This window comes from Rutilus rutilus (genome assembly GCF_951802725.1).
Source record: "Rutilus rutilus genome assembly, chromosome: 10".
In the NCBI taxonomy this organism is placed as follows: Eukaryota; Metazoa; Chordata; class Actinopteri; order Cypriniformes; family Leuciscidae; genus Rutilus; species Rutilus rutilus.
Genome location: NC_140215.1, coordinates 24,962,377 through 25,023,324, shown reverse-complemented (window position 1 = coordinate 25,023,324; position 60,948 = coordinate 24,962,377). Strand labels below are relative to the sequence as shown.

Genomic DNA, 60,948 nt, shown 5'->3' with positions numbered 1-60,948 from the left:
AAATGTGTTGTACTTAACCATTTATCGTTGTCTTTTATTTTTTTGATTTATCCTCTTCATGTGTATGTACATTGTACATGATTATCCTTACTTCCTTTGGTTATCTGATTCTACATACTGAGGTTTTGTTGAAGCTTCTTGTTCTCCTGAAGGTGTTTTTATATTTTCATCTATTTCTTGATTATTAATAATATGACAAATGAAAGTGGTTTCCTGTGCCGCACATGGGGGAACATACAGTAAGTAGGCTACTGATTTGTCAGTTGTAAGCCTAATATACGACTTTGTGTATGTGTATGGATTTGCCTTTAAGGAAAAATTCATTTGATACCCCTTCTTTCCTCAGTGATATGTGATGTCATTTTCTTTTTCTCCACAAGTTTCCTTGTGGGAGGAGGAAAACTATAACCAACAGAAGGATTCAGTGATCTTCTGCAGTCGCCGAAAATATTGTGAATGCTTAACAACAGACAGCCACACATCCTGCCCGCTCTTTATAGATGTCTGTTGGCCCCCTCCTTCCTTTTGCATGCAAGACTCTTCACAAATCTCCTGGGCTCCCTATGACGTAATTGCGGGTCCCCTCCACATCCGTGAAGAAAGATCGTGATTCCCGCTCCAGATCCGCACCACAAATTCTGTACATTCGTTACTGCCTCTGTATGTTTATTACTGGCTAAAACGAAAGACTACAGTTAATGTGTCTTACCTGACGCGTCCATCACTTGTGCTACAAGCGTTTAGCACAAGCCTTCGGCACCGACAGACAAGATGTGGATTTAAATTCTTGACGGAGGGCGATAAAACAACGCGTGCTGACTTCAATCCCGTGGATAGTTAATATGATGCATCCACGAGTATGGAGAGCCCTGTTTTTGATGTCCGTATTCTGCCAGCTTGGAATGGCAGGCAAATACGGTAGGTTATGTCAGCAGATGAGGAAAATCTTCGAGAAATATCTCGAAAAGAATTTCAGTTTCATTGTGCATAGACATTGTGCATTGGTGTGGTTTTTAAGGCCTATGACAATTACGATGTGGCCACATTTACTTATATACAGTACAACAAATGCTTCTATTCGTAGGAAGTTTAGTGAGTTATGTGACGTGTATGAGATGGTTTATGTGCCATTCTTTTAAAATCACTTTTGAGATTATTTGCATATTGTGTTTGCTCGCGAGAATATTTGCATATTGTGTTTGGTCGTGTTTGCCTACACATTGTTATCACTTCTCCACCTAAATATGCATTAGAAGTGTTAAAGGCTTAAACTAAACTGTATTCAGCTTCGTTGCGCAACTGGTGGGAATGGACAGTATAGAGACAAGGAAGAGCGTTTCAGCACCATGGAGAGGGCCGATATTGATATTTGTATATATAGCATCTATCCACTTTATGTTTCATCTTAGGTTATTTAGGCTTTAAATCATCCGATATATATCATCCCCCTCTATCTAAGCATTATTCGGTTAAGAAAACTACTTTTTATTCTCCATCCCTGCTCTGACCAATAGAAATAACTCTTCTCTGTATCCTTGGCGACACGTCGACGACATTGGACGAGTGACCCATTTGCAAATATTTCTGTAATATATACTGTCATCTACTAAATCTTATACTATATCTTATATTTTCTAGTTGATTAACACACTCTCGAGTGCACTGTCGTAGTTTGCTTAATAAACGCCTTTTTTCTTATGGTTGTTGTTGGTGGTATTTAATTCATCCGTGCGTTACTATTGACATTTATGAATGGTAGAGCTCAACAGATTCTCACTAGCTACCCTTTGCACAGGCTGGTTAAGGCTTTAGTTTTGTGTAAATGAAATGCATGATCAATTATTTATTTATATATATATTTTCTATTAATCTCCTTTTTCTATAGCCTATTCATTGTGAATATCATTATAAAATTGATAGCATTTGTTGCAGTCTATTAGTTTTGTCTCGTTCATCCTAACATTTCGTCTAATTTTCTATTGGCTGGTGTTGATTTTGAAACAGGATGATTTTCCATCATTCTTGCATTTGCCCACACCTTGTTTCATGAGTGTCTGATTGATATTTATTGTTGCCAAGTCCAATCATTATATTTTTGAGTTTTGTTTAAGACTTGATAGAGGCTTAAACCAGAGGAATATAATTGTATATAAAAAAAAATGGCAAGTGTTGCCTTTGTAAAGATTATAGGAAAAACCTTGACTTAAGGGTTTTTGATACTAATTTATACAGACAACTGATTGGAGTATTTTGTGCATTTATATTGCTTATTATCTTAACACAATTAATAATGATTATTCCAGTTTAAGAATAGACTTGCACTGTCTGAGACTAAAATCTGTCTTTTTTTTTTTTATACAGGAATTCAGTGCACCTTTTTTAATCATTAATCCAGTGTGAGTAAAACACGGTCATGGTGATTTTCACTGATGTGATAAGTAATCATTGGAAAGTGGAGAGGTTGACATCAAATTATTATTATTTTTTTCATTTCTAAGAGGTTTACCATCTGTCTGAGTCCATTTGCTCTACTGGAAAATAGCCATAGATAATAAATGAACTTTACACATTTTACACAATCTAATTGTCATTGAGTGTATTGTTTCAAAAATAGCTCTTTAATGAAATTGTGTTGAGTAACCTTCACTCTTCATACATAGAGCTCATCAGTATTATGAGAGTGAAGAATTATGTTTTGAATCTAACTTTAAAAACAAAACACATTTTGGTATATATTTCCATTCAGAATGATTTAAAAACACCCCATGCTTTTTAAATGGTCCACATTTGTTTTTAGGCCACTTTACTTTATTCTCCGACAGCTTTATCAGTCTGACTCTTTATCTTTGTTTGTCCTGCTCGGTTCCCCTGACAGCAGTGCTGTTGGCCAGCCTGGCGATTCACACACACACACACACACACACACACACACACACACACACACACACACACACACACACACACACACACACACACACACACACACACACACACACACACACACACACGCTCAAGCATAGTCAGGTCATGCTCACTGGCAGTTATGTTGCCTTTTTATTTGATCAGCTGTGTTCAGCACATGCCCAGAGCTTCTTTCCTCATTCTATCTGCCCACACAGAGTTCTGCATCTTAGGGGAAAAACAAGCTACTCCAATCATAGGCCATCATGGATGAATGATTCTTGTCATTGATTCATCTTGATTCAATATTGTTTATACGCTTTCGGACTGTGTTTTTAAGCTCTAACATTTGTGCCAGAGTCAGCTTTGACAGGTTCGTTCATAGTCCCATGCTGAGATGAATGTGTTGGTGAAGGAAAGGTTACTTGAATACAAACTTTTCTATATCGGCACTGACAAAAATGCTTTGAAGGTTTGGGTAGATGTTAAATTTAAGGCCTGATTTACTAAAAAGGAACATTTTCGTGAAACTGCAAATTCCCTAAAAGCGCTAAAGGGAGTGGATTATTATGCTGGTGATTCTGACAATGCACAAATGAAAGAACACAGAAGCAGCACATTTCCATAATGACTAACGCAAATTAGCGTATAGGTTCGCAAACAAGCAGAGCCGATGATAATTTGGCGCGGGACAGTTTAAGCGCAATAGCACGTGAAAGAGAACTTAGTTTAAGCAGCTTTTTGTGTGCGTGCTTCGGATGTGTGCGCTCAGAAAACCATATCAGAAATTTAGAATGATGTGTCCTTAAAACGAATGCAGATAATAAACTTTCATGATGATGAAGAACTGCAATGTCACGTGAGCATGACCGAGATAGAGATGATAATCAAAACCAAACATATGTTTTAGTTTTTGGCAGGTATCAGAGGCACGAGCTGGAAAGAGGCGTTGGGAGCAAGCGCTCATTTGTCTTTAAAAATACATGCACAAAAACAGCATGCTTTTCCTTCCACTCAAAAATGGGAATTTACAACATGATATAATAAATGATCTGTGGGGTATTTTGAGCTGAAACTTAACAGACAGATACTAAGGACACCTGAGACTTATCTTATCTTGTAAAATGGGGTATAATAGGTCCCCTTTAATGGCGCAAATACCAGTAAAATTGGTAAGGGCAGGTTCACAAAGATTGTGTTTTTGCGGTTAAAAACACATGATGTAGGTCAAGTGGAACTAAAAAAAAACGTTTTAGAATGTTCAATGCTGCAAAAGAATGCGAGCGCCACAGTTAAAGACACCCGTCTAGCGCGTTTACATTGAAAAACAATGGAAAAGCAACGCAGTGGAATGGAAACGCGCGTTCTGTGTCTAAATCACGTTGCATTATTTATTCAAATACCCATAAATCACATAAATTTTGCATCTGAAAGGGAAACTCCTATAAATTCATTCGTGAATTGAGTTTCCTTTTCATCGCTAATTTTTCACTGCGGAGGAAGTTTTTAGTAAATCTGGCCCTAAATGTTTTATTCTATTTTCAGTTGCTTTTTTTTATATTTCTTATCTTTCCATCTGTCTTTTTTTCTCTCTTGCATGCAGGCTGTTTGTTTGAGAAGAGGCTGTGCTCTAGGGAGCAGTTCTGCTCTGATGGTGAGTATCACACTTCGGGGACAATATTTTATGTCGTTCACAGATACAGTAATTCTCTGAAGTTCAAAAACAAGGACTTGGTGCTATCTTCTGTGTCCTGTCTCTATTTCTTGCTCTTGATGATCTAATCGTGAGTTCCGGATCATCGCTTGACAGCACAGATCTGCTACATCCTGCTACGACGCAACAAGAGATGCATACACACAGCTAAATAATTTACGCAGCAGGAAATTTCACTCATTTTATATTAGTCAACAGTACCCAAGTTGGTGTGTTTTGGAGGAGGATGTTTACGTTATTTGCGTCAGATATGCCTATAGATGGTAATACAATAGGATTCACGTCTGGGACCACTATAGAAAACCTTATATTTTACAGTACGTGTACTTACTGAGTACTTACAATGTACTTACCTAAGAAAGTACTGGTAATATAAGGTAACTACTGTACATGGGTTAAAGATTAGGTATAGGGGTAGGTTCAGGGTTAGTAGTTATTACCCAGTTTTTGTAATTGCTATAATAAGTAAATAGTATGTTCATGTGGAACAGGACTGTAAAATAAAGTGCTACCAATTTTTCATTACAACTATTATTATTAGTATAACAATTTCAATGAAACGTTTAATTAATTACTTAATTAAATGAATTTCAGAAGTAGTACCACATTATTTAAAAAATTCATAAAGCTGTCACTGGAGCCGTATCCTTTTAAAAGGTACACATTTGTACCTTATCCACCTCTAAAGGCTGCATATTAGTACCATAAATGTACATATTAGTACATTCTGAAAGGTGTTAATCTTTTGCATTAATGACAGCAGCACTTGAGCTGCACAAACTCCATGTTAAACCTGTAAACAAGCGGAAAACTTGATGTTCTTCAGCATGATTTGAGATTTATCCAAAATGCATCTTGTGCTCACAAGAACATTTGACCATCTGTATAAAGGAGTTCACAAAGTCATTGTCAGAAGGGTGCAGGTTTTATTAGAAATAGTGTGGAATCACAAATATGCAGCAAAACGTAGCAAAATCCTAAACCTTTCTGTTAATTTGCAGGATTCATTTTTTTTTTTTTTTTTATAATGTGGTCTCAGACTTTTGAACACTGTATGTAACATTTAGACAACGTGAGATGAAGTTATCAGTGCTGCTTATTGTATGTATTTTTCACTCTTAAAAATAATAGTTCCTTATTGGCAATGGTGGTTCCATGAAGAACCTTTAACATCCACAAAAGCTTTCTATTGCACAAAAGGCCCTTTACAGCGGAAAAAAGGCTCTTTAGATTATTAAAATCTTCTTCACACTCAGAAAAAAAAATGGTTCTTTTAAAAACTATTCACTGAGGTTTGTTGGGGAACCCAGAATGGCTCTTTTATTGCATCACCTTTTGGAAGCTTTATTTGTAAGAGTGTGTATCGGTATACCCATATCGCTTTTTGTGTTTTAATGCAATACCTGAAAATCCCAACTGGTATCATTCACATATCCCATCTGTGATACTCCTCTCAGGGATTTACCTGTGTCTGTATTACCACAGCCATAAACCATAGTATTCTGTCACCTGCTCTTCTCTCTCTCCGTCAATTCCCCCCCACCCCTGCTCCACGTCCCCTTGGTAACGGTGACATCATCAAGCCGATGGAAGCTGGGTGTACGCCCCCACAATCACTGATGACTCACTACCCGGCGCTTACGCACACAATCACGTCTCATACGCACATACGCGTACATTATATACCCACACGGATACCTGCCAATTCAAAAGAGGTTACACAAACACAAGGAGCTCTTTCAAAGACTTGTGTTCGCAGTGACGGTTATCTGGGTCTTGGTCAAGGCGTCCGTGTTCCCAATCTTATAAAATGATGGAACATAGGTGTATAAATAAACTGTTTTTTTTTTTTTTTTTTTCAGTGAAAAGCTGTTTGCTTTTTGCTGTTTGAAGGTTTTACACCTTCAAACACACATATTGACAGGGCTGGGTAAGATTACTTACAAATTGTAGTCAGTTACTGATTAAAAATTACATGACAAAAAAATGTAGTTAGTAATGTAATCTAGGTTACTCATTTTAGGTAATAGAATCTGACTACTTTAAGATTTCTTTTGACCTAAATCGTTTATCACTTTGACTTGAATAGAATAATCAGTTACGCTTTATTTTAAGGTGTCATTGTTGCAGTGTAATTATATATTTAAGTACTGAGTAATATTAATTAACTACATGCACTTACTATAGGATTAGGGTTTGGTTGAGGGTTAGTTGCATGTAGTTATGCTGTTATTACTATAGTAAGTGCATGTAACATATGTAACAAGGACACTGTAAAATAAAGTGTTACCGAATAATCTTGTACCATATTAATATAAAAATACAAAGAGAAAAAACAAAAACATTCCATTCTTTGTTTTCAACCACATGAAGAGCATTAAATATTACATTACGTCAGGGATTCCCAGACTCAGGTTTATGATGGAAGTTTTATAAAAAGCTAATAAGTAATTAAATCATAAATTAAAAATTTTTAATAAAAACAATCAAAATAAAACATTTACTAAAAAAGAATAAAAAAAAATATTTGTTTACCTGCATGTCGTGACCATTAACCAACCATGAACTGCATTTTATTATTATTATTTATTATTATTGACTTAATTTTATTAATGACCTTTAAATAAATATATTATGGCAAAGAGGTTCAGCTGACAAAAAAAGTTTACATTGGATGTAAATATGAAATTACGAGATTTTAATGTGTTTGAAAGACAAAAGCCTTCCAAAGACATGGTTATGACTCACTGAGTGATCAATGAATTATGAATAATTTATGGATGTATATCAATAGAAAAGTAACTATAGTCTGATTATAAGTATTTTAGAATGTTATATAATCTGATTACAAGAACTCCATTTTTGGAATCTGAATATGGAATTCAGACTACATGTAATCAGACCCAGCACTGCAAATTGAAAGGCAGGTGTTCGTATTTAACTGAATATGTACAGAGACACTAGTGAAAGAGAGAATAAAAGAGTTATTAACCTTTTATATAAGACACTCTGGATCCACCTGAAGTGTCTTTAATTATTATGTCCTAATTAAATGAATCATTTGATACAATGCACTTATTGTGTACATGTTTTTTCACTCATATTTAAGAAAATACCCACATTGTAACCTACATCTGTAATTCATTTCTGTAATTACATCTATAATTACATTGTTGTCCCTTCTCTTACCAAACCTGTCTCTAACCTTACCCGTATCCCACCTCAATAGCAGCAAAAGTGTATTGCAATACAACATGAATACATACATTGCACTTAACATTTTATTATGTGCAAGTATAATTGTTAAAGACACCTAATATAAAGTGGGACCAAAACTCTTTACTGTTTAATTTCTGTGGCAAAATGGGTTTAAACATAATAGACCTCAGGTATACGTTTGCAAAATAAAAAAGAGAGATTCCCAAAGCCTTCACTTCATAGCTTGTTCTGTCATTTCATCATAGGAATTTGGTCAAGAATAGATTCTAACAAACATGTGTATATTTTATATGTATATAGCCTCAAAATCCCGCACACTATCAATACTTGCATAAAATAGCAAAAAATATTTATTAGCAACGTTTCGGTCTCATGACCTTCATCAGGCATATACAACGTACTGTTCAAACTCGATCACATTTAAAATGATATCATGACCAATCACTGTGAAGATCCATCAATTACCAATCACACTCAATGACTGAATACACTCCACATCATCATATACAAAAATTACTTCAAAAATTGTACATTGTATAACATAAAGAATTGTACATTATATAATGGGGGAAAAAAATATTAAATAAAGTTTCATCATTCATGAAGCATGTTGCCTCAAAATCTATGTAATTATGTGGGTTGGTCTATGCTAAACCGATGTTCTGTACTGTCAGCAATAGTGTAAAATAAAAATGCAGCAACCTTTAAAAAGTGTATGTTATGAATAAATATGTATTAATTGTGAGAGGCAATTTGGTAACACTTTAAGGTCCCATTATACATTAGTTAATGCTTTAACTAACATTAACTAACGATGAGCAATACAGGTGTTACAGTATTTATGAATCTTTGTTCATGTTAGTTTTAAAAAAAGCATTAATTATAGTTGATGTTAGTTCAGATACATGAAATAATATTAACAGATACAACTTTTGATTTTAATAATGCATTAGCAAATGTTGAAATTAACATTAACTAAGATTTATAAATGCTTTAGAAGTGTTATGTTTATGTTAACTAATGATAAACCTATTGTAAAGTGTTACCAATCATTTTGTGTTTTCTTTCTTTTACTAAAGCGGCGGTGTGACATCAGTTATCCTGGGTCACTTCTATTGCGATGTAATAATGTACTGTGTATTTCCAAGCCCCAGGGCAACTGATCTATCGCCCCCATAGAGCTCTCACATCTCCGTCTGTGCTAGAAATAGCTGTGAGTCATATTCATGGGCAGACTCGCTCAGAGATATAGAAAATGGCCGGGTTCATGTTTAGAGCTCATCTGCGTTAAGGGATCAAGGTCTTTTTTTAAACCACACAACTGGAGGTTTAGTCAGGGATGAGTCAGTGGTGTATGTGTGGGATGTGAGTGTATGAAAGTGTGTGTGGAGTGGGTTGAATATGTTATGGGTGTTTGTTAGTCAGGAAACTGGCTCATTTTTCACGCATGGGTTATTTTGTCTGTGACATTTTAATATGCCTCTTAGTCACACTGTAATTTTTGTTGAGTGTTTAAGATGACGCTTAATTTTTTCGACATTGTTTATACTAACGTTAGTAACTTTTAAATCTAACTTAGTTGAGATTTTTTTTATGTAATCAGAATATTGTGGAAATATTATTTTCAAATATATATACATTTTTCCAGATTTTCTCTTCAGTGTTCTAAATCTGAATAATTTGTTTTTGTTTGTATTACAGACAAGATCTTTGGACAGTGTCGGAGCTCCAGACATGATCAGGTTCAGTACCAGATCTCTGTTCCTGTTCTTCAGAGACTGCAGGAAGTGCTCAAAGAGTTAATGATTCAGGGTAAGCACACACACACACACACACACACACATCGAGGCAGAGAGAGAATCTATGTGCACACACATCTTTAATAACAAAAGACAAAAACACAGATTATCCAGACCGGGAAACAGGCAAACAATCCACATGAACAGCAAAAAACAAGAACGTCCTGGCACCCCCGACCGAACAGCATGGAAGCAAACAAAGACTAACAAATCATGAAGTTCAGAATATCAAGTTTTCCTGGAGCTCTGCGAAGCACGAATGACATTTACTCTCACAGTTGACATCCTGCGTTGAATCCAGTGAATAGTTGCTTTGTTGACTCTGGGTCATTTAATTCATTAAATTTGAACAATTTTAAATGTTGGATAGTAATAATAATAATTTGTTACATTCATATAGCGCTTTTCTGGGTACTCAAAGCGCTTTACATAGAAGGGGGGGGGATCTCCTCAACCACCACCAATGTGCAGCATCCATCTGGATGATGCGACGACAGCCATATTGCGCCAGAACGCCCACCACACACCAGCTTATTGGTGGAGAGGAGACAGATTGGTAATGAAGCCAATCAGTATATGGGGATGATTAGGAGGCCATGATGGACAGGGGCCAATGGGCAAATTTGGCCAGGATGCCGAGGTTAAACCCCTGCTCTTTTTTTCCGAAGGACATCCTGGGATTTTTAATGACCACAAAGAGTCAGGTCCTCGGTTTAATGTCTCATCCGAAGGTTGGTGCTCTTTGACAGTATAGTGTCCCCATCACTACACTGGGGCGTTAGGACCCACACAGACCACAGGGTGAGCGCCCCCTGCTGGCCTCACCAACACCTCTTCCAGCAGTAACCTGGTTTGCTCAGCCCTGCTTAGCTTCAGTGGGTAACCAGTCTTGGGCTACAGGGTGATATGGATGCAACCATACCAGTATCGGTATCGAGCCCGATAAAGTGGTTCCCTAGATTATTATAGGAAGGCTGTACAGTAATCACATGAGCACAGTCGCGAATAGCCTATTAAATTGAGTCCCTTTCGTGTCTTCTTGCGCTTGAACGGACAAATTCACCACAAAATGCCTGTATAGACAAGTATCCTTGTGAAACATAGTCGGTTATGTCTTAAGTGAATGCAAACGGTTGAAAAGAAAATACGTACGTAACAGCATGTTGGATAAGTGCAGCTCTTAAAGTGACAGCAGCCTAATAAACCTATTGCTGTCTTTGTCCTCAATGTTAATCTAACAACAAAAGAAAGATAAAATGGCTCACTGCCCTTGACTGGTTGAGCTCTAAATATTCACGGTGCTATTAAATTAAAGATGAAATATGATAGAGCAATAATACGAACAGTGAAAGTATAACAGTCGCTCCTACAATACATTTTAACAGGCATTAGATATTAAAATAACAAATTAGCCAACTAATTTGATTAACATTCTTTTGGTTTATTTGCCCAATATTTTTAACAATTAAAAATGCAATGAAAATACAGGTAGCGGTACTTAGTTGGCAAGTACTTAAAAAAAAGTATCGGTATCGGACTTGTTCTGGAAAAAGTGGTATCGGTGCATCCCTACTGGATAGAAATGAAGGAAAATGAATTTCTATCCAAATATTTTATAATGAAAAATCTTTTCAACATTTTACCTGAAATATCAGGATAAATTACAGTTTTTTTTTTTTTTTTTTTTGGTATTGACATCCAACCACTTCCGACTTTTCAAATATTTAACACTTTATTGTTTTTCTGAATCCTTATATTACCAGTTTAAGAATAGACAGACTGTCATCTACTTCCATATCTAATGGAGTGTGTTATGCGCTGTGCAAGGTGTATCAAAAGTAATAATTTATTATAATATCAAACGAAATTATGAAGAAATTATACATTATACAAAGATTATACATTAGACTAAAGAAAAACAAATAAATCTGACAGGATTGAGTATCTGAGTTTTATCAGACTTGTTTTCAAGAAAAAATACACTTACGATGCACACTAACGCTGTACCTGTAATGGCGCGTGTGTCTGTAATTATGTGTGTGTTTGTGTGCATGTGGACAGGATTCTCCTGGCAGGATGAAATCACCCAGCGCATCATTGCTAAGGAGCTGAGCCGTATTCCTCACACACGCTCCCAAAAGATCCAGAATGCACAGTGAGTACCAGAAACACATACGACTTTCAGTTTAAAGGAATAGAATCGTTTACTCTCCATTATGTCGTTCCAAAACCTGTATGACATTTCTTCAGTGCGACATTTTTTCTTCCTGGTCATTTTTTCTTTTTTTTCTGTGCAATTACAGTTAATGGATTCTGGAGCTCAAAATAACCATAAACGTATCATGAAAGTGCACTGTATTCTAAGTTGTTTTTTTTATTCATACAAGAGCTTTGTGAATATTGAATTGTTATTCATCTCCCTGGTTCAGTCAAGATGAACTTGAGGACCAGATCAGTCTGAATCTTTCATTCGTTTTTCAGACCGTTTTAAACCTTATCAATCAATGTGTTTCAACAGAATATTTTATTCATCAATCACTACTTTCCTCATGAATGTTCAAAGTAGAGCTTGCTTGGTTAAGATTTTCTTTTTAAAGATTTATTTTTGGTGTTTTTACATTTATTGGGAGAAACTCAAACTTGAGGCCTTCGGTTCCAACAGATATCAAGAGCTATACCCTCATTCACTATTAGCATTATTAGCCCGGAAGGGCTGCCGCTTGTGCTTGCTGTTTAATAATCATTTGAAACTTAGCAAACTGGCAGCTCCAGCAGTTGAAAATATCTTGAACTCTGTCATGGAAACTAACATGTATAAAACTTAAAGGAACACGCCGACTTTTGGGGACTTTAGCTTATTCACCGTATCCCCCAGAGTTAGATAAGTCCATACATACCCTTCTCATCTCCGTGCGTGCCGTAACTCTGTCTGACGCACACACCGCTAGCCTAGCTTAGCACAAAGACTGGAGGTAAACGGCTCCAGCTAGCATACTGCTCCCAATAAGTGACAAAATAACGCCAACATTTTCCTATTTATATGTTGTGATTTGTATAGTCACAGCGTGTACAAATAACAAGGTCACATGAGATACAGCCATCTTCTAACCGTATACATACTGGGAACTATATTCTCAGAAGGCGAAGCCCTGCTACTTCTGCGGAGTGATTTACTCTAACTCTGAGCGAACTCTCTGCTCCTCACCACGGGGCTTCTCAGGTGCTGCGAGCAAATTACTCCGCAGAAGTAGCAGGGCTTCGCCTTCTGACAATATAGTTCCCAGTATGTATACGGTTAGAAGATGGCTGTGGTTTGGAAAATGGATGTATGGATGACTCAGCTGCGGGCACCATCTTCTGGTCAGACGCAGGAGTTCATTCGGCAAGAGACTCTCACAGTGCATTATGGGTATTCTCTACCTGCTGAGTGTACATCAGTTGTACACTCATTATTGCAGTGCATTACGGGATTGAATGAGTGCACTCGATAACGTCAACTATGGTTTCGGACACCACTGCAAATGGCTGTTCCCTCAAATAGTGCCCTATTTAAGGGTATAGGGGGCGATTTCAGACACAGCCAAGTTTTTCAATAAATATGACTTATTACTGAAATATTGTTGTGTTTCTCACACAAAAGACTTCCAATATACTGCACAGACGTGTATGGTCTACTTATGATCCCTAAAAGATCCCTAATACTTTTGTATTTGTATTGGTGCTTTTGTATCCTTTTTGAGGCTTGAAAGGTCCAGTCTATTGTGTTTGTATTAAAAAATCATTCTTCAGAATTTCTCCTTTTGTGTTATACAGAAGAGAAAGCAATTTTTATATTACAACTATTCCTTTGAGTGTCTCCAGTAAAACCTGATTTCAGAGGTCTTGTCGGACCTCAGATGTTTGATCTCTGGTATTAGATTTTAATGCAACTGACTGAATTTTTCAGGCCGCCACAGCCTGCAGCTAAGAAGGTCTATTCCAGCTCGAACTCTGAGCCTGGTCCAGCTCAGAGCTACATGGATTACATGGTCTTAGACCCCCACCAGTCCTCCTCGCTCCGGATGCAAGCCCTACCAATGGACCCATACTCATACTTACAAGTAAATCTGGCATAGAAAGTAGCATAGAAAACCAGATTTATGAGGGGAAAAAAATGCTTTCTAGACAAATTTTCTCATTGTTCTCTAACAGGAGGACATGACTCATTCACTCCATCCTCACAGCAGCATGGGATACCAGCGACCACCCTCTCGAACGGGATCCCAGCAAAAAGACAGAGACCGTCAGCTCCTGGAAGAGGCAGTGTCTTTCTACCTCTCCTCCGCACAGCCCTCGTTCCGTCACAGGGGGGCAGCAGCCCTCCCTGCCGCTCCATACTATGAGGATCTAGATTTCCCTTTGGAATATGGAGAGGACTACACCCTACAGGAACAGCCCAGCTCAACCCAGCGCACCAACAAGAAACCCCCTCAGGACTACAGTTCTCTTGCCGGACTTGATGGTGAGTAGAGTACCTTGAAATATAAATGTTAAGATGTGGTCATAGTAATCAATGCACTATTAAAATCTGCATGTGCAATGTTTGCTTTAGTTTTGAATTGGAGTAAATTCATATTATGGAGCTGTTTATTGTATCTTGCATGTGTATTTTGAACTTGTTTGCTCACAGATTTTCTTTCCTAGATTTAACAATACAAATATGTTTTTGTGAAACTCAAGGATGGGATTCCTGTATCTAAAATAGAAGCTATTGGTGCTAGTATAACACCAAGGTCATGGTGTAAATCCCAGGAAATGCACTACTGTAATGTTTGATGTTAGTGGTTCTTTTAGGGATTGCAGAGTTAGTATTTAATTGTATGGTGCAACAAAACGTCGATATGTGACAATGAACTCTTGAATGTTGAATCTTGAACTTTGTGTTACAGATGATAAACTGGCGCAGTTGGCAAGTCTTTTAAAGGGTCTTGGGGTGGACCCACGAGATCTGAGCCCTCAGCAGATAAAAAGACTTACTCTAGTGTTACAGCTGCTACAAAACATGGAGAACACAGGTATATAGTGGCATCACAACACAAACAAATGTACTCATGGCATGCATGCAGACATATGCATCGTCAAAACGGCTTGAATCATATAGGAGGAAGTCACTGCATCTGGTCTTATTGTCATGCACGTCAAGTTTTTATTTTAATACCATTTCGAGTATTCAGGGGACAAAAGCACCGTGTGATGTTTTTTTCTTATCTTTCTGTTCCTCAGATCAATCCCCAGGGACAGTCACGGTAAAAGAGGTAGGCGCATCTAATGATTCATCTAAACGCTAAAAGAAACTATTAACAATTTCACCTGGATTCGGTTTTAAACAACACTTTTAACACACAGTTGAATGAGTCACCTAATTATTTAAATAACACTGCCACTTATCATAAAGCTTGAAAAAGTTTGTAATGTATTAACTAACACGAACTAACAATGAGCAATACATTTGTTACTGTATTAGTAAATCTTTGTTAACGTTAGTTAATAAAAATACAGCTGTTCATTGTTTGTTCATGTTGCTTCACAGTGCATTAACTAATGTTAACAAATAGTACATTTGTAAATAAATTTAGTAAATGTTGAAATTAATATTGACCAAGAGCAATAAATGCTGTAGAAGTATTGTTCATTCTTAGTTCTTATGACTAATGTTAACTAATGAACCTTATTGTAAAGTGTTACAGAAAGAGTCATTAATTAGCTGTACATTGCAATTTCAGGTTTAAAAAATCTATGCAGGATAATCTGTAGTAAGTTTTTTTTTTTTTTTACACATTTTGTGTTTTCCTCGACAGACAATTGTAGAGGGCAGTGAAAAAGTGTCACAAAAAGGAGCCAAACCCCCCTCACCTGTTTCAGCTCTGCCCTCCACCCCACCATCCCAGCGGACCCCTACCCGGCCCGCATCCACGCCAGCCCCTGTCACTGTGCCTAAGGGAGACAGTGTGGGACCCACCCTGTCAGCAAAAGACCTGGATTTAAAAGAGAAAACCGCCAACATCCTGAAAACCGCTAAGGATGGGACAAACACCAGAGAGGAATATGGATACATCGTCACTAATCAGAGGTAGGAGTCACAGTCAAGCTCCTAAAACTATTTATGGTTTTGTACTGTTCATTCAGTGATGTAGAAGTCATTTGTAGACACAATAATCCATGCTCAACTTCAATAAAAGTGAAGCATCTTCTTCCAAGTTTTAAGAAAATTTATATTTTTTATTTATGTATATATATATAATGTAAATGTGTAGTCAATATATTTTTATTTCTTATTTCTAAAATATTTAATCAGGAAATTGCTCTGTGAGTGCAATCTGTATGAAATTGATTATATTATTTATTAAATAATTTATTATTTTATGTAAAATGATTTACGTAATTATGACCGGAAAAGCCATGAGCAGTCTTTATTGAAATGTATGGCAAGATATATGGATATATATATTTTTTAATTCTATGTAAGATAAATTTAAGGTGACCACATCAAATCTACATACCATTTAAATTTTAAAATTAGAAATAGAAATATAGAAATTGATCCGTTTTTCCAGTGTGTGTTTTTCTGACGTATTTCTGTTAGTATGGCTGAATGTTCCTTGAAATGTGTTTCATTTATTTGTCAATTTGAATGCTCATAATAAAACAAGTGTATTATATGTCTTCCTGTGTTTTCCCTCCAGTCATTTAAGTCTGTATGACGGGGTGAAACTCTTAGAGACCCTGGCAGAGAGAATCCATCTCTCCACGAGCAGTTTCATCAACATCAGGTAAAGTGTGTGTGTGTGTGTGGGGGGGGGGGGGGGGGGGGGGTTGCATTGCTGGATGGAGAGACTAACATATTGGTGAATAAAGGGTGAGAATAAAAGACAACATTTGGCCGTTTGTCTCTGTTCATGTGTGCAGCGTGGTTGGTTCTGCCCTGACGTTCAGGATCCGACAGAACTCTCTAAATCTCAGCGCAGAGGATGTGGCCAATAAAGCCGGTGAGTGACAAGCCTTCTCGTTTGGACCGTTAAATTTACATCCAGCTGGCCGGGGAAAGGGAGAGAGAGAGAGAGAGAGAGAGAGAGAGAGAGGATTTGGTGAAAGGGAAAAAGAATGAGCAGGCACTTATTGATTAATTCACACATTCACAAACGTGTTTTGTCTTTATATTGCAGTAGCTGAGAAGAAGTTCCTCGAGGGTGAGACAGGTTTGAAAATCATCCAGACTGGAGTGGGAGAGGTAAGAATATCCTCCTATCACAAACGAAAAAAAAAAAAAAAACACATTCACTGTGATCAGCAGGTCTATTGATTATGCGATTATGGGAACCGGTTGGTACAATGAAGCATTCTCTCTTGTCAGTCAGCAACAGAATCGGCCACACAGGTTATTATTCTCTACATAACCGTCCTCATCAAGGCAACATTCTCATTGAAATTCATAGATTCTACAGTTTTGTCCGTCTATTATGTACAGATGTCGTACCGAGATATAATTCTCGGTTCTCATGAATCACTTTGGCGGTTAATACTGAACCGAACAAGGAGGGCATTTGAAACGAAATGTTTTTGAAATCGTCACCGTTCATCTCGAACCGTCCGCACTGTACCGTTCCCCCGTCTCAAATCCTCCTGCGTTTTTTTCCCCGCTGTGCCTCATTTCTCTCCCTCACTCATTCTTTCTCTTCTTGTCCCATGCCATTCTCCCCTCTGCCATTCTCTTTTTGTTACCTCTGCCTTTGACCCCTCCCCGTCCCTTTCTCCCTCGCTCCCCCACTTTCTTGGGTGGCTTTTGTGCTCGGTGCATATTGAGGCGTTCTGCTCTCCCTCGTTCGCTCCCCTTTCACTTTGTACAGCTGTTGCAGGCCCTTGAATGCAGAATAATGTCTTTTGTTGCATCCGGCTGCTCATATTTTTAATTATTCTTTCTTGTTCTATTGTGGGCTGTGACACTTTCTTTGCTCTGAAGTGCACGGTGTATGAGTGTGTGTGTGTGTGTGTGTGTGCACTCTCCCTGTCCTTTATCTTATAATTTTCTCTCCCTCTGCCTCAGTAATGAGACCTGCTTGCACCTGACTGTTTTTTGTCCGCCTTTTATGGGGATACATGCTTTTCTGCTTAGGCTGTTTAGTCTCTCTGGGCTTCTTTCTTTCTCTGTGAGTCTCTTTCTTCACTTTTATTCTCTTCTTTAATGAATTAAAGTTTTTGCGTCCCATGGTGACATACATAGCAATGCCCAAATTTTGGGACTCCCACTGAGATTGCCTTGAAATTTTATTAATGACAAATGTTGTTTGTACCCTAGAACATTTATTGAACGTCACATCCAGAAAATCCTTTTTAAGCTTAAAACGACTAAAATATCCAAACTAAAACATACGTATTAGTCCATTCTTAGACAATATATATATATATATATATATGGTTCTGTCAGGCACTTCATAATAGAACCTTTTAGTGGTTCCCTTCATGGGACCATTTTATGGATTCAATTTCAATTTATTATTATTATTATTTTTAATTTGAATTACATTTTATGAATTAAACAGCTCAGAAACATACTTTATTTCTACATAAAATCAAAATAACCTGTTAAACATGAAAGTATTATGCAATCATTTAAGACATTTCTCCTTATACAGAACGTTTTCTATACAGAACCCCATTGAAGAGTGTATCAATCGAAGCACTTATTATTCTATAAATCATTGTCCCGTATTGTCTCCAGCTTATTCCAGATGTGAAGGCTCAGTGTTTGTGTCCTTGCCAAACCATATTACTTACGAACCCCTTTTTGGGCCCGTTGGCACTTTCCTTACACCCCATTCGTTGTACCCCCCTCCTGCTCCTGTTGCTTTCGGCCCATTTTTTCCCCCTCCTCTCTCTCTCTCTCTCTCTCTCTCTCTCTCTCTCTCTCTCTCTCTCTCGCTCTCTCACGGACGACCTATCCAGGGCATCAGTACCTCCCCCACCCCTCCATTTCACCATCAGCAACATGTGGAGCTGTCGCTACGGCAACGACGTTTGATGTGACAAGTGGCGGCATTGGTTGAATGGGGCTGAGAGGCAGCGAGGCCTTCATATGAGTCGGACACAGCTCTCGGGGAGGCACATTCTCTCTTTCCCCTCCCTTTTCTTGTCCTTCCCATTTATTTTCACTCATTTACCTTTTCGCTCCGGCACTACATGTATGCCACTCTTTCCCTCCGTTTTGGTTTCTCACGTCAACCACCGGCTACTTTGAAGCGCTTGCTTGATGCTTTGCTTAAGTTGTTCGACCGGGGATGCGTGGACTTTGAGGAGGCTTGAAAATGTGAGATTGAAGACGGCCCTGCTCGTGGTGTTGTGGCGCGTGTGATGTAAAGAGGTAGACGAGATGTGTGCCGGTGAGTTCTGTTTTATACCAGATCTATTGAGGCTGTTGGCCTTTATTTCGTTTTTTAAATGCTGAGATGCTTAATTATATATGCTGATGTTTATGTGATGGTTGTTTTTGACACTATTATATATTTTCCTAATGAATAATGTAAAAAAATTATGCATATAAAGACGTAGGCTACTTAACGCTTTATTAGGTGATCAACGTACTGATGCCATTAATCGTGCGCCCTGGTTTAATTTAGTCAACATTTGTAAAAAATAATACAAATAAAATACAAATATTTCATAAACACTTTTTCAGAACATATTTTTTTCTCTTGTTTAAAGAAAAGTGAAAATTTCACATTGCAATATATTTAATCATTATTCATCACAGCTTGAAAAAGCATTTTTCTATTTGCACACCCATACACACCTTGGATTATAAAATCAGTTACAAACTGCGACACGGTTGTGAATAATGCTGTATTTTAAGTGGAAGTCAGTGTTTTGCACTATATATTGTAGGCTTTATCAGTTCTTTAAATGTGCATAAAACAAATGTACCATGACCACTCAAACTTTTACTTTCACTCATACTGTTACTAAACAGCACCAGACTAAACTTGTAAAAACGTATTCAAATATATTTTTTTCTCTCTCTCCCTCCAGTTTTACATGGGTCAGAATGACAAATTTTAATTGTATACATATATAACTATATATTAGTGCTCACTCACTCACTCACTAACTCATTCACTCACTCACTCACTCACTCACACACACACACATATTTACAAACTTGTATGTTAGATGCGATTAATCGATCTGACACCACTACTATATATACACTTTTTTAAATACAATTAAACAAAAACTTGCCTCCATATTGTATCATCATATCTTACCATAATAACAGAACTCAAAATAGTTTATCTTTAAATTAGTCTTTTACTATTTGGTAATATTTGAAAAATTATGATCTCTAAAAATGAATACTAAAATAACAATTAACCACACGTGTTTGGTTACAGTTCACATCTTCAGTATTATGCAGCGTGGCACACACACGAATGTGTGTGATTTTTGTTAAACCCTGTTTTTAAGAATTGTCTTGAATAGTGATGTCAGGTGGACTGGTTGCTGTGGTAACAGGGCAGAGCAGTGCTGGATGAGTGAGATGATGTAATCCGTTTGTAGTCATTGCAGGTGCATCTAAGTTCATACTATTTCTCAAGGTTTCATGTACTAATTATAAAAAGGCATTACTGTAAGGTCGCAAAATAAGTTTTATCGCATAAAATGTTTTTATCACGTGCTGCTAAAATGACCCACTCAGTGACCGGAATTAACTGGACATTTTTTTTCATGTTAACTTGAAATACATGTCATTGTTTACCCATAGTAAAAATAGCCCCATAATCGAAACTTTCTTTTCGTTATTTTCTAGTTTCGACCTAGATAGTGCTAAATCAAATGAACGGTTGTTACACTCCGTGCTATTACAAATATTGTTGATAAAAAAACTGCAAGGGACAGAAAAATCTTTCATTATAAACTCTCTGAAGGTTTTTTTTTTTTTAGAGGAAACTTAATGAAAACTGCACACCTTCTGCTGTGCAATATTAAGGCTGAGAGAGACGACGGATGTGATGAGAATTCTGACGAGTCATAGTCTGAGCGCGTCTATCAGATAAGATTGAGTCCTGCTGAATTGTGAAATCAATTGACAAGGAGTGAATGGAGCAGAAGATACATAATGGGACAGACAGACTGATGAAATCTTAGATCACCGAGAGTCTCGGAGATGGTCGACGCTTCATTTCTCACTCGGACATCTCGGCCGTGCCTATTGCCTATTGTGATTCAGAGTGCGAAGCTTTCGGTGATCTTTGCCCCCCGAGATCTTCCAAAAACAAACAAGCACAAACACACACACACACACACACACAGCCATACGTGTTTGTTTGTGTGTGTGTGTGTGCATCTTCTTTTTCTGTGGCTGAGGTCAAAGGGCGCGGTAGATGTCAGAGGGGTCATGAGGGAACCGAGGAGGGGGTCCTGGGACCCTGAATCCTATTTTCCCGCTTCTTGAGGAACAGATGTTTGAATTATTCTCCTCGGCTAGCAGCTTATTGTGATTCAAATGCACATTCGTATTCGTGGCGACTTGTTCGTGTGTGTGTGTGTGCGTGCGGAGTACGCGTTGAACTTTTCTTTACGTAAATGTGACCTCACTTGTACGGTTGTTCCTCACGTATCACCCTCTCCGGACCCATTTCACCCCTCCTGCGCAAGAGTTTTACTCTCTCGTTCCCTGTAACCATGCTTTCTCTCCTTGAGATCAGTTGCCTTCTCTCCCGCTTTCTCTCTGCCTCCTCATTTCTCTGCCTGCTCCGCTCAGACCTTGGGGGGCCTTTGTCCTCTTGTCCTAAACCAGCTCATTTTTCCTGCCTGCTCCCGTGCTCCATTCTAAAAGCCTGTCAGTCTTCCTTTCGGGGGCCTCTCTGGAGTAGCAGGTGAGGCGCCCCACACCCCTTATCTCCTCCTCCATTGTCCTTCCGTCCAGTCGCGCACCCTTGCTTCAACACCACCACCCCCTCCCTCCTTCAATCTCTTCTCCGGAACATTCTTCCAGCTTTTCAGGAGAAAAGGCCGAATTTGAGTGGGAACAAGAGGGATAGAATGAAACGTGTGAGGAACAGAGGAGGAGAAAGAGAGGGAGAGTGGGTGCGAGGAGGACAGGGAGCGAGGGGGGAAAATAGTTGATGAATTTCGAGAAAGGACAAAAAAGAAGGGAAGGCGTCCTAACCTCTTTGTGGTCAGACTTAAGTGCTTATTCACTCAATCTTTTTCTTTTGCTAGCTCAGCTCTAACGGCTGCAGAGCCCGCTTTGAAGGCCTGAAGGTCTGTTCCACTTTCACAGAACAGCCAGTGGGTGTCTGTGCGAAAATTATAGCCGGTGTAAGAATAGATTGGTGAAAGCTCCTGTTGCATTTTTTCCTGTTTTGTTCTACATGTTGTTCGACAACAAGAGATTTATAGTAGCCTTTTTTTTTCTTTTTTTTTTTTGTGGAAAAGTAAAGAGTAATATATGTCAAGCTCTGTATTGCATAAAAACTGCCTCAAAAGATTGTGTTCAGTTGTATTCATCCAACTATTATTAGATAGTATGGATTGTACAGTACATTCTTTGATCATCTTTGGTTGATGTGAGAGGCATATGGAGGGATCAAGTAACTGTTCTTTTTGCCATAATCCCCTATTCTTTTTCGGAATTATTTCCATGCCAAATAATAATTGATATGCTGGATGAAAGTAATATTAATTTTAGACTTTTTAAGTTATACATTTAGTTATCAATGAAATGAATCAATCATACATTTACTTGAGCAAATACAGTTGTGTGATTATGTATTTTTAGTCATCTTAGTCTTACAGAAGCTCTGGTTTAGTTTAGTTTAGTATAAATGTAATTATTAATGACATAATTTAAGCATACATTTACTTAAGCGAGTGCATTTGTGTGATTATGAATTTGGTAACACTTTATTTGGTACCACTTTATTTAAAGATGACGTAGTTACATTGTACTTACTCAAATAAGTACTGAGTAATATTAATTAACTACATGTACTTACTATAAGAGTTACGGTTAGGGTTTGGTTTAGGGTTAGTTACTTGTAATTATGCATAATTAACTGTTATTACTATAGTAAGTACATGTAGGAACGTTAACTGTCATCTTAAAATAAAATGTTGGCAACACTGTTACATATGTTACATGTACTTACCGTAGTAATAACAGTAAATTATGCATAATTACATGCAACTAACCCTCAACCAAATCCTAATCCTACCCTAACCCTATAGTTAGTACATGTAGTTGCTTAAAAACTCAGTACTTAAATATATAATTACACTGCAACAATGACACCTTAAAATAAAATGTAACCAAAATGTTACCCTTTATTTTAGTGTCCTTGTTACATGTACTTACCATGCATAACAGTAAATTATACATAAGTACATGCAACTAACCCTCAACCAAACCCTAATCCTAACCCTCTAGTAAGTGCATGTAGTTAATTAATATTACTCAGTACTTAAATGTATCTGTAACAAGGATACATTTAATTACTAAAAATACATGATTGCACTTTATTTCAAAGTCATACAGAAGCTTTAGTTTATTTTTGTACAGTGAATATTCTCTTTTATTTGAATAATCTTGGTAAAATATTATTACACCAACATTTTAGATACCAGTGAATATTCACAATCCTCTATTTCAATTCTGACACCACAGCTGAAAATACAAACCTAACTAATATAAATTTAAAACATTATCAAGTAAACAGTCAGTAATAAAATAAGAACAAATAATCAAATTACAAGCAAAAGCACAAATAAATACAATATAACAACGATACAGATGAAATAAACAGTGCTTTTCATGTTTTTCCTGGTAGGTCTGACAGTAGTTTTCAGGTACAGAAATTTAATAAAGCAAGCAAATGTAAAATAACACTGCATATTCTTCACTGTACAAATGAAACATCCTTATTAATTAATCCTTATTAAAGTAACTAAAGTTATTCAGTCAAGAGCAGTGAGTGATTTTATTTCTTTGTCCTTTGTTGTTTGATTAACATTAAAAACACAGACATCAGCAGGAAAATTAGGCTTCTGTCACTTTAAGAGCGATTGCGCGGATCTAAAATACTGAAACTTTAGACATAACCGACTATGTTTACTGGGATATGTTTACTTATTGACATAATTTTGAGTGAATTTGTCTGCTCAAGTGCAACATTTTAACGTAATTGTTCATTTTAGACATACCAAAGACACCGAAATAATAAAACGCCTAAAGGTGATCATTAAAATGGACACGGATTGAATAGATGTTTCTGTCAGTGTTACATACTAAGGTGGTTTCTTTAGATAACACCACATGTGATTTCATTGAACAGCGTAGGCGTTTTGACAATAGCATATTTCCTCTCGTCTCTCATTTCCTCTGCTCACCGTGATGGCCATGAATTACATTGAGCATTCTGCTGTTGCCATGGTAGCGCTACGGCCTGTTCTCCCCTGCTGAGGCTCCCAGACACCATGGCAACACCAACAGGCAGGGGTTGGAGACACGGGGGTAGAGGGGCTGCATGACATCAGCAATCATTGCGTCCCTTCGTTTTCTTGTTCTCTTGATGCGCTATAAGTACAGATTGTGAAAACGGGTAAGAAAGAGACAGACGGAGAGAGAGAGATCGAATAAAAATAAAGGAGAGTATGAAAGAGATCCCCTCAGAGTGATTGACCCCTCCATTGTGTGGGGGATTTCCTTAATTGTTTACTTGCTGGTAATTATTCAGTGGGGCGGGCGGGTCAGTGACTTTGTCTAATTATTTCAGGGTGGCACGTGGCTGTGCGCGTGTGCCTGGGTTGCCAGGGTAATTAGTAGTCGATGATGACATCCGACTTGTTTACACAAACAGAGAGAGAGACAAAAGAGGGGACGAGAGACACTGTTTCGTGCCAGAGAAGGCACACGAACGCTGCACCTTCCTCACTTGCTCTTTGTGATGTCTGGAATGCTTTTATATTCATTTTCTCGCATGTCGTTTTTCTGCATTATGTTATCTCACGTTTGTTTATTTTTCTCTCCCTCATCATAGAGGAGCGAGGGGCGTGGCTTGCCCCAGGCCACACGGGTAGGGGAGGGGTCGCGCGGTGTCATCCTGACAATGGTGGCCATGGCGTGTGTGGGCACGGTGCTGATAGTCGCCCTGGCGGTCGCCTGTCTCCGTCACCATGCCCGTCAGTTAGCCTCTGGCAAATTGGGTCTGGGACCAGAAGCTGGTGTGGAAACCCACTTTGATTACCAGGTAGCCCACACTGTTAAACACACACAAGCTTCAACAGCTATATATTGCCATAAAACAGTAATATGCTGAATTAACAGCTGAATTTTCAGCATCATTCCTCCAGTCTTCATTGTCACATGATCCTTCAGAAATCATTATAATATGCTGATTTGATACTCAAGAAACATTTTTTAATGAAGTTTTATTTAACAAAGTTCAGGAGGAGCATGTTCAGGTAATCATCCAATCAGCACAAGAAGAAGCCAGTATAAATAAAGCCTTCTCATGACAAATTTCTCAGCATCCCGCCACCACCCCATCACCTCACACTCGGCTGGGTCTGCTCATAGATACCTATGATCTATACATTCATAGGGGGGAGTACTCTGGGGTCGGGCCGAATTCCGAGCTTGGAGCCCTCCCCCCGGACAGCAAGCCAAATACGCATTATAATATTACATCAGATTTCATTAACATGTGAACTCGTGAATTATTATTATCAATGTTGAAAACAGTTTTGCTGCTTAATATTTTTTTGTGGAAACCATGATACATTTTTTAAAGATTCTTTATATATGCAATTGTATAGAAGTAGGGGTGGGCGATATGACCAAAATCTTACATGTTTTTTATGATATCAAACATTTTGAAATTTCATAATTCTTGTCACTATTTTCAAGATCACTAAAAACTAATACTAGTCTAAGTAAAAAAAGCTTACTGAAGACAAGTTAACATTGATAAAATAAGAACAAAGAAATGAATTGCAAGCATATAGGAAAATAAACTACAATAGAACAAAGACACAAATGAAATAGACCTACCTGAAAAAATTCAAGCACTAGAAATACTACATAAATACCACATACTACAAAATCCTGCATAGTCTTCAATGTGTAAATGAAATATACACTTATTCTTCTTAAAGATAGTGAAGAGCAGCGAGAGATTTTCTCTCTTTAGTTGTTTGATCAACATTAATGACGCAGGCTGTCACTTTAAGACTGACTGCACGGATCCAGAATACGTTTTCTTTCTCAGCTGTTGAAGTTCGCTTAAGACATAAATGACTGTGTTTACCTGCAAAGACACATAGGGCCTACGTGTATTTAACCGCACAAGCCCAATTAGGCGGCAAAAAGAACTCAGTTCAGATCTCGCACGAACTATATAGCGAAATGAGTTCTCTTTTGCTGCTTACTGCGCTTCAACGGTGAAAATTCACTTGCTTTTAAAACGCAACGTTTAAAAACGCATGCAAATGATAAGCTTTCAGCACAGCAGCGTCACGATACCGCGATAGAGACGATAGTGCGAAATCAAATTTCTACAAAGTACCAATTAATCGTGTCTACCGGTATATCGCCCACCCCATATCGAAGCATGAAATAGTGTCTATTATGTTTTCCCCTTATATCAAGAAGTTTAAAAGATGTCTTTGGGATATTAAGTGGCATTTTTAGGATGACTAAAGCAAACACTAATCAGGTGTAACTGGCATATAATCAGCACTGTAATTGCATTTAAATTCATTCGACGTTGGCCTTGGCTATTGGTAATTGAACAGTGATGATTATTGATCTGAAAATGTAATTTGAGTCAGTAGTGATGAGGTTTCCCTGCATCTCTCAGGAGCTGTGTCGCCAGCACATGGCAGCCAAGTCATCGTTCACACGTCCGGAGGCAGGGGGTCGACGGGGGACCGACACATCTCGAGTCAGCAGTGTGTCGTCTCAGTTCAGCGATGGACCGCAGCACAGTCCCAGCTCTCACAGCAGCACGCCGTCCTGGAGCGAAGAGCCTGCGCAGTCCAACATGGACATCTCCACAGGACACATGATACTGGTACAGAGCCACAAGCACACCAAAATCATATTTCAGACTTTGCTAAGAATCATACTCGAATTATTAACAGGAATTATTGCACTACAGCACATATAAGTAAAGTAGAGTCTTTGTTTAAACATGCACAAAATTGCAGTAAATTAAAGGTAAGAATGAGTACTATTACAGGGTTTCATGTCTTATTTTAGCTATATGGTTTAAGCTGTATCCTGAACTCGCTTAATAATAATTACACAGAAACAAACTAGTCTTTTATAAGCAGACAATGAAATGCTTAAAGTTCATTTGGTGTTCAGGCATATATGGAGGACCATCTGAAGAATAAGGACCGTTTGCAGAAAGAGTGGGAGGCGCTGTGTTCGTACCAGGCTGAGCCGAGCTCCGTCTCTATCGCCCAGTGTGAGAGCAACATGGAGAAGAACCGCTATCCTGACTTTGTGCCCTGTAAGAGCAATGTGCCAACATTTATTTCAGTGATCTCATTCATATGCTGCACACTACCGTTCAAAAGTCAGTAAGATTAGTAGTTTTATTCAGCAGTGGCACTTGAAATTGATCAAAAGTGACAGTAAAGACATTTAGAACGACTTCTGAAGGATCATGTGACACTGAAGACTGGAGTAACGATGCTGAAAATTCAGCTTTGCATCACAGGAATAAATTACATTTTAAAATATATTCAAATAGAAAACAGTTATTTTAAACTGTAATAATATTTCACAGTATTACTGTTTTTACTGTATCAAATAAATGCAGTCTTGGTGAGCAAAAACATTAAAATCTTAACGTTTTGAACAATATTTTACACTAGTTGGAAAACCATCAGCTCATATAACTGGAAAATACAAATAAAGGTTTACTAAAATTAGTTTTTATTTTTTTAGATGACCATTCGAGAGTGAAACTAAAGGCAGAGGTCAACCCCTCCAAAGAGGACTACATAAATGCCAGCACTATAGTAAGAAACAACGATTTTTATTCCACTTAAGAAGTATAAATATACTGTATATATACTGGATAAGTAAATACGGGTAGAAAAACACATTATCTCTATAAAAAAGGTAAATGTGATCATGTCACAGGAAAGGGTCTTCATTTTTCTGTCTTTACCCATAGATTGATCATGATCCACGTTTACCTGCTTATATCGCAACTCAAGGACCTTTACCACACACTATTGCTGATTTCTGGCAGGTAAGTTACACATGTTGAGAGTAATGATGACATTTTAAGATTTAGATTGAACAAATATTGGAATATTTTTAACGGTAAAGGTAAAGGATAATCACAAATCTAAATCACTAAATAGCTGTAAATTAAATAATAGAAACATGGTATTAAAATGCATTTCCTATATAAATCATTCTTTGTGTGCTGACACTGTTTTGGTGCATATGTTAGATGGTATGGGAAAATGGCTGTACTGTAATAGTGATGATGACCGCTTTAGTGGAGGATGGAGAAAAACAATGTGAACGTTACTGGCCTGATGAAGGATCGTCTTTATACAACATCTATGAGGTGAGAAACATTAAGATTCACTTCTTTGTGAACCTTATGCTTTTAGTACGCACTACCCATTTTTTTCTGTACGTCTCAGGTGAATCTCGTGTCTGAACACATCTGGTGTAAAGACTTCTTGGTTCGTAGTTTCTACCTGAAGAACGTCCAGACTCAAGAGACCCGCACTCTGACCCAGTTTCACTTGCTGAGCTGGCCTGCGCAAGGCATTCCCACCTCCACACGACCCCTGCTGGACTTCCGCAGGTACTGCCGAAACCCAACACCTTCCTGCTGATAATGAATGCAAAACTCGTATTGTGATAGGACTACACACACATCAGGGGTTTTCTCAAGGGAGGTAGTAGCTCCTCAAATATATTACAAAAGTAATAATTTTTCCAAGTAATACTGTCCAATAGCAACATCAGTGTAATAAGGTTCGGATGGATGGAGGCAGCGTCCTTTTTGCCTCCCTTGAGCTTAATATGTTCTCATAGAGAACAAAATGATATATTCGCATGACATCAAGTTTGCAACCGGTCTTAAAATTGATAAATGACGGAAACTGATGGACTAATTATGGAGTAAACAACATCTCCACTAGGTCACATCCGAATTGAAAATAAGAAATGATTTAGGAGTGTGATGATTTTTAGCGAGCACTCGGTTAAAGGCCTTTGTGCCTGTGACCATTTTTACTGAAGATTTGTTGACTACTAATAACAATAGCCAAAAAACATCTAGTAACAAATAAATGTACATTGTAACACTTTATAATAAGATCCCATTAGATTATACATTAACACACATTAACAATGAGCAATACATTTGCTAAAGTATGTATTAATCTGTTAGTTAATAAAAATCAACTGTTCATTGTTAGTTCATGTTATCTTAGGTCTATGCTATTAACAGATAAACCTTTTGATTTTATCAATGTATTAGTAATGTTTTACTTAACATTAACTAAAACTAATAAATGCTTTAGAAGTGTATATTATTGTTATTTCATGTTAATTAATGTAAACTAATGTTATCCAATTAAACCCTATTGTTAATGCATAAACGTAATGAGTAAATATATTTAATATAACATTAAAAAAGAAATTCTTGTTGATAGTGTGAGGTCAAATGTGTTCCTCATGCCTTCGACTCAGAAACTGTATTAACATCAAATAAACTCACTTTACATTAGACTAAAACACACATACACAAGGTTTTCATCCACATCGGTCTCATTGCAAATACTTTCCCTACTGTTTTTCCACACCCTAATATGAGGATCTGCTTCACACTTGGGATTCCCTAATTACCTGTGGATGTTTTCTTCACCTTGAAGCCCAGTTCCCCCCAAAGTTCCTCTCCCTTGAATGCATTTGCACTTCGGACCTTCTCCATTTGTGCTCGACACCCTGCCACGGGCCCTGCATCACCCCCGTCTTTCTCTCCTCCTTCCGTCACTCTCTCTGTTTCTGATGGAGATCGGTAGGTCCCTGGACGTAGCACACCTCCCAGTGTCATTTTTGTGATTTGCAGCTAGTAGTCTGGGTCCAGTTGCATAGTCACAAAAATGATCATTGGTAGGTGTGAGTGCAGCAGGAGTGAGGCTCCATCTCCGCTCTCCCCCTTCCTTCCCCAGCATCATGCATCCTTCAATTCCTCTTTGTCGCCAGAATAATGAATCGTAGGGTTTGACAAATTGACAGTTATGCTCATTATGACATGTTTTCTCCCTTCTTCACCCCCAACCTTTCTATTCTTGCATTATGCATCTTATTTTCCCTTTTTTTTTTCAGAAAAGTAAACAAGTGCTACAGAGGACGCTCATGCCCAATCATTGTGCACTGCAGGTAAACGGCTACAAGTTGTGTCTCAGGCTCGCAATATGGGCTATGTATTTCTTTCATGGAATATGAATGATTTAAATTAAAATGGTTTCCTGTTTCAAACAGCAATGGTACTGGTAGAACCGGCACCTACATTCTTATTGACATGGTACTTAACCGCATGGCGAAAGGTAAGCGCCTCATTACTCTATCTAGCCGTTTTATTTAAGTGCGCCTTGTACGCCACGCTCACAGGTTGTTTGTCTGTTATAGGTGTGAAGGAGATTGACATTGCCGCCACATTGGAGCATATTCGTGACCAGAGACCAAGTATGGTACGCACTAAGGTATGTATAAAATGCTTTTCGATGATTTCAGCATGTGATTGTGCATGTTAGTATGGAAGCTTGTTTCAGCAACGCAATAAAAAAAAGGCAATTGCGACTTTTTATCTCACAATTCAGACCTTTTCTTGTAATATTGAGTTTATATCTTGAAATTCTTTGTTTCTTGCAATTCTGAGGTTGTGAACTTCCAATTGTGACTTTCTCTGGCAAACTCGCATTTCCGAGTTTATATCTAAAATCGCAATTTCTATAAGAAATTCAGAATTACGAGTTTATAAACTCGGAATTGCAAGAAATAAAGTTAGAATTGCGCGACATATAACTTATTCTTGTAATTCCTAGTTTACATCTTGTAATTCTGACTTTTTCTTGTAATTCCTAGTTTACATCGTGCAATTCTGACTTTTTCTTGTAATTCTGACTTTTTCCTGTAATTCCGACTTTTTCCTGTAATTCCGAGTTTACACCGTGCAATTCTGACTTTTTCTTGTAATTCTGACTTTTTCCTGTAATTCCGAGTTTACATTGTGCAATTCTGACTTTTTCCTGTAATTCCAAGTTTACATTGTGAAATTCTGACTTTTTCTTGTAATTCTGACCTTTTCCTGTAATTCTGAGTTTACATCGTGCAATTCTGACTTTTTCTTGTAATTCTGACTTTTTCCTGTAATTCCGAGTTTACATTGTGAAATTCTGACTTTTTCTTGTAATTCTGACCTTTTCCTGTAATTCTGAGTTTACATTGTGCAATTCTGACTTTTTCTTGTAATTCTGACTTTTTCCTGTAATTCCGAGGTTACATTATGCAATTCTAACTATATTTCTCACAATTCTAATTTTATATCTCGCAATTCTGAGTTTATAAATTTGGAATTGCAAGAAATAAAGTCAGAATTGCAAGAAATAAACTCGCAAATGACCTTTTTTATATTTTATTCTGTGGCGGAAACAAGCTTTCTTGTGTTATTGTGTATTTACGCACTAAGTTTGACTGTTTCTTCAGGACCAGTTTGAGTTCGCCCTGACAGCTGTGGCAGAAGAGGTCAATGCCATTCTGAAAGCCCTTCCTCAGTGAACCACATCCCACTGCGTCCCTATCACATCCTTTCGACTTGTACTCACCTCTTTTCATGCACCTCACTCACTTTCAAAAGTCGGAAAATTAATATTGTCACACTATAAAAGACTATGAACGCTTTCTGTATGCTGGAAACACTTTACAGGGGCCAAATTCTTCAGTCCTAATTGAGTTTCAGGGAGAAACAGTGGTTTTAAGAGACAGTGATTTAAAGTGTCCTAATTTCTGAACATTGAAAGTATAATGTCTTTTTTATAAATATATATACACATAATGTTTGATGTTGAAAATGCGGAATCTTTACATTTTGTTGTTCTTAAAATGCTTTCTTTATCATGGTATGGCCAAAAATGCAATTCATGTATTAAATGTAAAAAAAAGACAGAAGAACCCACCATGTCTCATGCAGTCAAACATGAGAACATATATGCACAGTCATGACTCACGTCTGAACCCAAGAGTGGTTTGTTTCAGTGGAATGTACCTGAAAGGCACCTGTAATATCTTACGGTTCCTGTCAAATCTCTCACAAACATTCAGTGCTTTCACATCCTTCATGTCTAGTGTCTAGTGCAGCCTTTATGTCGTGTGATGATCACTGTGATTGATTCATGGAGAGCTCGGTTTGTCTATTCCTGGAGCAAATAAATAGAAAATTATAAAAAAAAAAAAAACAGAGAAATATATGACTATAATTTTTAAATGGTTCAGAATTAAATGTGAATCTGTGTAGCAGCACTGCTTGATGTGTGTGGCTTTTTCTTTCATTATGATCATGCAGACTGAACTCTGCAATTTATTAACAAAATATATATGGCTTTGAATGTAGAAAGCTGCTTTTTCCTGTAGACTGTGTAGTTAAGACCAAACCTAAGTCATATAATCAAACCTAGTTATTATTTTTGGCACCGAAATGACACATTTCACCTTTAAATCACACACACACACACAAAAATGGTATGCTTGTATGTTTGATTTTTTTATAAGACATTTAAAATGTCTATCTTAAACACTGTTCTTTTTAACTTTCTATTCATCGAAGAATCCTGAAAAAAATAAATGTATCACTGGTTCCACAAAAACACACAGCTGTTTTCAATAATAATAAGAAATGTCTCTTGAGAATCAAATCAACATAGAATGATTTCTGAAGAGCAACGACTTTGAAAATTCAGCTTTGACATCACATGAATAAATGACAATTAAAATATATTAAACTAGAAAGGTTATTTTAAATTGTAATATTTCATAACATTGCTGTTTTTACTGTATTTTTGATCAAATAAATACAGCTTTGGTGAGCGGAAGAGTCTTCTTTCAAAAACATTTGAAAAATCGTACCGATCCCCAACCGTTTGAACAATAACGTAAAAAAAATAAAACTACAGAATAATGGGTTATGAAATGCAGATATTTTAATTAATACACAAGAAACCTTCCAGAATAAATAATAAACCTTTCATTAGTTATGAAGATTTAAAACTCTCAAATATAGCATTTCAAGTGCAACTATACATTCACTGCAGGTTTGAATCATTCATTATTAAAAATGTGAAAGAATAATTCTGTCCTCAAGACACTTTAATTTGTACACGAGCTGTGCAGTGCAGGCCATAAATATAATTTATATATAAAAAGTAATCCAGCACTCCCCTCTCCAAGGCTCACATTAACACACATACATACTTAGCACGTACATTATTGACCTTTATGTAGCGTTGCCTGGGATTTTTTTCCAAATAAAACTTTGAAAAGGGTCTGAGCAGCAGGTGAGCCAGGCAGAAAGAAAGACAGAGAGAGAGAGAGAGCAAAAGAGAGAGAGAGAGAAGCAGAAAGAGAGAGCAGAGCACCGGGAAATGCTTCACCTGTTAAGAGCAGACGGATGAATTCAGTATTAGTGTTGCCTCACAATCCTCTGCGTTGTGTTTGGTCAATTAAAACTACACAGACTAATGAAACTGAGACTAATAAAACAGGATTGTTTGCTATTTTGAGTGTACTCAAGTTTCTATGCACAAATTCTTGATCTGGAGCAGCAAACTCTCAGGTAATTACACAAATGCATGTTCATTAACTATGAGTGGGGAGAAGATCTAAAAGCTATGCTTTAATTCTCAGTCATGTACAGAGAAGTCTACAACACTACGTTTTACCTCTGGGGGTAAGAGAGGGGGGTCACAGCGCCACAGGTCAGCCTGTGAAGGCCTGGAAGTCGGACTCTGTAACGGCAGGGAGAATGAGTCAGGTAAAAAGCCCAGGAAAAACAAAATCATTAACAGTAAATGCAAATGAGGTTTACAAATGCAACCCATTAATAGGAATGATGAATGTGCCGGTAATGACAACAGTCACACTGAATTACATGCACAAGAAAAATCAAATGTATTCAACCTAATTTTACGTACGGCCTTTCAGATGTAACAAATAAAGAGGTAATAAAGGGCTGCTGTCCATTTATATCAGGTAAACTGGAGAAAAAGCATGGATAAAAATGAGCAGTCCATCAAAAATACTTCTTATGCTGAAAAGAGCTGGTTTAATACAGTTTATTGTTCTTCATATTACCAACAACATCATGTTAACAATGACCGAGTGCTGAATATGAATTAGGATACTTCTGTTCTGAGATAACAATGTTGTCTCGCATAACATTTTCAAATGTGAATAGTAGTTATTATGTGAATGACTTTGTTCGCTCTTTGCAGTTGTACACAAAATATTTTTTCAGCAATATTCACATAGCATCACATTCAAACTTTTTTTTAGTGTTCATTTATTGATGTTTTGTTCATTTTATATCACAAAGCTTATAGTTATGAAACAAACTGCACAAGCAAGTAAAAAAAAAAAAAGTATGTGTAACTTGTACACAAACTGGCATGTGAAATATAGCATTGGCAACAATAGCCAAGCATTTGAATCCTAGCAAAATAAAAGGCACAAACAAAATATCAATACTGAATCATTCGGATGCGTATAAAACTAATGAGAGACATTGTCAGTCAGTTATTTGGCACATTCTGATAAATTGAGATAATTTTGGATCTACATTCCCTTACCTGTCTGTCTGTAACGCATTAGGTATTAGGAGTGCTAATCACTAGACATTAGCCCTCGGAGGCACATTATCTTTAAGTCTTTGTGCAAAATTTCCTCATCTACAAAAAAGTCCCCTTCACATTCAACAGGTACCTCTGAAGGAATGACAAATGCACCGTAAAAATCACAAAGCACCCAGACTAGAGTCAGAGAATACTCCTTTCTAGAAGGAACAATAGCAAACACTGTTGAAATAGAGCACTTCACTGCTGGAAGAATAAATGGACCGTTCATTGGGAATTGGATGCCAACTAATCAGCAAGATAGCTATTAAAATGCTCTGAAATACTCCGAAAAGCTACTGAATTTGTTTAGAGCTGTGGTTCTCCCCCTTTGTCCACAACAATATCCGAAGATCCCATAACTTTCATCGTTTTTCAGAATTTACTGGTTAGGAATTAAGGATAAGGATTTTTTTTGTTTTTAATTACTCACACAATTTTTTTCCGATAAAGTATTTTAGAGCTTTTATTTTTTTAAATGAAATGTCTTGATTTTTGGCTGATAATTTTAAGTTATTTTGAGGTTAAGAACCACTGGTTTATAATGCAGCAACTTAGTTGCAATTTAATTCATCTGAGTGAGAATGCAAGTACAGAGCATTTATCTTTGTTTGGCACTAAAAAGTCATGTTGAATACTGGATTATGCTGGTTAGCCATTATGCTAACCATATGCCTGCTCTCCAATACCCCCAAAACGCACCCTCCAAAGACATGTCAGTCAACCTGATGCCAGCAATCCAAAAGATTCACAGGCAGAGTGTTTTTCTGATCGGCTTGACTATTTTTACTGTTTACACAGTCAAGGCTGGCAAATGATATCCCAAGACACCTATTTCAGTGATATCTGTCAGATATGAGTGACATTCTAAAATATTGCATACAGTACATTCAAACTTCCTACTGTAGAAAATGTCCTGTCTTTGTGTAGTATAAACACATTTTGGCACCTGTTATTCATTCCCCAAGGCAAGAAAATACAAATTCAACACTGTCATTTTTGTGCAATGCCATCAGCCCTGCCACAAGAGACAAAACTGTTAAAGCACAGTCCAAAACTTAAGGATTAAAAAAAAAAAAAAAAAAAACAACCATAGAGAGAACATAAGGTTAACACTGCTGATTTCACACACAAGAATGATTATTCTCCACAGTCTTACTAACAGACCACACACTGACACTTCCTTTTCTTCTTTACCACATTATTCCCATTGGCCGCCATTTTATCACTCTCTTTATCCTCTCTAACACTCTCTGGATGCAAACTTTCTGAACCCGTATCTAGACCCTGATCTGTTAGTCTGTCTTCTGGAGATGAGGGGGTGGTTTGGTCTGAATCATCTGTCACTTCGCTCTCGTATTTGTTTTTTTGAACGGCTCCCTTCCCATTCCCATCACCTGGTTGCCTCCCCCTCCCTCCCCCAGCACCTGAGATCACGTTCTCTGCCCGCTGCTGGGCCTCCATCTCCGACAAGCTGCAGGCCAGCGCCATCTGGAGGTCTTCGTCCTCGTCTTCACTGGCATCGGGGCAGTGGTAGAACGGGGCGGCGCTGAAGGACCGTAAGGCGGGGTTTGGGGAGCTGTTGTTGGGGGGGTGGAGCAGTGGCGGTTGGGATTGTCTGGGAGGCTGACTGGACTGCTCTCTACGACTCAGTTCCAGAGCTAAAGCCATCTCATCCTCCACACCTAGACACATAAACACAGCTGATGGTCAGATCACTTCTACAGCAACTCAACACGGAAATTTGGAATTTGCATATATGGAAATACAAGAAGCTGGCGTAAAATGTAATGAGTTTGCTAAATCTACCTGCAAGCCTAAGCTGAGGTTTTGAGCCAATATTTGTGAAAATAAACAGTTGAAGGAATATGTGGTATTATTGTTTTAATTATTTATCTGACTCCTATAAAGTAATGTGACTAGTGAATTGTGAATTAAATTAGGATAAAGGATAAAGACGTACTGAAAATGATGTTTAAGTACCAGAATGCAAGATTGTTGAGCTAAGAACAACAATCATAAATATATATATATATATATATATATATATATATATATATATATATATATATATATATATATATATATATATATATATATATATATATAAATATATATACACACATACATATATATGTACCACTGTGCGGAAAACAGCATAAAAGCCTTTTTCCTACAATATGCTAGGTTTCCACTTTTATAACTAGACCAAATGGTTATGACTTGGACATACACTAATATTTACTAACATTAAAAAGTCTCATATTTACCAAGGCTGCATTTATTTGATCAAAAATACCATAAAAACACTAATATTGTGAAATATTTTAACAAATTAAAATAACTGTTTTCTATTTGAATATATTTTCAAATGTAATTTATTCCTGTGATGGTAAAGCTGAATTTTCCGCATCATTACTCCAGTCTTCAGTGTCACATGATCCTTCAGAAATCATTCTAATATGATGATTTGCTGTGCAAGAAACATTTCTGATTATTATCAATGTTGAAAACAGTTGTGCTGCTTAATATTTTTTGTGGAAACATGATACATTTCTTCATTAATTTTTTTTTGAAATAGAAATCTTTTGTAACTTTAAAACTGTCTTTACTGTAACTTTTGATCAATTTAATACATCCTTGGCAATTAAAACTAAGTATTAATTTCTTTAAAAAAAAAATCGTATTGACCCCAAATGTTTTAATGGTAGAGTATGTGTATTAGGACTGCAAACACATCTACTTTTCCAGGCAGTCCTGAGTCTTATCCTGAGTCTGCAAGTTGATAAGGTGAATTTTTACATGCACATTAAAGGGATACTCCACTTTTTTTGGAAATAGGCTCATTTTACAACTCCCCCAGAGTTAAACAGTTGAGTTTTACCGTTTTCGAATCCATTCAGCCGATCTCCGGGTCCCACTTTTAGTATAGCTTAGCATAATGTATTGAACCGGACAAGACCATTAGCATCTCTCTCAAAAAAATGAACAAAGAGTTTCGATATTTTTCTGTCGGTGAAGCAGGTCGTAATGATATGACGCAGCACATGCCGCCTGATAATAGGCTACTGAGCTGGGGACTATTATCAGGTGCTGCGTCATATCATTACGCCTGCTGCACTCATGGTACTGCAGCAAAGTTTCTTGATTATTACGCAGGAATGAGAGTATAGTTCCTAGCCAGATCATCCTAGAAAATTGCAAAAATCCTAGAAAATTTACATTTTCCGTCGGTCTTAGTACACGATGTAACTACAGAAGAGTCAAGTTTTAAATAGGAAAAATATCGAAACTCTTTGTTAATTTTTTTGAGAGAGATGCTAATGGTCTTGTCCGGTTCAATTCATTATGCTAAGCTATGCTAAAAGTGGGACGCCCAGACCCGGAGATCGGCTGAATGGATTCGAAAACGGTAAAACTCAACTGTTTAACTCTGGGGGAGTTGTAAAATGAGCCTATTTCCAAAAAAAGTGGAGTATCCCTTTAAGTATAGAGATTGCCTTTTGGCTCAGCCCAATATTATTATTAAACGATAGCAAAAAAAGAATTACCATTGATGAGGACAGTTTTCAGAACCCCATCCTCCTCAACCTCTGTTCTCTCCTGGCCATTTTCTCTGACCCTGAGGGAAGAAATTATTTTTTTTTTTTCAAAAAAAGAAAATAAAGGGGAAATATGTAAACAAAATATGTTAAATTAAAATTCCTGTGACTTTCTGTAAATCAGACCGTCACATTATGGCAAAGAATAAACCCTCTTTTACTTCTCTACATCATTTGCATTTTAATTACTCATTTAGTCAAAAACTGTCTTTTTGGTTTAATCTGCCAGATGCACTGTCATACATCACTGATTTCAAATAAAGACAGTAGGTTACATTGTTTAATTGTACCACATATGGAACAAGGATAACAGCAGACAAAATCAGTTTAAAGAGAAGCAAACTGACTTTTTTGTGGAGACACGTTTTCCATTGACAATACGGGTGGAAGTAGAAACAGACTTGAAGTTTGCCCCTCCCATGCTGCCCATCCCACCCATTGAAGAGGAGAAGGAGGTAAAGTCAGCTGTTGAAAAATAATAATAATTCAGCTCTTAAGGATTTGAAAAAACAATTATCATAAAGTGACTATATTACCATATCAACTCATTTATTTGCCATGGTCCAAATCTACAAAAGAATAGTTTTTCACCAAATTGTCATCAATGTTATCAATACGTATTCTGCAAAGTTCACCTAAATTAAGTATTAATCTTGGAGACCACATATGCAACATACATACAACATGCACACAAAAAGACCACAAAGCATATTTAAAAACCAACCATTTGCTGAGGGGAAGGAGAAGAAGCGACTGGGCCCAAGCCTGGAGGAGGAGCTGTGAAACCCACTGTGCATTCCACCAAACGGGAAATCATCTAGCGGGAAAGTGTAGAAAAATGCGAGAGGGCTTAGGAGGGGAAGGTCAGGGAGAATACGGTGAGTCTGTGAGGCCGCGGTTCTCAACCTTTTTGACTCAGAGAGCCAATTAAGGCCCCACCTTTGTCTGAGCCTTTATTCGAGGGCCCTTTTATATAAGCTGACATGTAACTTTGGTAACTGTACATCTATTGTAATTAATAAAAATAGACTCAAAAGTATGATGTCAGTTTAATGCTGTACATCTTTATTTTTAGATTTTATCATTAAAGGGATAGTTCAAACCAGTATGAATTTATTTCTTCTGCTGAACACAAAGTAAGATATTTTGAAGAATGTCTGTAACCAAACAGTTGATGAACCCCATTGACTTCCATAGTATTATTTTTTTTTTCCATACTATGGAAGTCAATGGGGTTCATCAACTGTTTGGTTACCGACATTCTTCAAAATATCTTACTTTGTGTTCAGCAGAAGAAATAAATTCATAAAGGTTTGGAACAACTTTGAAGGGGAGTAAATTATGACAGAAGTTTCTTTTTTTGGGGGTGAACTATCCCTTTAATATAACTACTTTTATAAAAATTTCCCTGCAAGTTTGCTGAGACCCCCAAGTGGGCCCCTGGCTGAGAACCACTACTATAAGGGAAATTCTAACAGAGATAAAACACTTGCACTGGTATCAAAGCAAAATTTATAGACTAAAGTCAGTCCACAACATCGGAAGATATTGTTCTGGTTCTTTTAAGTGCGCCGCGCTGCAGTTTTGTCGTCGTCTGCTTTAAATGCTTGAGCTCTTTAAAGCAGGATGGATTCTGATTGGCTGACAATGTTTTTATCATTCATCAGCAGGACAAATTTATTCTGAAAGTGATTCCAAACGATATTGTTTCTCTGTGCCATTACTGTTATAGTTGTTGTGTGGACTCTGCTATCCTTTTACACTTCAAACTATTTTTAGAACTGTATCTTTATCGTTATAGTCCTTGGTGTGAACGGGCCTTGAACTCCCTGAGAACCCACCAAAGAAGTCAGCGAATGGGTCCTGCCCTCCGAAGAACTCTCGAAACACCTCATCTGGGCTGCGGAATGTGAAGGAGAATCCTGGGAAGTCATCAGGAAATGAAGAACCACCAGAGTCTATAAAACAGAAGAGCTCACATAAGCACATGTAACAACAATAAGAGAGTATAAAGCAGCGTAAAGTTCTCCTCACCTGAGCTTGGCATGTCCGATCTACCGTATCTGTCGTATGCATCACGTTTGCTTTCTTGAAAATGAGAAAAAAACAACAACAGTGAAATGTAACACCCAAAGTAACCTAACCCTTTCCTAACAAGTGATTTAACCATTTATAACATTGCTGTAGAGTTCAAATTTCCAGTGTCCTACTGTCTGAAAGAACTTCATAGGCCTCTGCTATCTCCTTGAATTTTTTCTCTGCCTCTTCCTTGTTGTCTGGGTTTTTGTCAGGATGCCACCGCAGAGCCTGTTTCCTGTAACTGTATACACACACATAAATAAACAGTTAAGTAAACTTAGCTTGACTGGCATCTCAAGATTGTGATGGTGACATATAGGTTCAGAGGCTTTCGCATACAACACGTTATTGCGTCCATCTGTGCTTTTATGACATATCATAGTGATATTGTTGAACTAAGGTAAGTCAAAAAACAGTTTAAATCTTTTAAAATGTCCTGTGTGAATGGACCTTTTTAAAATTAAGCAATATCAGCTTGATCAGTGTCCTTCATTTGAAGGGAAATCAGAAAACGGACACTTTCATTAGTCTAAAACTAGAAAAACTGTAAATCCATTAGTCATTCTGTTAGTGTGGCTTTACAAATATATTAGCATATCTCAAATAGTTGGAGTAACAGACCACAGCAAACAGGCAGAATAAGATGTCATGACATTAAGATGTTTATGAACTTCTTATGGATGTAATATATTCAAAACTACCATTCAAAAGTTTGGGATCATTATTTTTTTTTTACTTTCTATTCACCAAAGAATCTTGAGAAAAAATATTAAACAGCACAACTGAGCAGCAAATCATCATATTAGAATGATTTCTGAAGGATCACGTGACTAATGATGCTGAAAATTCAGGAATTTTCACAGGAATAAATTATATTTTAAAATATATTTAAATAGAAAACATATACTTAAAACTGTAATAATATTTCACAATATTACAATTTTAGATCAAATAAAAGCAGGCTTGCTTAGCATAAGAGACTTTTTAAAAACATTAATCTTACCAACCCCAAACTTTTGAATGGTAGTCAAAGCACTGTGGTTGATGGATACTTTGTATAGGTAAACTGTCTCAAAATTACTTGAATCTTCACTTGCATCTGTTAAGAGACAAATTTAGAAACATACAATAGCAACAATCCCATACTGCAAGCTACTGATAAGTGAAGGCAGTTTTAACTTACGCTTTCTTGATGTCATCTGGAGAAGAATTTCGTGACACTCCCAGAACATCATAGTAATCCACCATTGCGGCCTTCAGTGTAGTGCACCTGTTACTCAAACAGTAACAAATGACCTCATTATAAATCACAAGAATGTGTCAAGAAGTGTTTCTGAAACCCTGGCTGTCAGTTACAGTCATGTTCACACAATTAGGCATAGTGATCATTCAAATCAAATGCCATGATATCAAAACATACAGTAACAACAACTTGGGTCATACCCACTGATCTATATACATACACACCCTGTGTTTTTGGCAATGTATATTGATTGGTTTAGCCATCATTTTAATGTATCACATTATTAAGGGTTTATTTGAACAACTTTAAAATTCTAGGCACTTTAATGGCAGAACTTTTGGGAGATTTTCTACTGGACTTTTTTTACTCGTATGGTGTTATGAATGACAAGAGATCAATGAACTGTTGCTGAAGATGACAGTTTATCAGAAACTGCTGGATTTGGATTAATAGACTGAATATAGACTGGCATTCCCCTGGAGTCTGGCCTGCCCATGTCTGGAACTCTCTGGAAACCGGACACAATGTGACGTTATTTCAAGCCCAAAGTTAAAACGCGATTTGTGTGTGTGGGCCATATGGCCGCTGACAGCTGCTGCTGCTCAAACACGCCTGATCATCAGACACACACACACACAACTCCATATAAATACAGCATTTTAGAGATCCTGCAATCATTACTTTTACCTTTTTTAGAAGTATGTCCAGCCAGGAGAAGCCGTGCTTCTGTAAACAGGACTGAGATATTTCGGGTGAAGCCACGGGAGCGACAGTCCGTTCCGACTCCCAAGACGCTGATCACAGGAACTGACGCTGTTTTAACGTACGCTTGAGTACGGAATTCCGTCAGAATCACCCATTTACCGTTGGTACACCGGGCTTCATTACTTCAGCTTGTAACCGATACCCAACTTTGTGTGTGTGTCCTTCGCCCTCTGCTGCGAAATGAGTGCGGTGCGTCACGATCAGCTGAGCTGCGCCGTTTAGAACATGCCTGTGTTTGTTTACGTCACACGCCCCGCCCACCACTGGAGCCATGTGTAGTTCAGTAGAGAGGTGGAAAGTACCTATCAAAACGAACTACTATATTAATAAAGCTGTTTAAACAAAGATAGCGCATCCTGTCAGGCTCAAACAACCTAACGGATTGTACGAGGCTCACTGTCATAAAAACAGGCCGCACCATAAATGGAGTGGACTTATAAATTAGGCTAACATTTCCAAATGTAAAATAATAAAGTAAAAAAATTAAAATAAATTATTAATAAAATCTTAGGTCGTGGGATTGGAAATCTTTTATTTTCTGCCATATATCCCATACGTGCTTTTAAAAGATCTTTGGCAGCATTGTTTATAGCCATTGTCAGAATTATGTCCAGCTGTCAGAAAAAAGAAAAACCTATCCATTTTTATGTTAAACAGTCTTTATATAGATTTCACATCCTTCTGCAAAGGTAGGGCCTACGCTTCAGTAACCTAAAAAATGTAAAGGTTTAGCTTTAGTAGGCTAGTACCTAGTACCAAGTGCAATCCTACATGAAATTCATCTGGGCAATTAACATGGGCCCATTATGTAACCCGCCGGACAATCCTACACGGGGCTCATTTTTTCAGCCCATTTCATACCCATATGGGCCCCACATACAAATGTTGGCTGGGTATAGGCTATAGAAGCATAATATAAATAGCATAGGCCATATACGTAAATAATAATAAAAAATAAAGTATTTATATTGCTGGTGATTCTGTTCCTTTGTCTGCTAGTTCACATCTCTCACAGCAAATAACAGAATCAGCCTCCAAACAATTTATCTATTCTAAAATCATAATATGAACAATAACACAAGAGATAACATTCAAGTGCTGCCTGTGAAGGAGCATCTCGTTGGTTGTGATAATTTGTGAATACTTAAAAGTCTGCGTTTTGAGTCTGATCGAGGCAATCTGTATAGGCTACACATGCACATACATATTGCTGTTTCTTTTTCATATTTTTTTTTTTTTTTTTTTCTCCACAGGAGACTAATTGACGAGTTCAGGTGCAAAAGCCTTTAAGTGTCATCTGAAAATTTCTTCTAGAATGGTCATTTTTATCAAGCTCGTATATTTAAGTTCAGTAATTTCACTTAAATTAATAGGTAATTTTCATTGACATTTAAGTGAAATTACTGACCTTAAATATACGAGCTTGATAAAAATGATCATTCTAGAAGAAAATGTCAGATGGAGGCTTTTGCATCTGAACTCTTCAATTGTAAAATGGATGCATACTGTGATTTCACCAGAAGGTGGCAGCAAAGCTATGTGTCAGATCTTGTGGCATCCAATAATCTTACTTATTGGCTAGTTGAGGACTCGATATATATAATAAATAATTCATAATAAAGTCTAGAGCAGCAACTAACGATAATTTTGATAATCAATTAATTTGTCTTTTATTTCTTATACTAATCTAATAAAAAGGCACATTTTATTTTCTATTATGTTTATGGAAAAATTGTATTCCAATAAAAAAAATATTCCATGAAAAAAAAGAAAGGTCAATTTTGATTTCATGGTGACTTTAAAAAATATAGTGAATAAAGAACAGAGTAACACTTTCACTCCAATCATTGAAATAGCTTACATTACTGTAATTTCTTAATCGTGTAAATGTAAATGAATGACTTCCTACACTGATATCCATTATAATGCTTTTACAGTTAGTGCTCATTAGAATACCATTGTGCGTTACATGTAGAATTTTAAAACTTAAATTGACTGTCCTCGTGCTCATTCAGTGAAGACTGTGAACGCTGTTCACTTTTGATTTCGGTCACTCCGACATATTGTCGGAAATCTGGCGCTATGGGGAAACAACTTTTACCAAGAATCTCCAAATAGGTATAACTGCAGACCGGAGATACTGAGGCCTCATTGAATAACGCCATTGTTCAAGCATGCAAACAGGGGTGCACTTGCTCCCTATATAAAGCGACGCTGAGCAACATTGCCTCACAATCTTACTCATTTCAAGAGAAGGAAAAGAAGCTTCTCTTGTTGTTGATTCAGCACCTACAACGGGCGATGCTTCCCATTCAGCGTTCCAGCGAGAACTTCGAAGATGACATCAAGCAAGTTTAGCAGCGCCTGTGTGGGTACCATTGAGCTCCCGGGCAGGCATGACACCTGCGTCTTCTTTCTGGGCCGTGTCCGCGCAGTAGCCGCCCTCGAGAGCTCAAGTTGCCCTCACTGCGGTGCCATGAGCGTGTCAAGATTATGGACGCTTATTTTGTCCATTAGATCGAAAGATACAGAAAAAAAACCCACCTCTCATAGGAGTGCTCGCAGACCATATTGAATTCACACACAATGTTTAAATTAGTCTGATAGCTGCAGCTGCGACAGTATGTTGGCTGGGCCTGCTTCATTAAGCGGCCGCTTCAGCTCCTGGCTTAAAGACTGTGTCCCGTTTCATGCTTGGCACACGGGTCTGCTGTGCATCCTGGTCACTCGCAAATGCCTGAATGCGATAGCCCTTGAAAAAATGACAACTATGTACGAACTGGGCGTGACAAATGGACATGTGGGCAGACGCAAAACTGTCACAACGGATGCATCGAGCATGGGCTGGAGAAGCCCTTTGCGATGGCAGACTGTTTTTCTAGGTGTCTAGAAGGACACAGAGAGGGAGTGGCACATACATTTCTAAATAAGAGCAGTAAAAATGGTTTGGAACATGTCCGGGCCAGCGGAAGTGGATCTGCATGCGTCAACAGAGAACGCTCACTGTCCAGTTTTTTTTTTTTCTGTCCGCTGTTCTTGTCGCCTCACACTGGGAGTGGATTCCCTAACCCACTGCTGACCGAAAGCAGGCATGTATAAGTTAATGCCAGTGAAGACTTTGCAATCAGGTGCTATGCAAAAACAGGGAAGAGAGATAGATAGAGACAGTGCCGTTAGTTGCGCTGAGTTGGCCACTCGAGGACCGGTGGGGCTAACAGCTCCAGCAGAGGAAGGACCTCCTCTCTCAGGCGAGGGGTTTAATATGGCACAACCCCAAGCTGTGGAATCTGCATGTTTGGTCTCTGAGCGGAGCGCACAGCATCAGTTAAAAGTGCATGTTAAAGACTATTACTGAAGCAAGAGCCTTTTCTACTAGGCATCTCTATGCTCACAAGTGGAAAGTCAAAAGACTTACTCTACAAACTGAAACTTGCATATTAATCTATAAATATAAATATATGGTATATATAGAAATATAGGGAAATATATATATACAGTGAGGAAAATAAGTATTAAAAACACCCTGCTATTTTGCAAGTTCTCCCACTTAGAAATCATGGAGGGGTCTGAAATTGTCATCGTAGGTGCATGTCCACTGTGAGAGACATAATCTAAAAAAAAAAATCCAGAAATCACAATGTATGATTTTTTAACTATTTAATTGTATGATACAGCTGCAAATAAGTATTTGAACACCTGAGAAAATCAATGTTAATATTTGGTACAGTAGCCTTTGTTTGCAATTACAGAGGTCAAACGTTTCCTGTAGTTTTTCACCAGGTTTGCACACACTGCAGGAGGGATTTTGGCCCACTCCTCCACACAGATCTTCTCTAGATCAGTCAGGTTTCTGGGCTGTCGCTGAGAAACACGGAGTTTGAGCTCCCTCCAAAGATTCTCTATTGGGTTTAGGTCTGGAGACTGGCTAGGCCATGCCAGAACCTTGATATGCTTCTTACAGAGCCACTCCTTGGTTATCCTGGCTGTGTGCTTCGGGTCATTGTCATGTTGGAAGACCCAGCCTCGACCCATCTTCAATGCTCTAACTGAGGGAAGGAGGTTGTTCCCCAAAATCTCGCAATACATGGCCCCGGTCATCCTCTCCTTAATACAGTGCAGTCACCCTGTCCCATGTGCAGAAAAACACCCCCAAAGCATGATGCTACCACCCCCATGCTTCACAGTAGGGATGGTGTTCTTGGGATGGTACTCATCATTCTTCTTCCTCCAAACATGTTTAGTGGAATTATGACCAAAAAGTTCTATTTTGGTCTCATCTGACCACATGACTTTCTCCCATGACTCCTCTGGATCATCCAAATGGTCATTGGCAAACTTAAGACGGGCCTTGACATGTGCTGGTTTAAGCAGGGGAACCTTCCGTGCCATGCATGATTTCAAACCATGACGTCTTAGTGTGTTACCAACAGTAACCTTGGAAACGGTGGTCCCAGCTCTTTTCAGGTCATTGACCAGCTCCTCCCGTGTAGTTCTGGGCGGATTTCTCAGCTTTCTTAGGATCATTGAGACCCGACGAGGTGAGATCTTGCATGGAGCCCCAGTCCGAGGGAGATTGACAGTCATGTTTACCTTCTTCCATTTTCTAATGATTGCTCCAACAGTGGACCTTTTTTCACCAAGCTGCTTGGCAATTTCCCCGTAGCCCTTTCCAGCCTTGTGGAGGTGTACAATTTTGTCTCTAGTGTCTTTGGACAGCTCTTTGGTCTTGGCCATGTTAGTAGTTGGATTCTTACTGATTGTATGGGGTGGACCGGTGTCTTTATGCAGCTAACGACCTCAAACAGGTGCATCTAATTTAGGATAATAAATGGAGTGGAGGTGGACATTTTAAAGGCAGACTAACAGGTCTTTGAGGGTCAGAATTCTAGCTGATAAACAGGTGTTCAGATACTTATTTGCAGCTGTATCATACAAATAAATAGTTAAAAAATCATATATTGTGATTTCTGGATTTTTTTATTTTTTATTATGTCTCTCACAGTGGACATGCACCTACGATGACAATTTCAGACCCCTCCATGATTTCCAAGTGGGAGAACTTGCAAAATAGCAGGGTGTTCAAATACTTATTTTCCTCACTGTATATACATATATATACAAATATATGTGTATACAGTACACATTTGTACTGATTGTACATTGATTGTACTTTGTCATTTTGTTCGATTTTCAAAAACTTTTTTGCTTCAAATCAAAGTTTGTGATGTTGTAAAGCTGGATGGCTTGGTTCATGGATTATAACTCTTTGACAAAGTTTATATACAGTATTTACATACGTAGGCCATGCTGTTTGATACTCCGGGCTCCATGTGTAGGGCTGTCACGATTATGAAATTTGGCTGATGATTAACTGTTTAATAAATTATTGCGATTGTCTTGTTTTAGGGCTTTGGTGATAAATTGTCACTTTTAGGGCTTTAACAATTATGCCGATTAATTGTTATACACATTATTGTGATTATTGAATTATTTGCAAGATGTCACTTGCAATAACAGATTATTGCACTTAAAACCTTTAAATATTCAAGTAATTTATTCAATGAAAAATAGGCATCTTTCAGAATTTTTTTTCAATTTAAAGAACAAATGTAAATAAAAATGTTGAAACAAGAAACAATCACAATAGGTGACCATAACATAAAAAAAGACTGTAAATGTCTCATTCCCAGATAAAGTCATATATAATCATATTTCAGAAATTTGAAAATTCTGTAATAACAATAATCACAATAAACTACCATAACAGAACAGGCCATAAAAGTCACATTCCCCCAAAAAACCAATCCTGCTCCTTAATTGTTTGGTAGATTATGGGAAAGAAACACTAGCATGTTGACTTTCTCTGGCTTAAGAGAGCATCTAGCAGGTCACAATATTGCCAGCTGTACTGAACATTCCTTCCAAATCAGTACTGCACAAATGCACATTTCTTGCCAACTTGGAAATGAAAGGAAACCTGGATTCATTGTCTTGCCACCACATTAAAGGGCCTGCCGGAGTATCTAGTGCCTCTTCCTGTGGGTACCGTGACAGTTCAGCATCCGTTCTTTTTGGTAAGCCATGTGTAGAAGGTTGAGCTCTTCTGTTCTGCAGCAGATCAGTCTCTTCTTTTTTCAGTAGCATCTCACTGCAGTACATGAGATCCAGGGGGCGGAGTTGGATCCAGATTTAAGGGGTGGAGATTGGTAGGTTTAGGTATATGTAAGGTGGGAGGAGTTGGATCTGGATCCAACTCCTCCCCCTGGATTTCATGTTCTGCAGTGAGGACCATCTCTCTTTTTTGGAGGAGGTGCAAGAGGTGTTGTAGACATCATCATCTGCCACAGCTCTATTAGACACTGTAAAAAGTGAAGGGCAGCTGTTACTAAGCAGGATGTCTACCTAATATAACCCTTAAAAATGACTTCTGTTAGTGTAAGCTTATGTCATATATACACTCACCTAAAGGATTATTAGGAACACCTGTTCAATTTCTCATTAATGCAATTATCTAATCAACCAATCACATGGCAGTTGCTTCAATGCATTTAGGGGTGTGGTCCTGGTCAAGATAATCTCCTGAACTCCAAACTGAATGTCAGAATGGGAAAGAAAGGTGATTTAAGCAATTTTGAGCATGGCATGGTTGTTGGTGCCAGACGGGCCGGTCTGAGTATTTCACAATCTGCTCAGTTACTGGGATTTTCACGCACAACCATTTCTAGGGTTTACAAAGAATGGTGTGAAAAGGGAAAAACATCCAGTATGCGGCAGTCCTGTGGGCGAAAATGCCTTGTTGATGCTAGAGGTCAGAGGAGAATGGGCTGACTGATTCAAGCTGATAGAAGAGCAATTTTGACTGAAATAACCACTCGTTACAACCGAGGTATGCAGCAAAGCATTTGTGAAGCCACAACATGCACAACCTTGAGGCGGATGGGCTACAACAGCAGAAGACCCCACCGGGTACCACTCATCTCCACTACAAATAGGAAAAAGAGGCTACAATTTGCACGAGCTCACCAAAATTGGACAGTTGAAGACTGGAAAAATGTTGCCTGGTCTGATGAGTCTCGATTTCTGTTGAGACATTCAGATGGTAGAGTCAGAATTTGGCGTAAACAGAATGAGAACATGGATCCATCATGCCTTGTTACCACTGTGCAGGCTGGTGGTGGTGGTGTAATGGTGTGGGGGATGTTTTCTTGGCACACTTTAGGCCCCTTAGTACCAATTGGGCATCGTTTAAATGCCACGGCCTACCTGAGCATTGTTTCTGACCATGTCCATCCCTTTATGACCACCATGTACCCATCCTCTGATGGCTACTTCCAGCAGGATAATGCACCATGTCACAAAGCTCGAATCATTTCAAATTGGTTTCTTGAACATGACAATGAGTTCACTGTACTAAAATGGCCCCCACAGTCACCAGATCTCAACCCAATAGAGCATCTTTGGGATGTGGTGGAACGGGAGCTTCGTGCCCTGGATGTGCATCCCACAAATCTCCATCAACTGCAAGATGCTATCCTATCAATATGGGCCAACATTTCTAAAGAATGCTTTCAGCACCTTGTTGAATCAATGCCACGTAGAATTAAGGCAGTTCTGAAGGCGAAAGGGGGTCAAACACAGTATTAGTATGGTGTTCCTAATAATCCTTTAGGTGAGTGTATATATACACTGAACGAAACCAGTTAACTTAGATTGCAGAATGAAGATCATTGTTACGTCATCTGACCAAATATCTTAGTGGACTTCCCACCTTCTTCAACTTTGTGTCCTTCCCCTGCCATCTCCATCATCTCTTTTAAAAGCTGGTCTTTGGTGTCATCTATAATACCAGCTTCTCCAAAGTGGCCCCAGTATCTTGGGTCAAGAATGGTGGCCTTTTTCAGGAGCTCTTGAAGTTGAGCTGGGCTATACTTTTCATCAAGTACAGCTCACATTTTTTTCTGGATATTTATTGTAAGATTTGTGTCACAAGTCCTTGTCGAGTTTAGGTGCCCATGTATTCTGTCATCAATCAGGACAAGTCTGATTTCAGATATCTGCTCCAGAATTTTTTGTTTCGTACCCTATCGTGTTGAAACATCCTGGAGGAAATATGACATGTTTGTTATAGTTTTTAATTACACATAACTGCATAAACAAATAAATCTGACATTAATATAAATGATAATTTCAGATACAAATTTGAGATTATGATATAAAGTAGAAAGATAGTTTGAGGATTATTATAATGTATTTTTAGATACATTTACATTATTAATTATCAATAATATAGCCTACAAAATAAAAAATACTTTAATAAAAAAAAATCACTCACCCACTCAACTAAATTATGCTGAGGAATGTTGTCCTCCGTCTGTACCTGTTTCAGGTCTCTTCTTTTACTGAAAGTGCATACCAGATTCCAGCAAAATCCTAGGGCACTTCTCACTTGCTTGGCATTCGTGGAGATTATGACCGAAGCAATTTAGCCATGGTCAGCCAAGTTTGCCCACTGCAGACACAATATTAGCACCATTATTAGTGGCTTTTAAAAAAAAAAAAATTATAATGCCCAATCTGATCAAATGCTCTTAGGAGTTTCTGAAAGTGTATCAGCAGTATGGTTCTGTGGGCTGTATCTCGTTTCTAGACATTGTACTGTTAAGCTCTTGTACACAGTCATATTTGCACTGGACCGCATGTCTGTTATGTCTGAATAAAAATCTATTTCTTTCAAATCCTTGAAGATTTCATACTTCATTTCTCTGTATAAATTTGGGATTGCTGTTTTGGAAATGTGTGTTTTTCCTGGCAGTTCATATTGGAGAATTTCTTTAAATGCTGGTTTTAAAAGTATTAAAAGGCTGCATTTCCTTAGCAATGCGTCTTGTCAGTGTGTGCCATTTGATACTGTCGCGTTTATATTTTGTTACCCATTCGAAGGCCTGCGCTATTGTCACCTGACTGGAAGTATGAGTGGATGACTTCAAAACGTTGTGCTGGTTGTGGAGAAGCAGTGATCAGGACACGTCCATCAGGATGCTCCGTCTCCACAAGTGAAGGGCAGTTGAGTGCCTCCCACAGTCGCTGCTTGATCTTCAGTCCTAGTTTAAGACTGTAGGGACGCTGCCGACCACTGGGCGTCTTCATCATGGGCTCCACCACAGAGCGGTAGATGTCCTGGTAGGCCTCTATGCTGTAGCCGTGGATGGAGACAGGCTCATCCTGCTGACGCACATCCACTGAAGAGACTGAGATTGCTGGACGGATGTCAGGAAGGACACAGCGTTCTTCAAGTAGCGCTCCTCCAAACCTGTGGGTCTTTGAGCTTTGGCAGAGATACAGCTGTAAGTGTGATCTAACTCGATTACAGGAGTCTTGAATTTAAGAGACGCCCTCCACCAAGAATCCCCTCAGGTGTGTGGGAAGAGCCCTGGTTCTTCTCAGGTGACGCTGATCCACGCTGATGAATCAAGAATACAACTGATGAAACTTAGCAAATTGTAGAGTAGCAAAAGTCGAGCTTCAAGGTTCCAAGGGCCACGTACACACTACAAAGTTTCAGGAGCCAAAGTTGATGGAGGCGTCATATTTTGTTTAAGGGCTGCTTAAAGGCTGCTTCACAGAGCGGCTCTTGCAGTGTTGCCATGCCCATGTCCACTTATTATTAGCGTTTTGGGCTTGTTTAAAGTAATCAGGTTGATTTCTCTTCACTCATAATACTTAAAAAAAATATATTTTAATTTTGTAAATACATATAATCAATATTTATACATGAGACCATTTCGATTTTAATTCGATTATGCTGTTTGCAATGATTCATGGGATTGTAGTTCTTTTCCTCTCTAAAGCCATTAAGTACTTGTACCTTTGTCATTTTGTTCAATTTTCAAAAACTTTTTTGCTTCAAATCAAAGTTTGTGATGTTGTAAAGCTGGATGGCTTGGTTCATGGATTATAACTCTTTAACAAAGTTTTTTTTTTATTCAACCAGTCTAAAATATAATAACAGTCTCTAAAGGAAGAATTCATCACCTGTAAAGTAGATTTACAGTAGTTTACAGTATGGATGAATTCCAATCCAAACGGTGTTTTTGCACCCTTGAAGGGCACTTCGGGAAGGGGACGCCATATCTCACGTCATGACGGGTTGCTCAATACTTACACCTACAGGCTCATAAGTAAACTATTTTTGTACACTATTTTTGTAAAATTTTTGTACACTGACACTGTCAACAAGGGTAGTTTAAAATATACTTTAACTTGTTTGTCTATATATATATATATATAAATATATATATAACATTTGTACGTCTAGTACATTTTGGTGATTTTTGTTGACTAAAATGATGTGGCATTTAGGCTAGTCAGAGTAAAATTGCTTAAAATGATTAGCCTAGGACATGACAAAATATTTACATTACTGACTGATTTGGTTTTCTTCCAGTGTACTCCGCAGACAAATCTGCAACTATGCTCATATTTTACAGAGATACAAAACTTGAGTTTGGGCTCTAGTTGCTCTTTTCTACTTCAAACGAGCCTATTCTTTTATTCTGGACATTAACAAACCCTCCGTTTTCTCTGGATATCCATGGAATTAATTTGGTTTCCCTTAAGGAGTAGATGAAGCTGTATTTCTAAACCTATTGAGCTGTCTATCCACAGTGAAGCATATATGCTTATGTATACTACTGTATATATGAATCAAAATCTTCTAAGGGGTAATTCAGTTTAACCATCTAAAAACAAATCATATTTTATTTGAAAAATAAACAACATTTATCAATCTTTGATAATTGCCTTAATCTTTTAAACAACTGAGAATTTAGTATTCAAACTCATTTAACAGTTCGCCTATTACCATAATTATGGAAAAAAATCATCAGAATCAGAATGAGTAGTTCGTGCATAAAAATGTCAGCAGTCAGTCATAACCAACATGTTGAATGATGTTCACTCTGAAGTTTTTCAATTCACCCTAGCAAGGAGTTTGATTGACAGGCGATCTGACCAATCATAATCCGCCATTTTGCCCGACAAAGCAAGTCAGGAGAGTTAGTGGATTAACGTCAGTGGATTTGAACTTGAAAAACGGTGTGTAGCCTACTGTACTGGGGTGCGTTTCCCGAAAGCATCGTTGGCCAACTATGGTCGCAAGTTCTGTCGTTACCAATAGAGTTCAATGGACATTGCGATGAACTTGCGACCATAGTTGGCCAACGATGCTTTCGGGAAACGCACCCCAGGTCGTCTTTCCGCGGTTGAAACAACATTCCTTCTGATGTTCATTGACGTTTATTTGATGCTATAAACTATCTAGAAGGAATTATTGTTTCACGAGCAGCAACTGAGGTGCTACAGCGATCTGTTACGACATTTACAGTCTATGGTCACGACACATTAAAATCAAATTTGAAAGTTGAGACTTTGAGACTTGTACATTCAGTTGTTGCAAGTTCATTGACTTTTGAAAAACAAACAAATTGAAAAAATATTATTATTATTATTATTATTATTTACCGGGAAAGGAGTGTTTTTGACAGGTAAGTGATCTACTAAGTTCACATGTATTCGGGCTTGTTTGCTAGCCTGACTACGTCAGACTTCGTACTTCCGGTCAATTTCATTTCGCTTCTGTAGTGAAGTAGCAGAGTTTGGTATTACCAGGCTACTTGTTTGCTAGTCTAGCTTTCTAATAAACCGGGCCTTGTATACAATGAATGTTGTTGGCTCTGTGACAAATTTCTTATGTTCGTCTACTGTAAGTCGCTGAAAAAAGTGTCTGCAAAATGCATAAATGCAAATGTACTACTCACATTGACAAGTTTGCTCTTTTGATGCTCTATTCATAACTGTCAGATCTTGACCCTGAAAATGGGTTGATATGTTGAAAAGCGAGTGCTGCTGAAGTCAAAAATAGAAAACCTTTAAATTGGCCTTTAGGAAATCAAGCTCACAGACAATATTTTTGATACTTCACATATACTGTATGTGTAGTGTAATGCACTTTTCCCTGAATGTGGCAAAGAAAACTTCAAACACAGAGTAATCAGTCGCATTGAACAAAAAAAGAGAAAAAAAATTTAGTGCAACTGTGCAACTGCCATTAAGATGAATGAGGATGCAAACAGATGGTCCTCTCCAGATATTATAGACTTCCTTGATGCCTACAGACCTGCTGTCATGCGAGTCATTCAATGAATGAAAAAAATAATAATTCCATTGCTATTTTATGATTATTTTATCTTGACCACCTTATTATTTTTAGTGAAGGGACAGAAATCACAGAAGGGATAGAAGCTCGTTTACCTAAAAAAGCAAGAGAGGTATTATGTCTTGAGATGAGTGAGAAAACACACAAACACAAAATAATTCTTTGTTTTATTGTTCAAATTTTATTCATCTAAAACCAATTGTAATGCAAATGGAATTTCAAGTAATTATTTTTGCAAAAATCTTAATGATCAGATTTTATTTTGCAGTGCACCTAAGTAAAACTTGGTTGATTCCGACTCTTTAATATTCTTCTCCCTCTTCGTCCTCATCTCCCACGCTGTCAGTGCCGACTTCTTCATAATCCTTCTCCAGAGCGGCCATGTCTTCTCTGGCCTCTGAAAACTCTCCTTCCTCCATTCCCTCACCCACATACCAGTGCACAAAGGCTCTCTTGGCGTACATCAGGTCAAACTTGTGGTCTAGACGAGCCCAGGCCTCAGCAATGGCTGTAGTGTTACTCAGCATGCAAACGGCTCTCTGTACTTTAGCCAGATCTCCACCAGGAACCACCGTTGGAGGCTGATAGTTGATTCCTACTTTGAATCCAGTGGGGCACCAGTCAACAAACTGGATGGTACGTTTGGTCTTAATAGCAGCGATGGCAGAATTGACATCTTTGGGCACCACATCTCCACGATACAGAAGACAGCAGGCCATGTATTTACCATGTCGAGGATCACATTTCACCATCTGATTTGACGGCTCAAAGCAGGCATTGGTTATGTCAGCCACAGAAAGCTGTTCATGATACGCCTTTTCAGCAGAGATCACTGGAGCGTATGTAGCCAGAGGGAAATGGATACGTGGGTAGGGCACCAAGTTGGTTTGGAATTCGGTGAGATCCACATTCAGAGCTCCGTCAAATCTCAGCGAGGCCGTGATGGAGGACACAATCTGCCCAATGAGCCTGTTGAGGTTGGTGTAAGTCGGACGCTCAATGTCCAGGTTTTTACGACAGATGTCATAGATGGCTTCGTTGTCCACCATGAAGGCACAATCGGAGTGCTCCAGGGTGGTGTGGGTTGTCAGGATGGAGTTGTAGGGCTCCACCACCGCTGTGGACACTTGAGGAGCAGGATAGATGGCAAACTCCAGCTTGGACTTCTTGCCGTAGTCGACAGAGAGACGCTCCATCAGCAGGGAGGTGAAGCCAGAGCCAGTACCTCCACCAAAGCTGTGGAAGATGAGAAATCCTTGAAGGCCAGTGCACTGATCAGCCTGTTGGATTTGTAGTAAATCAGTTTATTAGAAATGACATTTCATAATCATTAATGCTTCTAAGTCAAGTTTTTATAAACCATACCAGTTTGCGAGTTCTGTCCAGCACTAGGTCAATGATCTCTTTACCAATAGTGTAATGACCACGGGCATAGTTATTGGCAGCATCTTCCTTGCCTGTAATTAGTTGCTCTGGATGGAACAGCTGGCGATATGTGCCTGAGCGCACCTCATCTGAAGAGGAAAAAAACTAGTTTAAATTCCTATTCTTTCATCTTTTCAATAGCAAATAAATAATAATAATTCATGGGAAATCCAACAATAGTTTGTAATTTTGATTGCTTCTTATAAGGAAATCAATTTTTTGAAAGATATGTTGCTTTTCCAATATTTTGTCAAATGTTTTCATGATCATTTAGATTCATTATATTCTGTTCCTCAGGTTGAACTTACCAATTACAGTGGGTTCCAGATCAACAAAAATTGCACGTGGGACATGCTTCCCTGCTCCTGTCTCACTGAAGAAGGTGTTGAAGGAATCGTCTCCTCCTCCTATTGTCTTATCACTGGGCATCTGTCCATCCGGCTGGATACCATGCTCCAGACAGTAAAGCTCCCAGCATGCATTTCCCATTTGGGCCCCAGCTTGGCCAACATGCATAGAGATACATTCGCGCTGGAGAGAGAAGGAGGGTGAAGTATATAAATATATTATGAATATAAGTGTCAGCTGTACATATATTTGCTAAATACTCTAACATATTATGGCTGTCTAATAAATTAAAGATACAGTAAGATGGTAGTTCCAAATATTTAACTAGATCAGGTGGCCGGGTCCTCAGCAAATTTCCAAAATTTGACAAAACAAGCTTTGACAAGCTAAATAAGCTAAAACAAGTTAAAATCTAAGTATTCCTTAGGATTTCTAGACCTGGAAAAATACTGAATTACTAAAATCTTAAAATGCAATGGCCATTTTTATAATGATTATTCATTTAACTAGTTGTGTTATTTTACTAGGCAATAAAATATTTTATTGTATAGAAAATTAATTATTTGTAAAACATTATTATCCATGAAATCATAAACGACTGGAAGAGTCATGGACATTCATTGGTTAAAAAGAGTGTGAACCCTGAAGAACATTCTGAATTCTGAAATTATAATGGTTTATTTTTAATATAATACTTTTTATACTTTATAGAATTTAGCCCTTTAAAATAAGTTTTGAAGGTAATATTTTACAATAAGGTTTCATAAGTTAATATTACTTAACTACTTTAGTTAACATGAACTAAGAACGAACAATACGTCTACATCATTTATTGATCTTAGGTTTTGTTAATTTCAACATTTACTAATACATTATGGAAATCAGATGTTGCATTTGTTAAAATGAGTTAATGCACTGTGAACTAACAAGAACAAACAATGAACAGCTGGAATTTTTTTATTAACTAACATTAACAAAGATTAATAAATACTGTAACAAATATATTGCTCATTGTTAGTTCATATTAGTTAATATATTAACTAATTTTAACAAATTAAACCTTATTGTAAAGAAACAAGCCTTCATGTTTTTTTTTTGTGGACAATGAGGCGCCTTGGAGTCAAAAAGGTTGAGAACCACTGAACTAGATGCGTTCTTTTATTGTTTTGAATGAGGAATTTTTATAGTTGAGTTTATTTTTAGTTGTTAACACACTGGCTGAGCTCACCCAAAGCTCAATACTGTAACAAATTCATGCATTTTCCAACGCATTTGGACCTATATTGTTCAATGTAGAGCTCAGTTTCTTTTCTATCATATTTACATGCATGTTTAGCCTCTCATCTAGGCTTGGTCATAGGATCTTTAAAGTACAGAAGAAGAGACTGAGCGAGTTCCTTGGAGGCCTCAGTCCACCCCACCCCCCCACCCCCGTCCCAGCTGTACACCCTTCTTTGTGTCATACACAGAGAAATCTCACTCGGGCCTTTTCACTAGAACAGTTCTATCTATTATTCTGCTATGCTCCAGATTTTGTCACTCATGATCTCATCTACTAATGCCTCTTTGTATGTCAAAAAGACATGAATGCATTCATTCTGTGAGTAACAACTGCATTTTTCATGATGTAGTTCCCCTTTTCGTCCTCTTTGGTTGACAGAGGTTCAGTGAGCTATTTTGACTGCAGATCCACCAAAAATAGATAAAATGTTATATTCAGATAAAGCAAAGTATTTGAGTTTCCTGCTGACGTGTGTCATAGTCTGGGATCATGATTTGAAGGCCGTAGCCACATCCTCTGTGTAATGAAAGGCCAGCTCTGTCCCTGAAACCTTGCATGGCTTAATGCGTCACTCTCAATCACTTTCATTAAAACGTGTTTCGATAGTTTAACTACAGTGCTGCTAACTTTGTCTTTGACACAAAAAATAACACATTATTGTAAGAGAATTATCAAAGTGTCATAGTGTTTACTGAAATCTCCTAGCATCCCTTAAGTGCATAAAAATTTAAAATAAAAACATTTACATGTGGATTTTAAGTCAGTGATTTATGAAAAGATTAGGAGTAAGAATCGATCAAGCACTAAGAACTTACCATCTTGTCAGATTTCCCTTCAGGCCGACTTGAGGATTCGGAATAGAGAAGGCAGATGTGGAGAAGAAAGGAGAGGTGGGGTTTTTATAGAGAGGGAGGAGGAAGGGAGGGGGTTAACAGGAAGTGGGATCGCCCATTGGAGTGAGGATAGTCATTCGGATGGGCCGTCCTTCTTACACAAGCATATTCTCGCTCCCTCTTGGGAGTTTGGGGTCTGTGAAAACCATCTGCCCCCTTTACTAGCTTTTTGGACATTCAAAAAGATGCCAGTGAGGATTTTTACAGGCTATAAGTCAAAGTTCTTCATGTTCATGTGTTAAAGTTGCATGACAACTGCAGGAAAACTGATATCTTGACTTTTTTTTTTAGATTCCTACATAAAGAAAGGCATAAATTTCATATATGTAATTACTTCACAAGTCTTTTGTGTGAAAGACAACTTTTGTGTCGAAGTACTGTAAATGTAGCGCTACATTTGAAACCAGATATGTGTTTCTCAGTGTTTACAAAGCGAAAAGAGCACTATTGACTAAGGTTTTCTATAGATATAGTTCTTGCTATACAGGAAGAAAATGAACACACAGGCCCAATTGTCAACAGACTTTAATTTCTGTGCTACAGTGAAAGCACAGACAATATCCAGCCTCTCATACTGATGCCCAATGACATGAACAAACAGCTGAATCATGAATAACAGCTACAGCAGGTGGTCATTTTTTTGTGCTGCATTGACACCGGCGGGGGGAGGGGTGTCATGCTGGAAAATTTTCTGTTTTGTCCTATAGGCCTTTTGCATGTGCAAACATAGATTTTAAACAGATGACATGTCCAACAGTATCATGAAAAGAGTGCAGGTTTTTATAACAACATTTTTTCTTAAAAGGACCTTGTTTCTAGACATTTGACAGCTTAATTCTATTGTATTTTTTCCAATTAATCTTTACTTTTTAATAGATTTTACTTTTGCATAAGAAATAAAATGTAGAAAAAGAACTGGGAACATTTAGTTAATGCGTTGGGTATCATGAACTAACAACCAACAAACGTTTTTTACAGCATTTATTAATGTATTAGTTGTTCAAATGTTTGTTCATAATTCATTGACATGTTCATTGATACAATATATATTTTTTAATCTATTAGTAGAAATTAATAAATGCTGTAAAAGTATTGTTCATTGTTATTTTATGTGGCTATTGCATTAACTAATGTTAACTTATAGAATAGCATTATAAAGTGATACCAAAGAATGTATAGCCTCCCAAAAAGAACACGCTAAAACTTATTTTAGCAGATTAAAATATCTGATTACCCTGAGATTACAAAAAACAGCATTTAAAATTCCACTCCATCCTCATCATCTCCGACGCTGTCAGTGCCAACTTCTTCATAATCCTTCTCCAGAGCGGCCATGTCTTCTCTGGCCTCTGAAAACTCTCCTTCCTCCATTCCCTCACCGACATACCAGTGCACAAAGGCTCTCTTGGCGTACATCAGGTCAAACTTGTGGTCTAGACGAGCCCAGGCCTCAGCAATGGCTGTAGTGTTACTCAGCATGCAAACGGCTCTCTGTACTTTAGCCAGATCTCCACCAGGAACCACCGTTGGAGGCTGATAGTTGATTCCTACTTTGAATCCAGTGGGGCACCAGTCAACAAACTGGATGGTACGTTTGGTCTTAATAGTAGCGATGGCAGAATTGACATCTTTGGGCACCACATCTCCACGATACAGAAGACAGCAGGCCATGTATTTACCATGTCGAGGATCACATTTCACCATCTGATTTGTCGGCTCAAAGCAGGCATTGGTTATGTCAGCCACAGAAAGCTGCTCATGATATGCCTTTTCAGCAGAGATCACTGGAGCGTATGTAGCCAGAGGGAAATGGATACGTGGGTAGGGCACCAAGTTGGTTTGGAATTCGGTGAGATCCACATTCAGAGCTCCGTCAAATCTCAGCGAGGCCGTGATGGAGGACACAATCTGCCCAATGAGCCTGTTGAGGTTGGTGTAAGTCGGACGCTCAATGTCCAGGTTTTTACGACAGATGTCATAGATGGCTTCGTTGTCCACCATGAAGGCACAATCGGAGTGCTCCAGGGTGGTGTGGGTTGTCAGGATGGAGTTGTAGGGCTCCACCACCGCTGTGGACACTTGAGGAGCAGGATAGATGGCAAACTCAAGCTTGGACTTCTTGCCGTAGTCGACAGAGAGACGCTCCATCAGCAGGGAGGTGAAGCCAGAGCCAGTACCTCCACCAAAGCTGTGGAACACCAGGAAACCTTGGAGGCCAGTGCACTGATCAGTCTTTTGGAAGAGAGGAGAAAGCAAGCTTACCAAAAATACTTCTACAGTCATTTTACAAACTAAATCAGACCAAAAAATATTACCAATTTGCGAATACGATCCAGAACTGAGTCAATGATCTCCTTGCCGATGGTGTAGTGTCCCCTGGCATAGTTATTGGCAGCGTCTTCTTTTCCAGTGATGAGTTGTTCTGGGTGAAAGAGCTGGCGGTAGGTGCCTGTCCGTACTTCATCTATTCATAGAAAGCTGAACGTTTAAATCAGATTTTTTTTTTC

The 60,948-nt window shown here is 38.0% G+C and overlaps 3 protein-coding genes across 5 annotated transcripts in view; 1 reads left to right on the top strand and 2 right to left on the bottom strand.

Annotated features, from left to right (window-relative positions):
* The first annotated feature begins 615 nt into the window (after positions 1–615).
* ptprna (protein tyrosine phosphatase receptor type Na) lies at positions 616–32,162 on the top strand. Its single transcript, XM_084421758.1, has 23 exons — positions 616–918; positions 4,505–4,555; positions 9,536–9,646; positions 11,695–11,788; positions 13,580–13,733; positions 13,825–14,134; positions 14,562–14,687; positions 14,896–14,927; positions 15,471–15,742; positions 16,356–16,442; positions 16,579–16,658; positions 16,836–16,900; positions 24,702–24,911; positions 26,523–26,735; positions 27,032–27,179; positions 27,620–27,693; positions 27,852–27,929; positions 28,137–28,256; positions 28,336–28,502; positions 30,035–30,088; positions 30,191–30,255; positions 30,338–30,411; positions 31,415–32,162. Exons 1-23 carry the CDS (start codon positions 843–845, stop codon positions 31,484–31,486), a joined length of 2,733 nt encoding a protein of 910 aa, XP_084277884.1. The 5' UTR covers positions 616–842; the 3' UTR covers positions 31,487–32,162.
* Positions 32,163–32,883: 721 nt separating this feature from the next.
* On the bottom strand, positions 32,884–42,533 carry dnajb2 (DnaJ heat shock protein family (Hsp40) member B2). Of its 2 annotated transcripts, XM_084421760.1 has the most exons (11): positions 42,202–42,533; positions 41,455–41,541; positions 40,403–40,512; positions 40,227–40,280; positions 40,034–40,150; positions 38,917–39,009; positions 38,540–38,657; positions 38,142–38,212; positions 36,018–36,275; positions 33,643–33,708; positions 32,884–33,354 (listed from the first exon to the last, which is right to left on the bottom strand). In XM_084421760.1, the coding sequence occupies exons 2-10, from the start codon at positions 41,517–41,519 to the stop codon at positions 33,680–33,682; spliced, it is 915 nt and encodes a 304-aa protein (XP_084277886.1). In that variant the 5' UTR covers positions 41,520–41,541; positions 42,202–42,533; the 3' UTR covers positions 32,884–33,354; positions 33,643–33,679. The 2 variants fall into 2 exon arrangements, with proteins under 2 accessions (XP_084277886.1, XP_084277885.1); XM_084421759.1 differs by lacking the exons at positions 32,884–33,354; positions 33,643–33,708 and having other exon boundaries at positions 34,023–36,275.
* Positions 42,534–54,658: 12,125 nt separating this feature from the next.
* The window catches only part of LOC311298595 (tubulin alpha chain-like), a 6,667-nt gene continuing 377 nt past the window's right edge, over positions 54,659–60,948 (bottom strand). Inside the window, exons 1-4 of one of the 2 annotated variants that reach the window (XM_084421666.1) lie at positions 58,364–58,464; positions 56,227–56,449; positions 55,859–56,007; positions 54,659–55,773 (exon numbers count right to left, since the gene is read on the bottom strand). In XM_084421666.1, coding sequence (XP_084277792.1) covers positions 54,796–55,773; positions 55,859–56,007; positions 56,227–56,449; positions 58,364–58,366 — 1,353 coding nt within the window. In that variant the 5' untranslated portion in view covers positions 58,367–58,464 and the 3' untranslated portion in view covers positions 54,659–54,795. Of the gene's footprint in view, positions 55,774–55,858; positions 56,008–56,226; positions 56,450–58,363; positions 58,465–60,948 lie in introns of those variants that run through there. The other variant, XM_084421667.1, reaches the window with a different exon arrangement.

Coding starts and splice junctions, on each gene's coding strand:
- ptprna (XM_084421758.1), top strand. CDS start 843: ATGATGCATCCACGAGTATGGAGAGCCCTGTTTTTGATGTCCGTATTC. Junction 24,912..26,522: donor AAACCCACTTTGATTACCAG/GTAGCCCACACT, acceptor TGCATCTCTCAG/GAGCTGTGTCGCCAGCACAT. Junction 27,180..27,619: donor CTATCCTGACTTTGTGCCCT/GTAAGAGCAATG, acceptor TTATTTTTTTAG/ATGACCATTCGAGAGTGAAA.
- dnajb2 (XM_084421759.1), bottom strand. CDS start 41,519: ATGGTGGATTACTATGATGTTCTGGGAGTGTCACGAAATTCTTCTCCA. Junction 40,281..40,402: donor CTATGAAGTTCTTTCAGACA/GTAGGACACTGG, acceptor CTCATTTTCAAG/AAAGCAAACGTGATGCATAC. Junction 38,213..38,539: donor AAACGTGTCTCCACAAAAAA/GTCAGTTTGCTT, acceptor TTCTTCCCTCAG/GGTCAGAGAAAATGGCCAGG.